The sequence below is a fragment of the Equus asinus genome, chromosome 27, assembly GCF_041296235.1.
Source record: "Equus asinus isolate D_3611 breed Donkey chromosome 27, EquAss-T2T_v2, whole genome shotgun sequence".
In the NCBI taxonomy this organism is placed as follows: Eukaryota; Metazoa; Chordata; class Mammalia; order Perissodactyla; family Equidae; genus Equus; species Equus asinus.
The window spans coordinates 15,353,428-15,417,129 of record NC_091816.1 but is presented as its reverse complement, the minus strand read 5'-3'; the positions used below and the strand labels follow the sequence as shown (position 1 = coordinate 15,417,129).

Genomic DNA, 63,702 nt, shown 5'->3' with positions numbered 1-63,702 from the left:
GCCTCAGCGTGGTCTGACGAGCAGTGCCATGTCCGCGCCCAGGACTCGAACCAACGAAACACTGGGCCACCTGCAGCGGAGCGTGCGAACTTAACCACTCGGCCACGGGGCCAGCCCCCTCTCCTCTAGTTGATTTTGACCTGGAATTAAACGCCTCTCCATCTCCATATCCAGGTAATTAACCACCTTGACAAAGTCATTTTCTGGCCTTTTCTCCAAAACCCAGTTTACCTGGATGATGATCTCAGCTCTCTCTTCATAGCTGTCTTCTTTTCTTTCATCCTTTTACATCTACCCACTTTATTTTCATTCTGTGAGACTTCTGGTTTGTTTCCTTCCTAATTCATTTTCCTCCACTCCAATGGTGGCGTACACACTTCCAATGATGATTTTAATTGTCCTATTGCATTTTTAGTGTCCTTTCAGTCCTTCCCTATGTCACCGATAACCCTCTCTCCCTTCTTCCCTATTGTACCATTCTCTCATCTTAGACTGTTCATTCCTTATGCTTCCAACTTCCATTTCCTGGAAGCTTTGCTGTCTTCCATTCTACTCAAAGTGTTTTTCTTCTGGTTTCTGTAATAAATCACATTCAGTGATGTGTTTTTAATTTGTCTTCATGTGATATTTCCTTTCATTTTTTCTAAGAAAATTTTTATGAGTCCAATTTCTTTTTTGTCTGTACTTGTATTGTAATAAGTGGAAACTCATTCACTGTTTGCCAGCACAGACTGTGCATGAGTCACTGTTGCTTGCCTCCCTGAATGTAGGTGGTGACTGAATTCCCTCCTCAGATCCTTAGTTGAAGTAAGTTGACTTTATTCCAAATTTCTAACACATATTCATCTACAGCAGAACAATAAATTATTATTTTTTCACTCCCCATTGCCGATTCTATGTAATTGTAAGCAAAGGAGTAAATAAAACACAATTTCCAGCAGTCTGCTCTCCACTTCTACTCTTATAGCTCTTTACGTATGAGAACCACAGCAACCTTAAAGTGACTGAGGTGGATAAGCGATCATCAAACCTGTTTCTTCTTCCTGGTCACAGGGCCAGACTACATATCTCAGTTCTCTCCCAGTTAGGATTCTAGTGAGAGGAACATGAGTGGAGGTGATGTACACCACTTCTACATCTGACCAAGCAAAAGTTGCCATGAGCAGACTATCTCTTTTCCCACACCCATTTGCTGGATGTTGATGCTCAGGGCAACTTCAGAAGCCACACGTTTGATTTCTGTTTCTTTTGTACAGCTTCACTGAGGTATACAAAAAACTATGCATATTTCATGTATACAATTTGATGACCTTGGACATATGTATATACTTGTGATAGCATCACCACAATCAAGGCAATAAACATATCCATCACCTCCAAAAGTTTCCTTGTATTTCTTTGCTCTTTTCTTTGTCATAAGAACAGTTAACTCGGGATCTCCCTTCTTGATACATTTCGAAGTGCTCAATACCAGATTGTTAACTAGGGGCACCGTGTTGTACAGCAGATCTCTAGAACTTATTCATCTTGTATGACTATAACTTTATTCCCATTGAACAACTATTCTCCATTTCTTTTACTTCCCTCTCTAAGAAGTCGCATGTTTGAGAGGGTGGAGCCTCTGGGAACTTGGATCCCTGATCGACTGTGGGGAGCAGACCCTGCCCCACCTCCTCATCGCCATCTTCTGACTCAATTTGCACCATTGTGTGAGGGAGGAAAACACACTTACTGTGTCAACTGAAATGTCCGGGTTTATTTGTTTCAGCAGTGAACATACTTAGCCCACTAGACACTTTCTTCTTCTACATCCTTCCTTCTCAGTTACTTTCCAAGAGTTGCTGGATCTGGATAGACATAGACAGACATGAGGGAGAAGGTGGGAAGTTTGTAGGCAGGATGATAGTGTGTAGGCTGCATCCCAAATCACTAACCTGAGAGTAAGGACACAAAGTCCCATCTTCTAGTTTGTACAGCCCCTGGGTGTTCTGAGTTATGCACCATTATGAAGTATGTTTTTGACTTTAGACAGTTTCTGCTTCTTGAAGTGAAGACTGAGGGTGCAATGAGGCAAAGAATGTCTTGGTACATTTTATCAATGCAACTTTATCTTCACTGTTGGTAATGGGAATTCTGACCTCATTCTGTGTCTGTTTCCTGCCAGTCCTTGGTTTTTTGGTGATTCAAGTGTTTTAATTTTTTTGATGGCAGAACAGACACCTCTCGGAGTATGTGGCCTATTCCATAGTACGAGGCCCCTTTTTTAGGAACCTCCTCTTTGATCTCCAGGAGTCACGCTCATCAGCCAGGGAAGAAGTGGATGTTTCAAATAAGAAGGAGAAGGGTAAGGACAATATCAACCTTTCGTGGTAATATAACAGTCAATAATTTAGGAACGTCTTTTCAGACACTGAAATATAGTTTAGAGTATTTTTATCATCTGATATTTAAACAACAGCAATAATAATATCTAACGTATGAGTAATGTTGAACAGGTTACAATAGCTTTACCATAAATTATCTCATTGGTCAAAAAACAACCACTGTATATTCAGGAAAAATACAAAGGAAAGCAAATTAAAGTGTAGTGGCCTAGAAAAAAGTCAAAGGAAAAATTTAGATTTATATAACAAAACAAACAAGTGCCAATAGATATATTTTGCATTTATTTCACCTTAAATATTCTCCTTAAAAATATAATGTTCATCATGTTTTTAAGTCAAATTATCTTTTTAGATGCAGTCGGGGAAAGTGCTTATATAGCTTCTCATTTATTCTCTCTGCTTCTGCTCTTCCCCCATCATCCCATCCTCTATGTTGCAGTCAGAGTGGTCTTTTAAAATATAAATAAGATCATGTCAATCCTCTGTTTAAAACCTTTCAGTGTCTTTCCTTTTACTTGGAGTAAAATTCAAATCCCGCTGACCTGAATGGTCTGGATTCTGACTCCTCTCCAACTTCTTTTTATTACACATTTTTGCCCACCCCCAAGACTTCCTCAGCCACACCAGGCCTTCCTTCAGTTCCTCAAACACACTGAATTCTTTTCCCACCTCATATCCTTCACCCATGCTGATTCCTCGACCCTGAAGCTCTTCCCTGCATTCTTCAAGCAGCTAAACCCATCTCACGTTAACGTTACCTCCTGATGTTGGGCCTTCTCTGAGCCCCTCTATGTAAATTAGGTCCTCACTGCCAGATTTTCCATTTTCAATGTATCTTTCATGGTACCATGCCACATCTGCAGCATCATTTGGTCAGTAGACTAGACTGTCCCAGTAGACTGGAAATGCCATGTGGGCAGTGACAGTATGTGTCTCACTCACTGCACAGTGCAGGCTCACAGTAGACGCTCAGTAATATATATATTCTAAATTGTGGTTAAATACACCTAACAAAAAATTGACCACTTTAACCATTTTTCAGAGTAGCATTCAGCGGCATAACTACTTCCATATTGTTATATTATCATCATCATCATCCATCCACAGAACTCTTTTCATCTTGCAAATGCACTCAATAATATTTCTAGAAGGAAGAGATAAGAGGTCCCTGGTTCCTTTTGCAAACGGAAGAATCCAGGGTAAGACAATATCCATCCCAATTTAACCATTAGAGAAGTTCAGATTTTAATACACATGATTTTCTTAAATAAGAAACACCTGTCTTCTGACAGATGCAGAAGAGCTCTAGAAAAACGTGTAGACACGGGCTGGGACAATGAAGTGTTACTGATAGATCTGAGTGAAAAAGCTACCAAAAAAAGTAAATAAGAAAGTAAGTAAATTAGTGGGTAAATAACCTAGAAATGGGATATACATTTAAACTATCTTTAGCCTCTAGATACAGTAAGATCTTTTACAAATGAATGCTTATTTAGATGTTGAATTTCCTTCTAACATGGGCTCTCAGAGGAGTGCATGGCCATTTGATCACATACACAAGTAATCGAAGTGTTTTACTCAAAACAAGAGACTCCCTAAGAGGTGACTTGTATCTGGGAGGAGTCACTTGAGTTTGATTCCTACGAGATACTTCCAAAGCTGCAAGATTGTTAATTGACTTGAAACTCTTACTGCCAGACAAAATCCTACTTTGTGTGTGTGTGTTCACAATGTTCAGAGTATTCTGCTAGGAGTTTTGAGCCTTGGAGAAGAAGAAGACATAAATCCATCCTAAGAGAAACCTTTCAATGTGATGAAAAGGAGTCAAAGCAGATTAGAGGCTGTTTAGCAGATACATACAGATAATTATATGTTTATAGAATATATAAATACCAATTAAAATAAGGGCTGAAGTGGTGGGGGAGACTAAAGTGATCTGATCTAACTATGGGCAGGTTAATGGAAGACAGTGTCTCCAAAACACAATGATTTAATGTCGATATAAACACTTTTCTGAACTAACACAATTAGCACAAATGTAACTCGAATCTATATAATTTACAAGTGAAACTTTCGGACCCAACATTCGTGTTTGCTTTTTTTTTTTTTTCGATAATTTTCTTTTCCCACTTGTGGTCTTTTCTTTTCCACTTAAAAATCCCTTTAGTGGGGACCGCCCAGTGGCACAGTGGTTAAGTGTGCACGTTCCGCTTTGGCGGCCCAGGGTTTGCCACCCGGATCCCGGGTGCGGACGTGGCACTGCTTGGCAAGCCATGCTGTGGTAGGCATCCCACATATAAAGTAGAGGAAGATGGTCATGGATGTTAGCTCAGGGCCAGCCTTCCTCAGAAAAAAGAGGATTGGCAGATGTTAGCTCAGGGCTAATCTTCCTCAGGGGGAAAAAAAATCCCTTTAGCATTTCTTGTAAGACTGCTTTATTGGTAATAAACTTTAGCTTTTGCTTGTCTGGAAAACTATCTCTCCTTCCATTGTGAATGATAACTTTGCTGAGTAGAGTATTCTTGGCTGTAGGTTTTTTCCTTTCAGCACTTTAAATATACTGTAGCACTCCCTTCTAGCCTGTAAGGTTTACGCTGGGAAGTCAGCTGATAGCCTTATGGGGTTTCCTTTGTATGTAACTTGTTGCCTCTCTCTTGCAGCTTTTAGGATTCTCTCTTTATCTTTAGCTCTTGACATTTTAATTATAATGTGTCCTGGTGTGGGCCTCTTTGGGTTCATCTTGTCTGGTGCTCTCTGTGCTTCCTGAACCTGCATGTCTGTTTCCTTCCTTAGGTTAGGAAAGTTTTCAGCTGTTAATTCTTCAGATAGATTCTCTGCCCCCTGTCTTTCTTCTCCTTCTGGGACATCTATAATGTGGATGTTAGTGCACTTGATGTTGTCCCAGAGATCCCTTAGACTGTCCTCGTTCTTTTTGGTTGTCTTTTCTTTTATCTGTTCAGCTTGGGTGATTTCCTCTGGTCCTTCATCCAGCTCACTGATCATTTCTTCTGTATCATCTATCCCGCCATTGAGTGCCTCTAGTGAGTTTCTTATTTCCCTTATTGTATTCATCATCTCTTTTTATTTTTTATTTTTTAAAGATTGGCACCTGAGCTAACAACTGTTGCCGATCTTCTTTTTTTTTTTTCTCCCCAAATTCCCCCAGTACATAGTTGTATATTTTAGTTGTGGGTCCTTCTAATTGTGGCATGTGGGACACCGCCTCAACATGGCCTAATGAGTGGTGCCATGTCCGCACCCAGGATCCAAACCCTGGGCGGCCGAAGCAGAGCATGCAAACTTAACCACTCGGCCACGGGGCTGGCCCCAATAGTCATCATTTCCAATTGGTTCTTTTTTATATTTTCCAATTCTTTGTTGAAGTTCTTGCTGAGTTTGATCTATTCTTTTCCCAAGACCAGTGAGCATCCTTATGAATTTTGTTTGAACTCTTTGTCAGATAGATGGTTTATCTCTGTTTCCTTTAGGGTTTTTTTTCTGTGATTTTGTCCTGTTCCCTTATTTGGAATGTATTCCTTTGTCTCCTCATTTTGCCTCTTTCTCTGTGCTTATACCTAGGTGTTAGGTGGGTCAGCTATGTCTCTCAAGCTTGGAGAGGTGGCCTTATGTAAGAGATGCCTAATGAGGCCCAGCAGTGTGCTTCCCTTTCATCACCAGTTCCAAATGTTCCAGGGTGTCCCCTGCGTGGGCTACATGTGCCCTCCTGTTGTGGCAGGGTTACTCTTGCTACAGGTGTCCAGGGAGGCTAGGCTGTCCCCCTGGCTGGCTGGTTGTAATGCTCAGCTCTGTGCAGCTGCTATGGTCCCTTCAGTCACTTTATCAGGCATGGGGAGCCCCAGCACAGTTGGCTGTAAGGTCAGACCCGACATTAAGGTCTGTAAATTCCATTATAAATCATTATGTCTAAAATAGCTGATAACAATGAATTCTTACAAGAGACCTTTGTGAAGGCGACCAGGTATTCAGCAAGGTCAGTTTTTTAAGCTTTGAAGGATTTTATAATATATTTCCTTAAATCAAATTAGCTAATAAATGGAAATTATAGAAAGGCTACAGTCAACCCAAAAGAAGCAGTAAAAGTAAATGAACTGACTACACCTCTCCAGGTGGGGTGTTCTCAAGGTGAGCAGTTTCTTATTACTGGAGCCAGCAGAAGGCCACGCTGTCCTGCAGTGCTCAGGACTGCTCTGTTCCTATCCGGTACCATAACATCATTTGACTACTGCTCTGGGTATTGACGTTGTGTAAACATGCTTACGTAAGGAAAGGAGAAATAAACACACAACCAATGCAGTGCAGGCTGCTGAGCAATGCCCTTCAGAGTACTCATGTCTTGGATTCTGCTTTACATACAGCACAAAATGCTACTTCAATAAGTTTGTACAATAAGTTGCAAGCTATTTGGAAGGTGGCACCAAAATACATAAGGTGGATATGCATCTATTTCATCTTCTTTCACTGAATTATCACTTCTTGTGACTTGGATCCATCTGTATTCCCACTAGGTACATACTTAATGGGACATCTGGTAGATTTTTTTCTCTAAAGCAAAATTGTCTATGTTTGTATGAAAGCCATGACCTATCTCTTTATTAGCATTGCACTTGGAGTTGATTGTCCTAAGCAGCCTCTTCTTTAGTCCCTTCTCTCCCGAAATGCCCAGACACATTCTGGTTGCTATTAAGAAGCTTGGCTCTGCTTTAGAATTTAGGCTTCACTTTTTATTAACTGTGCAACTTTGAATAAGTTACTTAATGCGATTTCCTCACTAGTAAAATGTGGATCATAGTACCTATCTCAAAAAATCGTTACGCAGATTAAAAGAGGTAATGTACCACTGAGTGGCACATGGTAGCTAATAAATGGAAGCTGCTTTGAGAGTAGAGCACCCAGTTGCATTTGATGATGGGCAGAGAATGCTTTACAGTCCAGTTCGGGGAGCCCTCTGAAGGTACCATCACAAACACGAGCAGAGGCAGCCACCCAACCACAATGCTGCCAAAGACCTCTTCCCTGTTACTTGCTGATCCTCACCCCCCAGGTCATCCTTTACAAAACAGTCTTTGCACAGCTTGCGTGCGCCTTCATTGCCTTGCCATCTGACACGAGTGGGTGGAAATAACCCCTGGGTAGAAATCTTGAAGGGTCCCTGTGCCCCTGTTTGGCATGTGCAGTTGGGTCAGAACACTGACTGGATGATGCTAAGAGCTCCCCTCTCTGCCCGTCTTTCCCATTCACACCTTTCTTCTGGGGCCCTGAGTCCACTGGCCTGCATGACCCTTGGGAGCTTAGCTCTTATTTTTGGTCAAGTAAACAATAGGTGTTAATCACACTCCTGACCCACACATAAATAAATTTATGGGAGACCTTGTTTCTTGGATTTGTCTAGTTTTCTTCCTGAGAAATGATGACTCCCTCTCTCACCCAGTATTGACTAATTTCTGGGCTTGCATTGGCCATGATGCAGACACTGTGCTGCTGGCCAACCATTTATATTTCTACCACTGGTTCATCACAAAGACAGGCTTTGCTAGAAAGAAAATACCCAAGTAGATGGCTTTTTCTGACTGTCTTGTTGTTGGTGAAAAGATGCTTGATTTCTAATGCATTCTAAAAGCACACAGAAGTTTATTTTACTTAAACACATAGAAGTTTATTTTAGGGGCCAGCCCCATGGCCAAGTGGTTAAGCCTGTGTGCTCCACTTCAGGGGCCCAGGGTTTCACCGGTTCGGATCCTGGGAGCGGACCTAGCACCACTCATCAAGTGATGCTGAGGCAGCATCCCACATAGCAGAACTAGAAAGACTCCTGGTGCCACAACGATGTACTGGGGAGCTTTGCGGAGAAGAAGAAAAAGAAAAGAAAAAAAAGAAGATTGGCAACAGGTGTTAGCTCAGGTGCCAATCTTTAAAAAAAAAGTTTATTTTAACAAAGATCCTATTTTGGTGGATAAAACATGTTATAATCACCTCCTATTCATCTCATTGGTGATGGAGGGATTCCTGCCGTAGGGTTACAGAGATGGCTGAACACAAGACCTGTGACACTGGACAGATGAGATCCACAGCAGGTTATTAGTCACACGCTACTCACAGCCCAGGGGACACTGCATGTCTCCCAGGGCCACACAGGAAGAGAGTGAACAACCAGGGCCTGTGGGAGGCAGACTTTGTTGTATCAAGAGAGGGAGGTGACATCTGGTTCTCTGGGAGGACATGACGGGCTTGTTTGAGTAATTCTGCTTGCTGGCAGGGAACTGAAACTGACTACTCCACGATAGTTAGGAACTGCCCTTGGTTTCCTTGATAAGGAGGGTCATGTGGCTAGGGACCTTATCCATGAGGAGAGGAAGCTGCTGTTAGGACATTCAAGGTCTTCCCAATTCCTTTTTTTAAATTATTTTATTGAGGCCACATTGGTTTATAACATTGTGTAATTTCAGATGTACAATATTATATATCACTTTCTATAGAGACTGCATCATGTTCACCCCCAATAGTCTGTTTTTTTAATGCATCACCATACGTATGTGCCCCTTTACCCCTTTCTCCTCCTCTCTCACCCGCTTCCCCTCTAGTAACCCCTAATCTGTTCTCCTTATCTATGTGTTTGTTCATCTTCCACATATGAGTGAAATTGTACAGTGTTTTTCTTTCTTCATCTGGCTTATTTCGCTTAACATAATGCCCTTAAGGTCCATCCATGTTGTTGCCAATGGCATGATTTTGTCTTTTTTATGGCTGAGTAGTATTCCTTGGAATATATATATCACACCTTCTTTATCCATTCATCAGTTGAGGGGCACTAGGGTTGCTTCCACTTCTTGGCTACTGTGAATAATGCTGCAGTGAACATAGGGGTGCGTTAAGTCTCTTTGAATCATTGGTTTCACATTCTTTGGATAAATATCCAGTAGTGGGACAGCTGGATCGTATGATATTTCTATTTTCAATTTTTTGAGGAATCTCTATACTGTTTTCCATAGTGGCTGCACCAGTTTGCATTCCTACCAGCAGTGCATGAGGGTTCCCTTTTCTCCACGTCCTCTTGACACTTGTTGCCTTCTGTCTTGTAATTATAGCCATTCTAATCGGTGTAAGGTGATATCTCATTGTAGTTTTGATTTGCATTGCCCCAGTAATTAGTGAAGTTAAATACCTTTTCATGTGCCCGTTGGCCATCTATCTATCTTCTTTGGAAAAATGTCTGTTCATATCCTCTGCCCATTTTGTGATCGGGCTGTTTGTTTTTTGTTGTTGAGTTGTATAAGTTCTTTATATGTTTTGGAAATTAACCCCTTGTCAGATAAATATGATCTGCAAATACTTTCTGCCAGTTGGTGGGTTGTCTTTTTTCTTTATTCATGGTTTCCTCTAAGGCCCTTCCAATTTCACCAGATGTCACAGCCATACATAATATGGGGCCTTAATTCTAGGTCTGACACCAGACATGTCAACATTGTAAACCTCTCATTCTCTTGATATAGAAAACCAGAGTAAATGAATTTTCCAACAGTGACTATAATTTGCTAAAAGACTATTTTTTCCTACATATGACACAAGGCTGGGACAAGGTAATATTGTGAGAAAGAAGAAATTATTTGGTATCTTGAGGGAATAAGGTATTTTATTTCGTTTCCTAAAATATACATGCTATTCTACTTTGCCTTCAATCTAGTTTCCAATCATTGATTAAGAGGAGTGGAAGATAAGTTTATGGTTTCCCAATTTTGATACCTTCTCAAAACAACAGAAAGATTCCTTTTTGTATTATGCAGCCATTGCTTCACAACCTCTCCACCCCTCAACCCATTGAAAAATGATTTTGTTTTCTGGCATATTTATATTTATATTTTTGGCAGCATTATAAAGCCTTGGAAGGTCAGTGCATGCCCTATACATTGCAAAAGTAATTATCAGAATAAGGATGGCCATTGTCTCTCTTCTCCATGCCATCCCCTCTCTTCGAGGAATGATTACATATCACTCCGCTGTACGGCAGCATACTAGGCAGCAGTCGAAAAAATAAAGCAGACTGTGCATAGCATCATAAAAGACAGGTCTTCAAGAAATGAAAAGGTTTAACTGGTAGAACACACAAAGGAGCGCCTAGCATATAGTAAGCTCTCATTCCACCATTTTTAAGAAGTGAATCTCTACAGTAGGTATGATTAAAATGAGCCAGCACAGAGTTCGAAAAGATGAGCACATCTACATGAAAAACCTACAGGGCCTACTTGCTGACTGTCAAGGTTGATTCTTAAAGTGGACCATGGACTAGTATTCTTCCGAGCACAGATCTTGGATCATCTCCATCAGAATCACTCAACATGGCCTCACCCAAAGAAAGGTTGGTTCAGTCTAAGGCCAAGAATCAGCATTTCAGAGAGCACTTAAGAGATGATTCTTAAGTCCACTGCAGTTTGAGAATCACTAGGCTAAATAATGAAATATGTGCAGTTTGAAGAAAAGGAAGATGTTATAGATTGAATGTTTGTGTCCCCCTAAAATTCATACATTGAAATCCCAACCCCCCAAAGGAATGGTATTAGGAGGGAGGATCGTTGAGAGGTGATTAGGTCATAAGGGTGGAGCCCTCAGGAATGGGATTAGTGCCCTTTGTAAAAGAGGCCCAGAGAGTTCCCTTGTCCCTTTCGCCATTTGAGATTACAGTGAGAAGATGACCATCAATGAGGAAGTGGGCTCTCAGACACTGAATCTGCCGGCGCCATGATCTTGGGTTTCGCAGCCTCCAGAACTGTGAGAAATAAAACTGTATTGTTTATAAGCCACTCAGTTTATAGTATTTTTGTTAGGGAAGCCCAAACAGAGTAAGAAAGAAAGGGACTCCTCTTCTGCCCAGCATAGGCCCACCAGGTTACCGTCTCCCTCTAGGTGGGAATGCAGGTGTGTTCTCATTTCTCCCTTAACCTACCACACCCTTCTCACCAACATATGTTTATGAATTTCATGACGAAAGGAGATGTGCCTTTGGACTGTGCCTTACGGGTTTTTTTCATTCTTAGAATGCATTTTATTCATTTATTTTTAGTTATTTACTTACATCTAAGGCAAGCTGAACTGGAAACACCTAGGGTCTCTCTACGCTCTCCTTTTTTATGGGCTTCAAAATTATTGTCTCCCTGGTCTCAGATACGGACCCAGTCATCTGCAGGGCCTGCCACACTCTGTTGACTGCCTGCTGGCCTCCAGGCTGCTCTCCTCCAATGTCTTGGATTTGATGCCTGCCTCTCCACTACGTGCAGTAAGGCAGGCTCTGAATGAAGCTCATGAAGAGCCATTTCTGCTTGAAGACCTTGAACTAGTCGTAGGTCAGCTCCTCCCATTTTTTAAGACCACCTAGACTCCTTTATGGTGGGGCTAAGGCCCCCTGGACCACTGAGGGCGGCAGGCTAAGGAGCAGAGGAAGCATGATCTTGGGTGACCCCCAGTCCTACAGTGTTGGGAATGACTTCTAGAGGGAATTCTGTTCTTTCCTTTCTCTCCCTTTGGGCTTCAGTTTTGGGTTGGGAGACTCTCTGCCTTCCGCCCTGTCCAATGTGTAGCCGTCCCTCTGCAAGGCTGAGACAAGGGGTCCTGCCATGGGACCTTTAACTGTTTCTGCAACAGGCTTGCAGGTCGTCTCTGTTCCTGCAATCACCACACACGTGCTGCGCTCTGGGGAGCGACCAGCAGCTCCTGCTGACGTGCTGGAAGTGAGCACTGAAGAAAGCTCTTGCTCCAACTAGGTAAGACCTCTGAGGATGCATCAGAGGCACTTGCCATGGACATGCCGGTTCCACTTCCTGCTGGATCCATGAAGGCGCTCCTGCCGGTGCTGTATTTGTGTGCCAGGTCTGCAGACTTGGTTACCTCCATGTGCACAGCACGTGCGATGGTGCCTGTCATTACCACGGCTGCCTCTTTATCGGGCCCTGTTGGTGTTGTGATAGGAGGAAGAGTGTGCTTCCACGAACACAGTATGCGCACAAGGCATGTTGGATTCCTTCCCCCTCAGCATAAGGAGAGGAGGTGGCCCCAAACACCTCAGAGACCATGGGAAGGCTCCTGATGCTGGCCTGACTGTGATCCCCGTCTCTACGGAGCTCCGTGGCCACCCGGCTCTGCTTCAAACACAAGTACGTCCATTGTGTCCTCAGCTGGAATGGCTTAGGCACAGCTGTAAGCCTCCAGTGGTGGTCTTGGGGGCAAACAAGGTTTTTCCAGTGAGCAAAAAAGATCTCTTGCATCTGAAGGGAACACAGCTTAAGGTAAGCAGAGCGGCCAGTGGCAAGCTTCAGGTGGGGCTGTTGTTCCTCATGACTGCGGATGGCTATCTTTACAAACTTCAAGGGAGGCTGCCTGGTGAGCTCCAAGGTCTTCGCAGGCCCATGGCCTCTTCGCTGGTGTCTCAGCCACCTCCCTGATGCTCCTCACAGCATGCAGCGGGTTGGGCCAGCAGCGTAGTACCAGGTTTTGCGAGGCTGGAGCTGGCGGATACCAGGCTCAAGGTCACTACTTGCGCACGATGTGTGCCTTGATCAGCTCTCCTCTGTTGCTGATCTGGATAAAGGCGCTCAAAGATCTGTGCGTACACTGTCCCTTGTACAGCTGTGGCTGCAGTTCCCCATGGAGGATTAAACACGCTCACTGCAAGCTGCTTTCCGCGGTGTGTGGATGCGCTGCTCAAGGTTCTCCTTCAGCCAGACAGCTCTCCGTGGCCCCTCCGCACCTCCCTCCACACCTCGCAGGCCGCCGGCGCTGCCCAGGCCTGGCTGGCAGGTGGCTGAGCTGCGGTCCGCGCAGCCCCCTTTCTGGTCTAGACGACCCCGCGGGGACAGCCAGGAAGGGATGGTGGCGCTGAGGACCCACCACTCAGCTCCTGGCTGCCAGCTGGGGACGGGCCTGGCGTGTGGATCGGGACTGCGCCCATCCGAGGGCAGCGAGACGTGACGACGCGCTCGGGGAACGGCCTCCCCATCGCGACACGCCCGTCACCGCCGCCTCCGCCTCCATCCCTCAGCCTGAGCCGCGAGCCGCCACCGCCCGCCTTCCTCCGGGGCCGCCACCTAAACCATCCCGCGGGGCCGCCTTTAACCAGCTCCTACCCATGGTGACCTAGCGCTGTCACCCTGCCCTTTGTGCTCGTCCTGCAACACCGTTCCTTTAAGGTGGGGACACCGTCCACCCCCCACAGCCCCCAAACACCGCGACTCCGCCGAGGCCCCGCCGGAAGCGCGGTGCGCATGCGTGAAAACCGCCCGTGCTCAGATGGGGTTTTTTAATGACAAAATTAAAGATGTCACATGTGGGCCCAAACTGCTTTGTTTTCCACTGGAATATTATCAAAAGGCAGGGATGTATTTGTTCAGAAATTACAGCTTGTCTGTGCTGGAAGGGACTTTAGAAATGATCTATTCCTACCCCCTTATCGTCATAGGTAGATTTGGAGAAACTTTGCCCATGGATATCGAAGGTCAAGGTGGCTTACCCTCTGCGTAAGACGGTTTTGAGTATTGTGGCATGCAACAGCGTGTCCTTCAATTCACACCACCTTAGGGAGTTGCCAATTCTTTCTATGCCTATAAGTGGCTTTATTTTTTTCAGATGAACTCAAAACAGGTTTGATTTATCATATAAACAATTCCAAAACGTTCTCCGAAGCAAGATGTTTGTGTAAACAGATAGAGATAAAAGAAAGCTTAGTAAACTCAGCTGGCTGCATTCGAGCTGCCTAGTTATATTTGGAACCAGATAACTACATCAAATTTAGGGGAAACAAGAATGGAACTGTTACTCAAAATGCCACTTCTGCTCAGAGAAGTTTGATCTAAATCTGGAGAAGCACTTTCTATGGGACAGGCCTTAATTCTTTTAGGCCTGAATTGATGTAATAGGGGACAATGAGGTAGTGTTACCTGGATTAATAAATTCTCTAAGGCTAAAGGTACTTGTAGCAAAGTTACCTCAGTAATAAATGTGCTTGTGGGAAGCCTTAGTTCCCTCCATGCTGGATTAGAAAGAAGTGTTGTCACCTAAGAAATAAATCAGAGTCAGAGATCTTAGGTCCTGAATCGTCACAAAGACCAGGGTCGGAATCAGATTAAATTAGTGGCCAGAATGCTGGGGGTTCGTATGAGCTAGCCAGCTAGGAGTGGGAAGGGTCATTATGAAGCGACACATGTACTGGCACATTTACCTGTGCTTCACATTTTAGTTGGAACTCTGGTCAAGACATTTCTGATTGCAAGGCATTATAGTCAAAGTTATGTGTTTGTGATTTGGTTTCCTAAGGGAGTTGATGGGATGAATTCAGTAGTGACATAAGAAAATGGGAACCATCCTACTGGGTTAGATCCCTCGACCATCCAGCCTAGTGTTCTCTGATTGACAGAAATATCAAAGGATGGATCGTGGGAAAGTATCCTTGTCTTTCTTGACTAACCTAGAAGTTCAGTGGAGTCTCACTTCCCTTAGTAGTACATTTTAACATAGCTGTCGTTCTTAAACTTGTTCAAAACTCTTTAATATACATACGTATTGTTAATTTTTGTGATAATTAGTGTTCCATGCTGGATAAAAGAATCCTTCATGTTATTTGTTTAATTTATTTCACTCAAGTTTGAGAGAGTGTCCCTTCATTGGCTTCTTCAGAATTGGCGAAGAGATCCGTCTCTTTGGCCCAAGGCCCTAAACCAGCCTGGCCTATCACATGTTCTGGACACTGAATAAAGATGATCTGTGATGTATATCAACCTGATGTTTTCCAATTCTTCCTCCTCCTTTTGTTTCTCTTAACTTTCTCAGCCACTAACCCGGTGGTTTATTCTACCATATGTCCTTATCTTGACTCTCTGATGTATGTATTTGCATCTCCTGGTTATGCTTCCACCATCTGAAGTCGTCATCTCTCCTTTTTTGGCACTGAACTGGTGTACCATTTTCGGACACAGATCATCTGACCTAACCTAGTCACAAGTGTCTTCAAACCTGACATGCTCGATCTCCTCCACTGGCTCAGATGCCCTCCTCCCCCAACTAGCCTACTGCAGTCTTTCAGATGAAATTATACAAATATTCACTTTATCGACATCACTCATTTTATGAATTGCAATCTTGAGTCCTTACAATTTATCTAATAACTCAGATTCTAAAAAAGTCACACAGGAGCTGAAAATGAACCAGGCAAAATTGCATCATACGCCTGTTTCCTCTAAATCAGGTGACAGCCCAACCAAGTTGTATAATCCTGGGAATGTGCAAATAAAATAAAACCACGTGGTAAGGGGACAGTGGTAGGGTCTTCTCCATATTTGCTGGGCATGGGAAGTTGACCAGATTGCCAACATACACGTGAACTTTCCAAAGGGGTAAATTCACTCAATATCGTTCACTAGGGCTAGAGATTCCTTTGCAAGTAAGCTGATATTACAACTTCTACTTATCTTTCTTAAATGTAATTATTATTTTGTTAGATCCTGTCATGCAAAGCCATGGCAGAGCTTCATTCCACATCCTTCATTCCATAGGTTTCCTCTCCCCCTGGCTGGGGTGTAACAGACCATAGCTGTCACAAGCAGGAGTTGAGCATTAGAGCTAGTACGTTTCTGTGTGCAGCACCAATGCCTCTTTCTCCTTCCTTCATTCAACAGTTTTTTATTGAGGACCTATTATGTGTTCTAGGCACTGAAAATCCAACAGTGAATAAAGCAGTTTATTATATAAAGTTTCCCTAGAATTTACATTCTTTTGGGGTGACAAACAATACATAAGATAAATAAAATATACAGTATATTAGGAATAAATGCTAAAGATAAAAACAAGAAAGAGAGACAGGGAGACCAGGCAAGTCATCAGAGAGAGGATGCCATTTGCACAAAAGTCTAAAGGAAGAGAGGAAGGCAGCCTTGAGGACATCTATCAGAAAAGCTTCCCAGCCTAGGATACCAGGAAAGAACAAGGCCCTGATGAGGCCAGAGTGTCAGGAGAGGAGTGACAGTGGGGAGACCAGCAGGATACCAGATCAGAAAGGCTGGAGGGTGGGGTAGACGGAGTACTGACTTCTGGCTCACGGTCAGGACTCTGGATTCTCTTGAGTTAAAACGAGAAGTAAATACTGTATTTCGAGGAGTGTACTGTTTATGTTTTAAGGTGATTACTTGGTTGCTGTGCTGATAACAGAACGATAGGGTGTAACGACAAAAGCAGAGGTCAGTTAGAAGGCTGTTGCAGTAATCCAGGTGAGAGATGCTGCTGGTGGCTTGGATGAGGGTGGTGGCAGGGGAGGAGTGAGATGGGGTCAGATTCTGGATATGTTCTGAGGACTTGGTGGTCCACCAGATGCGAAGTATGTGGGAAAGAGAGGAGTTGAGGATGACGCCAACATGTTTTGGATCCATATAGGCATCCCACCAAATCTTCTCAAATCTTCAAAGACTGTCTCATATTCCCAGGAGTTTAGCAAGCATTTCTAAATAATAATAGTAATAATGATGTTAGATTCTATCCACTTTATTAGTGCTTTATAATTTTCAAATTATTAAAGCATTATTTGCTGTTAGACTGTTTTGTTTTCTTGTAGATTTGTTTTCTTGATTTATATATACATATATATATTTTTTGCTGAACATAACTTTTTTTTTTCCTAAAGATTGGCACCTGAGCCAAGAACTGTTGCCAATCTTCTTCTTCTTCTTTTTTCTTCCCAAAGCCCCCCAGCACATAGTTGCATATTCCAGTTGTGAGTGCCTCTGGCTGTGCTATGTGGGATACCACCTCAGCGTGGCCTGATAAGCAGTGCTGTGTCCATGCCCAGGATCCAAACAGGTGAAACCCTGGGCCGCCAAAGTGGAGCATGCGAAATTAACCACTCAGCCACGGAGCCGGCCCCCATAAATTTCTTCTTGTTTTTTGTTTTTTTTTGCTGAGGAAGATTGGCCCTGAGCTAACATCTGTTGCCAATCCTCCTCCTTTTTTGCTTGAGGAAGATTAGCCCTCAACTAATGTCTATGCCAATCTTCCTCTATTTTATATGTGGGTCGCTGTCACAGAATGGCTGACCAGGTCCTCACCAGGGATCTGAACCCATGAACCCAGGCTGCGGAAGTGGAGCATGCCAAACTTAACCACTAGGCCATGGAGCTGGCCCCTGAATATAACTTTTGTTATATCTGTTTCCACTTGCAAGATTATTTCTCTTACCTAAAGAATACCAAAACTGGTTGTGTTATTGTAGGTGGAGGGATGCTGGGGGCTTGGGCCGGGGTGAAGATGGGGTTGGGGGATGGAGGAACAGTGAGAAGGGGTCACATTCTGGATATCTGCTCAAGGCAGAACCCAAAGGATTTTCTGGAAGACCGGATGGGAACTGTGAGAGAAACAGAGGAGAAATGAAGAAAATAGATTGTCCTACTATGTTAATGGTAAATGTATTTTTGTCACTAACAAGAATGAAGACTATTAGGTGACATCATTAATTTGTGTGTGACTCATTCAACAGTGATGATTTAGTGTTTTCTCAGTGCCCTGGGTGCAAGAACAAGACATCAGAAATCCCGGCTCTCAAGGAGCTTACATTCCAGAGGGAGGCGACAAATAATGTGGATGTACATTACGTGTCGCATGATGCTAAGTGCTAAGGCAGGGGAAGGTGGCCAAGGAAAGAGGATGGAGAGTACCAGGGGAATTCATGTGCAGTTAATTCTTAGAACTTGTTAAATAATGTATAAGGTTTATTCCAATGTCTTTCTTTTTAACAGCTTGGTACTGGGAATGTCAATTTGACTACCAATAAAAGAGAATATGGGTGACATATTTCTTCAGGGTATTAGAAAAGAAGAATGAAGAATGGTGCCCTTGGTAAGGGTAGTGTCCTTTGAGCATTCTGACAGTGCTCCCCACTGAGCTACCAGGGAACACTTAGCAACAAGTGTCCTTGGTTAGACAGTACTCACTGCGCACGACTGGCTTTGGACACCTACTGAGCATCATCTCTATCTAACCTACTCAGGTTGTCCTCATTAGGGCGTTTCACAAGAACACCAGTAGAGCAATCACATACTGTATTTTTAGCATCTTATATAAACTTCCCCACAAATGCCCAAGTTATATAACCAGCCCCCCCACAGGCTCTCTTCCAGCCTCTCGCAGATTTACAGTAGAGGCGAGGAGGTGTGCGGTGGGGGATCCCTGTCCAGTGACTGAAAACGTTCATGCCCTGGAGATTGGGTCCCCTGCTCTGGAGAGGGCTGGGTGTGCCCCAACGAAGCGTGCTTCCAGTACCCTCCTCTTCTGTCCTCAGCCTTCATCTTCAGCTGTTTCATTTCCATCAGGTGTCATGTTGCTGTGTTCCTGAGGCTGGGAGACTCTCTGCCTCCTCTCATTGTGTTCAAACAAACCCCTAGGGCTCCACTCCAGAGGCAGAAGGCACCTGAGAGAGAGTTCCAGTTCCCTCATTTTACAGATGCCAAATGAGGCTCAGGGAGGCCAGGTGACTTCCTCGCAGGTACAGCGGCATAAATAGGGTCAACACTGGGTCTCTGGATTCCCTCTCCAGGATGACTTCTATTAAACTGGCAGCTTTTCAGTTCTCAGTATTCCCATGTATGCACAATGAGGGCTATGAGAGGTCGTCTCTAAATTCCCTTCCTTCTGTGCATTGTGCCTAGATATGCTATTGGGTATGTGCTAATTAAATCACACTTTAGAGTTTACTGTTTCAATGTATTGACTAGAATGTTACCAACTGCTATGAATCGGGAAGAGGACATAACTGTGCTTGGCTCTTTAAAGCTTAAACTCAGTCTTTCTTTTTTAATGGTAACAATGTGAAGAAACAAATGGTAAATTCACCCACGGCACAAAAAGGAGGTTCAAATACACATCTTCAGCTGACTCCCGTACAAGAAAAGCACTGCGTTACGTGATTCTTAAATAGGAGTTTACCTAACTATATCAGGAAAGGCTCCTTCTGGTGTGGTGGGGAATGATAGTGATAAGCATTTTCCAAATTAGGAAACAGATATGCTTTTCTTCTTACTCTCTTACATAACCGATCTATTTTAGAAGACAACACGAAAAAACCGAAATGAAATACAAATCTCATGATTTTACTACTTGGTTAGCAAAGACACAAGCAAGTAATGCTAGAAGGAAAAGAGGAGAGATTCACCCCATGGTAGCCCTCCTGGCCGGGGGTTGGTTCGCAGGATTCTCTCTTCTCCATGGCAGCCTGCTGGGTGAGTCAGAGACCAAAGTCCGAATTTTAGAAAATGAATGAAGAGAGAGACTAATTTATCTCTCCTCTGAATTTGAAAAGCAGTCTCATCCAAGCGCAGATCTTCTTTTGGGGGCACAGAATGACAGCAGAGCGACCTGTCATAGAGTCGGTGGTGGTTCTGCCCCAGACTTCCTGATTCAGAGGGAAATTGTGCATACTCAAAGGATACAGTGGCAGGACAGCCTCTTACATAAATAAGTTACATAAATGAGAACCAGTTATGTAAATGTATAAACCAGCAAACATGAATTATAACCATTCACAAATGCCAAAGAGAACACGGCAAGATTCCTCCTACAGTCCCATTTTTTTTTTCCTCTCCTATTATCATAATTGTACCATTTTATTTCACACCAGAATCAGATGTGGTTATTTGTCACATCTATTAGGGAAAGAAACTCCAAAGGCCAAATGATCCCTCATATTATTTTTCTGAACCATACATGTTACTTTTAGGGGAAATTCCATAATAAAACCTGCTTTGAACCATATTTGATAAGGAATATAAACATGTTTATCAATTTATTCTTCTTGTGTAATCATGTACACACGTATTCAGTATTTACTGTTGCACATTTTGCAAGCTGCTGTGCAGGACAGGACAGGAATGCATCGCAAAAGTAAATGTCCATGTGTAGATGGATTTTTGTTTTACCACTTAGGTTTCAGGTCTCAAATGAGTATGTGGGCATCTGACTTAAGTCATTCTGCTTATTGAGGGAAGGTGGTGACTGAGGAGGGTAGGATTAGATTCAAGGTTACGCTCGTGAATTAATTCCAGGATTCCCCACTCCGAGTGATTAGGAGTTGCTGCTTGGGTCTTAGCTGTAATTTGCTTCAGGCGCAATGTGCAAGATAAATGAACTTGCTTGCCTCCACATCCTGTTGGAACAGGAGCCCCTGCTTTTGCTCAGATCGCTTTTTCCTTGTTCCCTTTGGGGTGATATAGCTACACCTTCTCTGAAGTTACATGATTTGCTCATTGTGTAGTAAAAACATATGCAACTCAAAGCAGTTTTGAGCCTAACTGCCTGTTCTGTATAAAGAGGGATGGTAATCACCTGTTAGCCAACTTCTGACCTGGGATGCCCAGGTTAACATTCCATTTAGCAATTTTACTTTGAAAATCTCATGTGAAAATATTTCTATCTAATGCCTACTAATAGTGGAATAAGAGTTAGGTGACCTTATAACCTCTGTATAATATTAGCTGTGTGACTTTGGGCAAATAACTTTCCCTCTCTGGGCCATTGTTTCCAACCATTTGAAAAAGGACTCGAAGTTCTATCTTTCAGCATTAACAATTTAGTACCCTATAATGAAATCTATAAATATTTTCAGCTGAGAGCTTTAAATTCGCTGCCACCAAGTTTAAAGGAAATATAACCAATTTATACAAAAACCAGATCATTTTCTTTTTGGTCTTCGGACAAAACTGCAGACGCTGGGGGTGCAGTGGGTGACTGCCATGTGAAAAGCATTCACCCTGGGATTTTTTCTTTAAAAATGCCAAATATAGGCCTTAGGCAGCTGTGGGGCAGGGAGTGAGATGTGAAGAGTGCCGCTGACACCTTGGGAACCTGTGGGCTTCCTCCCTCGAGGTGGAGGGTGACTTTTAAACTGGAAAGGCAGCAGAAACTTGGCACCAGGGGGGTCCCCTCTGGAAGGAGTGGCCTCAGGAACCCAGGTAGGGCTCTTTTTTTGTTTCTAAAGCTGGCGACTCTAGCCTTGAGGAATCATCAGACTGACTTTGCGCATTCCTAGGCCCTCTGCCTCTACATACCCGTCTGTAACTTGGGCATGCATTAATGAACATGCACACGTGCACTTGACAACCGACAGGCTACACCGGGCGGCTCCCAGGGGCCAGGAAGAGGGGGCGGATCCCCACTCTGGCGGCGGGTGTGTGAGGAGACGGTTAGCGATTTGGGCCCCAGTCCTGAGAGGCCGGCCGCCCGCCTGGCAAGAGAGCGCCAAGCCGCGGGAGAAGGGGCGAGGCCACGGCAGGTGGGGGGCAGCCGGCGGCGACGCGAGGGCGACGGAGTCACCCATGGGCTTTGTTAGTTACCAGCCGGGCCCTTCTTCCGGAGAAGCCAATTAGATCCCCGCTGGGGCATCATCTGACCTCGCATCCCCGCCAGGAGGGGCTTCGGCAGGGGCGGGGTCGGCCGGGCGGCTCCTCGGGGACCCGGCCGCGGGCGGTGCGGGGGAGTCCCGGGCGCCGCAGCCGCCGCCGAGCCCGGCCCCGCCCCGCGCCCGCCAGGCCCCGCCCCCGGGGCTTCCCGGGCGCGCGCCGCCCCGCCGTGTCCGCGCGCCACGCCCCCCTGCTCGCGGGCCGCGTGCGGAGCCGCGCGCCCCGGAGCCTCCGGGACCGTGGCGGCGGGCGGCGGCGGCGGCGCAGCCCTCCGCGGGCCATGTCTTCTCCGGCGGTGGCGAGGAGCTCGGCGGCAGGGAGCCGGGAGACGGCCCCCGGGCCGCGGAGCCGGGGCCGCTTCTGGGAAGTGGGCGGCGGCGGCGGCGGCGACGGGCTGGAGCGCGCGGCCGCGGAGCCGGAGCGCTGGGAGCTGCTGCTCCGCCGCGGCGAGCTGCTGGCGCTGGGCGGCCACCTGAAGGGAGCGCTGGAGGCGTACGCGGCGGCGCTGCGCCGCGGGGCCCCGGCCAGGCCCGAGTGCCTCGGCACGCTGGTGGACTGCCTGGTGCTCAACTACCGGCTCCGCCACGGGCTGCGCTGCAGCGCGACCCCGGCGGCGGGCGCGGAGCCGGGCGCCGGCGGGCTGCTCAGCTGCCTGGGCTGCCGGGGCTTCCTGAGCGAGCCGGTGACCGTGCCCTGTGGCCACAGCTACTGCCGCCGCTGCCTGCGGAGAGAGCTCCGCGCCCGCTGCCGCCTCTGCCGGGACCGGCTGCCGCCCGCCCCCGCCGCTGCCACGGATGCTCCGGGCGCCGGCCCGCGGCCGCCGCCTCTGGCCGCCGCCATCGCCGCCTCGGACTTCAGGACCAGCGTCGTCCTCAACCACCTGGCCGAGAAGTGGTTCCCGGGCCAGCGGGAGCGAGCGCGGGCGGCCGGCCGGCTCGGGGAGCTGCTGTGCCAGGGGCGCTACCGGGAGGCCCTGGCCGCCGCCTGCGAGGCGCTGCGAGCAGGTGACCGCGCGGGGATGCGGCGCGGCCCGGCCGACCCCACCCTCCTTCCCCGACGGGCTGCTCGTCTGCGCCCCGGGGAGGCAGCTGTGCCTCCCGGAGGCCGCCTGACCCCGCGTGTCGGGGCTCCGGGTCCTCGAGGGGGTGGGAGGGGGCGGCGCCCCGGGGTGCTTCGGTCACAATGGGGATCGCCCTCGGAGCCGCCTGTGACGCGGCGCCGGGAGGGGCGCCCGGGCGCGGGGTTCCCTCGGCCGCGGCCTGGCGGGCGGGCGGGCGCGTCCCAAGCCGAGCGCGGGATGGCGGGGAGCTGGGCGAGCCCGGCGGCCGCTCGCTTCCTGCCGCGCGCTTTCCGGTGATTGACCGATCGGGCCGGGCCGGGGGAGCGCGGCGCCAGGACAGCCCGGACGGGAGAGGATCCCCGGCGGCGGCGAGGCGTGCAACGTTTACCTTCGTCTCGCACAAAAGTCACCGGGGCAATTGGAAGCCGCGGGAGGGCAGAATTGCATAAGCTGGGGGGGAGCGTTGTGTAACGGGTGACGTCCGGTGGGCGTGGCGGGAGCTCGGCGCCCGCACCCAGCACCGGGAGGCCCCCGGGCCGCCGGGCTGCGGGCGGGCTCGGAGCTGCCCGGGCCGTTCGATCCTACCTGAAAAGGCTGGCGGAGTTGGTTCCTCTTGATGGTTTCAGCCTGCCTGTTTCAAATCATGGTTGTTTCATAAACAGCGCTGTGCTTAGTTTCGAACACACCTCGTTCACGGTAGAGATAAAGAGGTAGTGTCTGATGGAGTTCTTTGCCAGGCTTCTGTTGGCCTCTCCACTCTTGATCAAGCTGTGCAGAAAGGCCCTGTCGATCTTTTGTCTATTTCTTTCCCTCTGAGCAGCAGCTTCGGCCTCCTAACCTAGGTTAGCACTTTTCTTAAGGTGGTTTTAGGCTGTGGCAGGGGACGTGGCCAGACTTATCTAAGTAAAATGAAGAGTTGTTCTTTAAATCGGTGCTTTTCTCCCCAGAGGGGCGTCACCCCCCCAGGGGACATATCGGGAGATATTTTTGGTTGCCACCCCTCGTGGGAGTGGTGGTTCTGGTCCCTCTAGTGGGTAGAGACCAGGGATGCTGCTAAACATCTTACAATGCACAGGACGGCCTCCCACACAATTATAAAATGTCAGTGGTGTCACTTAAGCCTTGTGTTCAGTAAGCGTATTTCAAGATTAGTGTCTATGTTGGCATGAAATAATACTCGGGGGATAATCCCCAAGAAAACAAACATCTAAAATATAAACTGATGATAGGTATGAGGTAAATTTATAAACTATGTAACTGAAAGTATCTTGTTGTGGATCTTTTCCTGTAGATGCTTAGTCATTTTGAACTAATGACAATAGATTGTTGTTTAATACCTTTAAACCATAAAGCACAAACCCTGCATATTTTCATATTCTTTCGGTATCGTTATGGGGTGTAGGCGGTTATAAAATAAATTAGAGAGGTTGACCCAGTACAAAAAAGAACTATTTGAAATATAAAATTCTGATATAGGCGACTCTGTCCCTCTGGGTGAATAGCGTAGGAGTAGGGAGTACAGACCATCTGGGCCGTGGTCCTCAATTTATTAATGAAGCAGAAGCTAGGACAGTGCAATGACTTGTCCACTGTCTCACTGTTTGCTGGTTGTAGAGGCAACAGGGTATCCTCCAGTGCTCCTAAATGCTGGACCAGGGTTCATCCTGCCTTTGTAGCTCACCCAACGAAAATGTTTAAAGTAAATTTCCAGGGAAGTTATTTTGTCGCTAGTGTCAAATAAAGGCTGAAATTTAAGGACAGCCTATTCAGTCTTAACTGTTGCTAATTTAGTGGTTTGATCTCTTCAATTAGGCCCTCCATAAGAATTCAGGTCCTAATCCATGGGAGAACAGTGAGCACATTTAGTAATTAAGGTCTAGCTTAATGTTCTATGACCAATAATCTTTTAATTAAGGAAGATTCTGGGCCGTGGATTGAGGATTTTATTTTTAACAGAAAAAGACTCTGAAAGGTCTACTTTTTCCCTTTTTCAGTTTGCATGGGCAGCATATGGCAATTTCCGCATTCAGCTGCTTAATCCTACTTTTGCGGGACTAGAACCCAAGTTTCCTGACTTCCACATCGTTGGCCCATTTTCCCCCCATTTGTAGATCTTTCGAAAATCATTAATTCCCATACTCGAAAATGTGTCTGAATGGTACTAACGGGGATAGCTTTTTTCATCCTCTGAATTTTTAGTGTGAAGCAGGAGAAAAGGATCTTAAAGCTAACAAATTATAGTTGGTAAAGTACACGTATTATGTATTCAACAGTTCAGCGGCATAAATAAAAAAGTTAACTGGTCAAGTCATAAATCTATTTGAACAGTTAAGCTTTTAACTTTTTGAGAGTTGGCTAGGCATTTGAAATGTATTTATGTAACTGTCCGGTTGTAGTTACTAATGATTCATTCTTGTTGCCAGTGAAAAAAGACTTTCACTGTAATTTCTTCATATAATGCTTATAATGAAACAAGTAAATACTATTAATTAGAAAAAAATAATCTAGTCTACAGTTAGCCCACACACATCCAAATTTGTCCCTGTCAACAAGAAAGGAAAGCTTGAAAACCTTTGCCAAAATCAGAAGTTTCCCATTGAGATTACATAAGTTTCTGTTGAATTGAAATATATTTAGGTAACATTTAATCCATTGATCTTTTGATATTAACTCTCAGATGTTTCATAACTTTCTGTCTTTTTAGAGTTCAAGGATGTTATGTAACAGTCTTTTCTGCGTTGAATCATTGCACTTGAGTCTATTGAAATGACCCCACTTTGCTGTCTTCCTTTTATTTTCAGTGAATTTTTACACTTGCCTCCACCCCATATACACCCCTCTCCCCCAAAAGAAAACAGCAGGAGAGTGTGGTTTATAGTTTGAACTGGTTTTTAAAAAAATAAAGGTCAGAAGAGGGAGAACATTTTTTTTGAAATACTTGGAAGGAAATTTTTGTCTTTAATACTAATTACATAGTCCTTGACTATTACCAAGTGTTTTAAAATTCTTTATATCATTTGATCTTCACAAAGAATCCTGTGGAGTGCTCTTATCCTCAGAAGGAAATTGAGGCCCCTGGAGATGGAGGTGCAGTGTGGCCTAGTGGTTAAAGCTGTGCATGCTGGGAGCTGACTACCTAGGTTGAATCCCACTGCAGCCCTCCACTTGCATTCTGACCTTGGGCCTGTTGTCTAACCTCCCTGTTTTGGTTTCCTTATCTGAAAAGTGCGAATAGTATCCACTTCATAGAGAGATACCAGTAATAACAACCGCCTAGGGCTCTTACGAGAATTGAGTCAAAACATGTAAAGTGCTTTTGAATGGTGCCTGACAGAGTAAATATTAATTAAAATATTTAAAAAATGTAAGAGTTGTGCTACAGCTAAAAGATGATTTAGCTAGAATTGAAATCAAACCATGTGATATCAAGTCCTATTTTTTTCTCTCTACCACATTAATAATATTACCAGAGTGAGGGTTAAATCCTGATTCTATCCTATGTATGTTAATTCATGTTAACATTTTAGCGTATATCAATAAAATATAGATACTCCAACACTTTAGTTGAAAAGAGATTAGTCAAATTATAGGTGAATAATGAATACGTTTAAAGAAAATGTAAAGGGCTTTTAATATCTTATGCAACTCAACTGGGTCAATGTGAAGAGATTTGAATTTAATTAATCAATAAACTTATTTGTGCCCTAACTTATTCTGCAAAGGACCTGAAACAATAAACATTGACATTTATGTGGTGTTTCATAGTTCACAAAGTATTTTCACTTCCATTATCTTAACCGATCCTTACAGAAGATTGTGTGAGGTAGGAAGGCAAGTGTTCATATTCCTAATTCACCAATTGAAGAAAAGAGCTCCAAGAATTTTAAGTGACTTTTTTAAGGGAAGAAGTGACCACGTTAGAATTGAAAGCAGAAACCGGGTGTGCAGGATATTGCTTCTAAATATAAAGTTGATTAAAAAATGAGCATATAAAACATAAATCTTAAATATTCTTCCTATTCATTCAACAAGTATTTATTGAGTGCCTACTGTATACCAAGCATCATTTTAGGTGCTGGATATACAGAAGTGAACAAAATTAAGTCCCTGTCATTATAGAGTTTGGTTTTTTTTGTTTCTTTTAAAATGGAAGCAAATATTTATTAAAAATCACTAGAAAAGGTGCTTATTGCTTAATTGACTTCTAATTAATTGAGCCTATATGCACTATATCTCTGATTCATCTTGTCTTTAATTCAGAAGTCACTTTAAGGGTTTTTCAGTGCCTCAGGTTCACTATAAAAATGTTATGATGGCATATTCTTATTGATATAGAAGATTAACAAAAGGGTTTATATACACTTAATAGTGTCCTGTCTTGTATAAATAATTTCTGCGTTTTCACCTGTTTTTTCTTCATCAAACAAATAATTCAAAATTTACCAAAACTCACTTATCTTAGATTTCTAGTTATTTGTATATTAGCCTTCTGTTTATTCAGAACTGTTTTTCTATTTCCTGGAACAATTCTAAGAGGCTTGGATATATTCAAGTACAATTTTAAATGAATTTGTATAGCATTCTGCCTCTTTGTTGGAAAGGTATTTTTCAAAATTGTCATGTTTTGTATAGAGGGTGAATGCCTTAAGAGAACTAAAATGCAAGACAGAAGCTTGGTTCAATTTTTTCCTTTTTCTTTTGTAGGATAGGATCAGTTTTTTGCTTCCCCACCTTCTTTAGCTCACTGTTGTCCCATTCTCCAGTCTGCACTATACTCCCTAAAGATATTTCTCATTTGGGCTAAGGTTTATTTGCATAAAAGAAGAGATAGAAAATACTCTTCCAATACCTGTATCAAAAGCTAATCTCATTTCTTTATCAACTTGTTTTGAAATGTTTTGTAATATTAACAGTAACTGTTATTTATTGAACACTTGTGCGCCAGGCAGTGTGTTAACTATTAACATGCATTATCTTATTTAGTCCTCGCAACAGTCTTAAGATGTAGGTATCATCAGCAGTGTGTAAGGGACAGACTGAGGTACTCCCCAAAGTGAATCTGAACCCAGATCTTCTGAATCCAGTGGTTGTGATCTTAATTACTGTGCCAGATTACTATTCCTGGGCTTTATTAATCAATCATTAATCACTTGTCACTTGGCAGCTTTGAATTTAAATGTTATAACCCAGTCCTACCATACTGGACTTGATAAAGTAATAGATGCAAAGAAATTTGGTGTTTTGGTTGGCCATTGACATTCTTGAAATAGCTCAACGTGTAAATCTAGGATAAAGATACTCAGAATGAGAAAAAGGATGTGAACAGGAAGTTTTACACTTACATGTAAACAACCCAAATAGCCTATAAATATATAATTTTAAAGGTCACACTCACAGAAGAGAGGCCTGTTAAAATAATGGTGCTATTTTTCACTTGTATTTTTCTAGTGAACAACATAAACAGCTGTGAGACTATAAAATAAGTAAAGTTTTATAAAAGGGCTAGCAGAATGTATTGAAAACTTTGTATGTCTCTATAACTTTCTACACAGTCATTCAACTTGATAGTTGACTGAGGAAATAAGCAGATATGTAAGGGCATGTAGATAGATGCTCATGTAGTATTTTTTATATTAGCAAAAATTGGGAGTAATAATTGTAGAGGAGGGAATTTTAAAATAGATTGTGTATATAGTAGAATACTTTGAAGCCATTAAAAATCATGTGGACTAGTAGTTAATTACATGGACCAAAAAAAGCAAGTTAAAACAATATATATGGTATATTTCCTAAAACTGTACATTAAAAATGTCATCACTTTCATACTCCAAAGAAAAGTGTCTTTTTTTTTTTTTCTTTTGAGGAAGATTAGCCCTGAGCTAACTGCTGCCAGTCCTCCTCTTTTTGCTCAGGAAGACTGGCCCTGAGCTAACATCCGTGCCCATCTTCCTCCACTTTATATGTGGGACGCCTGCTACAGCATGACGTGCCAAGTGGTGCCATGTCCGCACCCAGGATCCGAACTGGCGAGCGCTGGGCAGCCAAGAAGCAGAACGTGTGCACTTAACCTCTGGGCCACCGGGCTGGCCCCAGAAAAGTGTCTTGAGGGTGAATTAAATTAACAATGGGTAGACTCCTACTCTTGATCCCCTGTCCCTCAGCATTGGGACAAAGATGAGGAATCACGAGTCTGGAGGACTTTCCCCCGTCAGCCCATGAACTGTCTTGGACAAAGACTGGTTCCCTCAGATGTGTAGCAGAATTTTATTTCAGTCTTTTTATTTGTCTAACGAGTCACCATATTCCTGGATCTGAGAGAAGAGAAAATGAGAGCATGAGCTGAGGAGCTTAAGGGGACAGATTTTAATGAATTTCCCCTGGCTCAGCAAACATGTAGCAAAGCCAGGATTTGAGGATACAAAGACGGGAAATAATGGAGGGAGCTCAGAAATAGATTTGAAAATTAATACTATGCACATGGAGTGAAGGAATGGAGTCATAGTAGCAAACACTAAGTAGTGCTTACAATGTAGCAAGCTCTGTTCCCAGTACTTTGCATATATTAACTCGGCTCTTGAGTAACCTTGTGAAGCAGAATACTGTTATTAGCATGCAGGTGAACAGCCAGAGCTCCGGAGCCAGACTGCTGGAGGTAGAATCTAGAATCCACCACTTACTAGCTGTTTGATCTTGAGCAAGTCACTTCAACTCTGTGCTCAGTTTCCCTATCTGTAAAAACGCAATGTTAGACCCATGTAAGATTGTTCTGAAGGTTGTAAATCATTTAGAACAGTACATAGTAAGTAGTGGTTCTTAAATAAAAATAAATTTTAAAAACACCCTCAATTTGACAGCTGAGGAGGCTGAGGTACAGAGGTGTTTGGTAATATTCTCCAGGTCACAGCAAGTAAGTGGAGGAGCCCGGAATTGACCCCAGGCAGTCTGACCTTAAGGCTCATGCTCTTGATCCTTCTGAGAGGCTGAGTGGAAGTGGACTCAAGGGCAAGCATCTTGAGAAGAGATTGGTGAGCTGTTCTGCTAGACGAGACAGTTATCCAGACCAGGGGGAGGAGAATGGTCTGACAAGGAGTGATAGGACGAGGAGAGAGCTCTGTGAGCAAACGAGGGAGGCGGGAAATAGAGTGGATCCTCGGGGCAGGGCGAGCAGTTCGGTATCATTGGGACTTGAAGTGGGAGGTTGATAGTGACAGGAAGTAAGGCTGGAGAGGTGGGCAGGAGCCAGGCATGAAGGAACTTGTATGTCGTACCAACCCGCTTCATCTTGTGGCTGATGAGGATATAGGTAGGGTAAAACTGGGAGGCAGTAAGAGCTGTCAGCAAGCTATTGCAGTAGTCTTAAACAGATTTTGGGAGCCTAAGCCAAGGCTATTAGTAGTAGGGTTGGAAAAGACCAGGGACAGATTTGAGAAATATTATGGGAGATAAAATTGACAAAGTTAAGAATTTGATTTGAGAAGTCAGTGGTGTTACTAAGAGAGAATACAGTGAAAAGACACTTTTTTTTTTTTTCTGGTGGGAAACACTGAATTTGAGGAAAGGTACAACAGACAGTTGGAAATTTGATGAATCTGAAAGTAGGGTGAAAAAATCAGGCCTGAAGATCAAGATTTGGGAGTTAGATCGTGCTCAGTACGATTAGCCCAACTGCATCTTTCTTTATATTCACTTCTCCGAAAAATTGAGTCTCTAATGTGCCAGGTGCTGGCTGGGCACTGTGGCTCCTGCAGGAGTGGACTGACAGGCCCACCCTGCTGGCCTGTGCAGAGAGGTGACTGTTTGCTCTGGTGTTCTCAGGCCACGTCGAGAGCATAGAGTAAATATTTGTTGCCTCTTTCAAACTTGAGTTAATGACACAGTTGGGGCTGATTGCTTTTTTTCACAGTTGGCCTTTTGCAGAAGTTTGCATGGAGGGCAGACCTTCTGTATGCTTTGACTTCTTGGAGGGCCTCAGTTAGTGCATTTGCCCCTTTTTGGAATTATGGGTGGCCCTAATCTCTGTATTGGGAGTTTGAACTCACCTGATGAGGTGTTTTGTTTTTTGTTTTTTTTTCTTGGATAGAATCATTCAAAAGAATTATTCCATTAACGTTTGAAGTTCTCAGTAAAAGCATTACCTAGGAGGAATTGGGGAGCAAGAGTTTTAAAATCCGACCCTCTTTGTCATCTCTTCTTAGGGTGTACTTCTCTTCTTATCACAGTATATACTAACTTTTTAGGACCCTCCATCTCCCCTTAAGGTAGTATCAGTAGTCGAAGTGTTTTGTGTGGAGTAGGGAGGGGACACAGTCTTTCATCGCTTTGGTCACAGTGCAGAAGTGTGATGTGTTGAGTGGGCTTTCTCAAAGACAGAGATCTTCTCAGTCCCTTCCTTCAGGGCTGACCTAAGGAGGCTGCATAAAGGTGACTGCTGAGCAGCGAAGGCCTTGAGAAAAGGGTCTTATATTCCATCATTCTGAGTGTGCACTGCGTCAAGGATGGTGCAACAGGAACTTGCTGTAAAAGAAAAAATTGGAATTACAAAAGAGCCCAGTAATGGGTCCAGGAGTGGGGTGGGCTGCCTGTTGTGACAGTGAGCTCTCTCTGTCTGGAGGTGCTGGAGTAGAGGCGGGGTCTCAAGGATGCTCTTGGGAGCAGCCCAGCTGAGGGGGGAAAACTGCACATCCCGGGCCCCAGTCCTTTGGCCCTTCAGAGTTTTTTGTTGCTGGTCAGTGGACCACTCATTCTTGGACTGTTTTGGCCTGCACTGCTCTCCATTTTCTGAACTCCACTTGTGCTTGTCAAATCAGATTACATGAAGCCGCTGCAGAAGAAAATAAAGTTTCCTCATTAGATTGTAAGCTCCTGGAAGACAGGGGTAAATTAAAATCTGTTGAACACCTACAGCTCCCAGCTTTGTGCTGGGCCTCTTCATTCTTGATTGGTTAATCAGACTGAGCTTTCAATTGCTACGCATTTTTGTTCAGAGATAATGATTTCCAATTATATTGCTTTAAGAAACAAAAGACAAAATATTCTAGACGTGTCGTTTTTTATTTGGGAAGTAAGAAATATTTTCATGAAATATTAATTTCATTCTTTAAAAATTTTCATTAGTATAAGTTTGAGGGAATGATATAATTTCTATTCTCAAGCACGAGCAACTGAAAAATTTCTGTCTAATTTAATCATTAAATCAAGAGTTCACCAGCAACCGAAAAAGTTGTGTCTCATTTAATTGTTAAATCGAAAGTTATCTGTAGAAAAGCAATCATTTAAAAACTAGTGTAAACCGGGGAGCTCTTGAGAAGTTTTATTATAGTTTTTTTTTCTTTTTAAATGAGGCTTTATGGGTCTTTATGCCTATCTCGCACTGAAGGCTTTATTTCATAAGCATACATTATTGAAGGCTTCAGAGATGAATAGCTTTTAAAGAAGAGTCAAGCTCATTTCGTCTGTAGATGTACTGGGAATGAGTGTCTTGCTTACTCTTCAGTTTTAGAATCTGTGTACCTGTAATAATCGCTTATAGTCTCATAGGTGAACTGTCTGACATTCTGAATGCCATTGGACACTAATTTGGTTTTACAAGTAGAGACATAGAGGATAGTGAAATTGTCAACAAAACTTAATATTTGAAATTAAATCTGTTTTGGAACGGTCTGATACCATTCTGGCTAATGGGAGGAATTAAAGTTTTAACCTCTTAAAAACCCTAACTCTTATCAACCCCTCTCCTCCAGAATCAGGACCATTGTATACCCTCCCAAGATTGAGCCGTGGTCACTCTTTGTTACTATGGAAATTCTATGTGCAGTAGTTACACATAGGGTCATTTATAAATGAAGAGTTAGAAATTAGGGTACAAAAAATTAAGATTTACCATAAAAAGGCAAATCTTTAGACATCTAAGATGTCTTTTAAATCTGTATAGAATGCCCTGTTTTAAGAAAACATTCGTTTTTTAGAGGTGATTATTCCTGTTTTAAAAATATTTCCACTATTCTTAAAAACCGTAGTTTCCTCCATTAACTTAATCTGCATATAATGATTTGATAGAACTTTAGACAAAATTCGACATGTAAGCGGGTTGCACCCATACTGTGCTCATTCACTGCCTTTATTTGCTGGTTATTGACTGGAATCACTAAGTCAGTTCTTAATCTAGTAGGATGTATTTTGTGGATTACGCAATAATCTTTTAAAAATAATCAAATCTTTATAAAATATTTGTTTCAGAGCCCAGCGACTTGACTCTAAAAATTTACAGAGCTGAATCATATGCTGGTCTCCAAGAATTTAAAGCAGCCATAGAAGATTTAAATGCAATTCTCTGTCAACTGCCAAATTGGCCTGAGGTAAAGTTACTGTTTTACATTTGCATGAATTTTAAAATTTCAGCTGTAGGGAACATGCATTCAATTATGGTTATAAGTTTTAACAGAATGGATTGGTTGACTCTAAATAAAATATATAGAGTTCCAGAAATCTAAGGTCAATATTTTGAGTAAATAAATATTATCTGACAGTTTTTTAAATTATAAGAAACTTACTTCCTTATTAAAGAACAACGTGAATTCAAGGCATGGAAAAAATTAGAGATTTCAGTAGACAAAATTTCCTCAAAGAGATACAACTGGCCATATTGTCAAAGTGGATCCAAACTGGACATGGATGGAGGAGGTTTATTACTGGAAAGAGAAGAAGTCTTTGAGCCTGGACAGTCGATTGAGGCATTATAATGGGAACTAGATGATTAGACAGTGATTTCATACAGTAGATGGGGCAAAGGAGGTTGCCCTGCCTATGTGGTTTTAAAAAAGGCTTGAGGTGTAAATATAAAATATATCATCAGTTTACTAAATCTCCTTTCTATCAAATTGCCAAGTTCTTTAAGCTAGAAATTACTCTTTTATGTGACTTTTTCCTCCATTCAAAACTGCCTTTGAGGGTAGTATAGTGAGAAAGCTGTGAAAATTATAAATTAGGGAAAATGCTACTAACTGCCATGATGGCATGACCTATTAGTAGAAGACAAATATTTATTAAGAATAAGATGGAAGGGGCTGGCCCTGTGGCATAGTTGTTAAGTTTGGCGCACTCCTCTTGGGTGGCCTGTGTTCACAGATTCAGATCTCTGGCGTGGACCTACACTGCTCATCAGCCATGCTTTGGTGGTGACCCACATATAAAGTTTGGGGGGGGGCAGGGATAGATTGGCACAGATGTTAGCTCAGAGCTAACCTTCCTCAAGCAAAAAAAGGAGGAGAATTGGCAACATGTTAGCTCGGGGCTAATCTTCCTCAGACAAAAAGAACAAAAGGGAAAATGATCTGTATGGGCAACTGTAAAACTTGGAAAAAAAAAGATTCCTCTGGACTTAGCGCTGAAGTGAGGTAATTAGAAATGTGGTTTTGAAGCCACTTTCTGGGCCTCCGTCCCTCCTACCTGAGTGCTTCTCCAGCTAGTATGTAAATATACCTTTAAACGCCTTGGGCTCCTCAGAGTCATTCAGAGATTCAGAATGAGCATTTCCGAGCTGACTGTTTTTTTTCTTTACTTGATGCTGATTTTTTAAAAGCAAGTCTCTCAGTAAAAGTTGCGTTTCTGCTTTGACTGCAGGTCTACTTCAGGAAAGGAAAAGTACTCCACGACGCTGGTTTTTTCGGTGATGCCTTACAACTCTTTCTTCAGTGCTTAGCCCTGGATGAAGATTTTGCACCTGCAAAGCTAGAAGTAGAAAAGGTAATTAGTTTACCAACTATAATAGTTCCAGGCAGGGCTGACACACAGGTCTTCCTAAAAATGCTGATTAGAAAGTTGGGATAACAACATAAGGAGTCCATAAGTCCAATTTAGTAGCAATTTGGCAGGTGGTTTTCAGGTTCCTATACTTTTGTGTATTGAGTTGTTAGTGAAATCAGAACATTTCATTCACAGATATTTAAATGCGTTATTTGTGCTTAGTTAAATTTAGACATTCCCTAATAATTTGTTCCATCTGAGCCAGACTAATCATCCTTAATTAAACATTGTTGTCATGATGTTCCTGCTCAGGAATTTTTATTGGCCTGCCTTTTGCCTTTCATGTCATGTCTCAACTTTGCTTACTTTCCATGGTTACCAATAGTATTGCCCCAGTCAATGTTTTCCTTTCTTTTTTTTTTTTTTTGCCCTCTTTTTCTCAGTAATCCATATCACTTTTTAAAGTTTATTCTGTGGTGTGTTAAGAGGTGTTATTTAAAAGAGAAAAGGGGGGGGGTCTCTGATCAAATGACTTGAAAGATTGAGTTAAACCAAGTTAAACAGGTTTCTTCAGAACTTCTCAGAGTTTTTGCTATGCCAGCATGACAACAGCATTCGGCTTTTGTCAAACTTACTCATCGAACATCTGGAAAGACTAGAGTCTTTGAAACATTTTTTGGGAAAATCTACCCTCATACAATTTTGGTGCCCAGTCCTGATGCTCTCCTCAGTGTCCTCAAAACATGCCAGTGTTTATCCCCTTTGTGGTGTTTCTTAAGGGTGGCTTTTTGTCAGCACCGCCTCAGTGCATGGTAAACGTAAAGATTCTTGGGCCCCACCACAGACCTTTGGAATTAGAATCTTGAGAGCTGGGGCATCGTGTAACTAGCACCCTGGGAGATGCTGAAGGACCCTGAAGTGTGAGAACTCTGAAATTGTTCTCAGATCCCAAACGCCTTAATGAATCCAGCTAACACTGGAATATCCTCTATGAGGTTTGTTTGCATATACATCCGAGGCCTCTGATTTAACAAAAAACTGTTTACTGTTGTGTGTTTTCTGATGGTTCTATATTTGTTCATGTTGCCTCGGTGAGATTGCAGTCTTCTTAAGGACTTACAATATGGCGTTTTCCATGCCGTTGGAGGCCCTTATATTTCTGTAAATATTTGTTGGTTAAAAAAGTCAGATGAACGCAAAAGAGCTGATGCTTTGAAATATTCGGTTTTCCTCTATATGCTTTGTATATTGTGGTATAATTTACATGTATAATAAAATGCATAGATTTTACAGTTCAATGAGTTTTGAGAAATTATGCACTCCTGTAACAGAACCCCAATCAAAATAGAATTTCCAGCACCCTGGAAATTTCCCTCATCCCCTTTCTGGTAAGTCCCCTCTCTACCTGCTCCCAGAGGCAGCTACTGTTCAGATTTCTACCACCATAGAGCAGTTTGGCCCATTCAAGAACTTCTGTTAAAGTTGAATGGATAATGGATAATGGAATCATACAGCATGTACTCTTTTGTGTCTGGCTTTTTTTATTCAACATAATAGTTTTGAGATACACCCAGTAAGTTTTTTCTTTTTTATTGTTCACTAAGTGTTCCATTGTGTGAAGGTAGCACAGTTTGTGGTATTCACAGTTAGTAGTGATTTTCATTTGGGTTGTTTCCAGTTGCTGCTGTGCACATTCTTGCACAAGTCATTTTGTGGACCTGGGTTTTTATAGCTCCTGGCTAAATACCTAGGAGTGGAGTTGCTGGGTACAAGGGTAGGTGTGTAGTTAATACATTTTTTTTTTTAATCAGGGGAAATGTAGAAACATCTACAGATTTTTAAATATTTTTGTATTAAATGGGGCATTGCTTGAGCACCTACCAGATATGCACACTTTTATTTACACTGTGTATATTTCCCTCTTATTTACATTGCAGTGATTCATGAATATCTCTGATTGTTGTGCATTTGAGAGAGAGTACAGCTGAAAGACCAAACCTCCAAATTTAGACTTTTAAGAAATGCACTGCTATACATATAAACATAGCTTATTTGACAACCCCCAAAATTTGATTTCCTTCTAGCCAGGTTCTTCCCCTGCTTTAACCTACCCTGTTTCTTTGCAAGTTTTAGATGTGTTCCTGATAAAAGCACCCAGAAATTCTGATAGTGCAGCTGCCTGCCTCCCGGGTTAACTCCTGGCTGTTATGGGACTGCTGCGATTTGGTGCTCCCAACCAAGAGCTGGGCTGTAGTTCAGTGAGAAGCTAAATTCAGTGTAAATACATGGAATTGTAGGGTTTTATAGTTAGAGGTTCAAGTTCTTTAGTTCAGATAAACACTCTGAGTCCAGCCTTAAAATACACATTGGGGTGAACCATGAACCCATTCACCGGAGAAGACTCATTAATGTCTGGACGTAAATTATTGTCTACTGCTGTTAAGATCTCTTCCTTGTATTAAATCTTTATAGGCCACCTTATCCTTGGGTACCTTCTAAGGGCTACCAGTCTAACCTGTCCCATGGCTTCCTTTTGAATCATCTCTTGGAGGTGATTTGACCACGTGGAGGCACGCTTTGGTTTTGTAAGACTTCTTAGTCGATTTGGCGAGTCTGTTTATTACATTACTTAACCTCTTCCTTCCCTGTTCATTAAAAATAACGTCTGCTACAAATATTCTAAAAATTCTTAAATATTAGGTGAATTTGTGTTATTTTAACCAAGTATTTTATATTTGCCGTTACTTTTATAATATTTCTCTTACAGATTTTATGTGATTTATTATCACCAGAAAACTTAAAAGAAGGCCTGAAGGACTCTTCCTGGGGTCCGTTACCATGTATTAAAAACAAACCTTTTGGTTTTCCTTCGGTAATGGAAGAGCCTCTCTCTGCCAGTGAGCTTAGCCCCGAGCAGGTAAGTGCTGGGAAAAGATTGTCGTGGGCTTGGTCTATCTGTTTCTTTACAAGTTAAGATCTTCACTTTCTTAGTTTCTAGTACTAGAATCTCTTTAGGTAGTACTTTCAACCTGTTAAGCATTGTCTTAATAGGACTTCATCTGTAGCCTTTTATTTTATACTAGAAACTTTTTTTTTTTTTAAAGATTGGCACCTGGGCTAGCAACTTTTGCCAATCTGTTTTTTTTTTTTTTTCTGCTTTATCTCCCCTGCACACAGTTGTATATATCTGAGTTGCATGTCCTTCTAGTTGTGGGATGTGGGACGCCGCCTCAACGTGGCCTGACGAGCAGTGCCACATCCACGCCCAGGACCCCAACCCAGGGCCGCCCCAGCGGAGCGCGTGAACTTAACCACTTGGCCACAGAGCCAGCCCCTACACTAGAAACTTTTATGTGATGTATTTGTTCATTAATCACAATTTTAGGTTACCTGAATGCCAGAAAACTCCGTTTCTTGGAAAACATAGAGCATTGTATTTATTTTAATTTCCTGAGGGTAGGAATGACTATATTTACATAACTTCTTAAACCTCATTATAATGTAAATCAGTTTGACATTTGAGGCTATGTAAGTACTGGCAAAAATAATTTACTGCCCAGGGTTTTGGAATTAGAAGTTGGTACTGTTGAATGAACAGTAAAATGAACATTATAAGGCACTGGAGTTTCACTTCGGTTTAATTCTTGGTGAGAGCAGTAGAAAGTAAAGAAATACAGTCCCCCTGGTTTATTGTATTTTTCTAGAGTGAAGAAATACCACAGGTCACCTCAGAGCCTGTCAAAGGAAGCTTAAACCATGCTCGCTCGGCACAGGCAGTAAATTCCACAGAAATGCCTGCCAGAGAAGATTGTTTAAAAAGAGTGTCCTTAGAACCTTTCCTCTCTGTTCAAGAAAAAGGTGCTCTGCTGAAAAGAAAGTTGTCTCTTTTAGACCAGGATGTGATTGTAAATGAAGATGGAAGAAATAAGCTCAAAAAACAAGGAGGTAAAAATTTTGCTATACTCCTATAAAACATCTTTATTTAGAATGGCCTTTCAACTTTTTCCTAAAGAAGATAACCTTGTCTCTGTTTTAGTAGAAACTCCCAATGAAGTCTGTACATTTTCCTTAACTTATGGTGACATCCCAGAGGAATTAATCGATGTCTCAGATTTTGAGTGTTCTCTCTGCATGAGGTAAGTATATAAAATTTTATAAAAGATGAATATTTTTTTTTTTTTAAAGATTTTATTTTTTCCTTTTTCTCCCCAAAGCCCCCCCGGTACATAGTTGTATATTCTCCGCTGTGGGTCCTTCTAGTTGTGGTATGTGGGACGCAGCCTCAGCGTGGTCTGATGAGCAGTATCATGTCCGCGCCCAGGATTCGAACCAACGAAACACTGGGCCGCCTGCAGCGGAGCGCGCGAACTTAACCACTCGGCCACGGGGCCAGCCCCTAAAAGATGAATATTTTATATTAATGTAAATAAAATACAGAGTAGATAACTGTAATATACTCTGTAATGGGAGGCAATGTAAGTCACAGAACACTGAACTGAAAATCAAAAGATGAATTTTAGTCTTAATCTACCTTTCACACTTTGGGCAAATAAGTTCATCTCTGAAGCTCGGTTTTCCTTATTTAGAAAGTGGGGTCAGTATTCGCCTCTCTCGTAGTGTTGTGAGAACCAAATGGCTTGAGTATAAAAAGTATCTGGGAAGTTGTAAACTATTGTAAAAGTTAGATGTTTACTATTGAAGTTTAGATACATAGTTTTAGATTAGGGTAAGAATTCTGATTGTATTTGTATGTGCGTGATTCTATCTTGTTTATATACCTTAACTATAAAATCCTGTTAAAGTAGCATTGGGTAGGGATTTCCATTGTGCTTATAATTCTAAAAGATTTGATCGTTGTGAAAGAACGTTTCCGTTGACGTCAATTGTGGTAGAGTCGTGCGTGAAGAGTCAGGAGACCCAGTGCTGGTGACACAGGCTGGCACTAACTAACTGTCCTTTCTGAGCCTGGGCTTCTTTATGAGGAGAGGGCATCAGACCAGCCAGTTTCTGAAGCACTTGTGCATCTAACGATGCTTCTAGCAACTTCAGAAGTATCATGTTTTCGTAAGTAAAATTAGCTTCTCCATAGGGTTTGAGTATTATATCTGGTGTGAAGCATAATATTTCTTTAGGATTCAAATGTAATATTTATTGACTTATTCTTTTTAATGAATTTTATATAGTAAGGCTTTTATAAGCTTATTAAGAAAATTAATTTTTAAATGATAAAATAAGAATCTGTCTAAAAACTAATTAATAGCTATTAATGATATATTTTACCTTATTTATCTTGCACTAAGCCTGTGAATCTGGTGTGTATTTTACATTTACCATACACCTCAGTTTGGACCAGCTACATGTCAAGCACTTAGTAGCGACATGTGGCGAGTGGCTGTTCTGTTAGTCAGTACGGCTCTGGGCCCCCCACAGGGTACCTCTGTTGAAGCTGAACTTTTAAAAGGTTCAGAAGGGTACAGTTGCGTTGACTGCCCCTTCCCTCCTCTCCTGCCCACCAAACCCTCCTCTTTCTCCTCCAAATAGAGATTAGTGTCATGTTCCGTCATTAGTTTGTTCAGCTTTTCCAATGGATAGTTTAATGTGAAAACTAATGTGTATTTTGGTTGATTTCAGGTTGTTTTTTGAGCCAGTGACAACCCCTTGTGGACATTCATTCTGTAAGAATTGTCTTGAGCGTTGTTTAGATCACACACCATATTGTCCCCTTTGCAAAGAAAGCTTAAAAGAGGTAATAAACATTTGTATATTTATCTGTTTATTGGTCTTAAGTTTGGTAACATAGTTTCATTTCTATTCAGCCATAGAAAAAGTAATGATCATATTCAGAATGAATTACATTATATATCCTGAGTGACCGAAAAGGGTAATGTTTCATTACCCGTATGTTAGTGTTGGAGAAAAGTGAGTTAGGAGAGGGTAGGGGAAAACAGAGAGGTCCTTGCGACCAAGACCCCGGTGCTTACTTTTTTGACAAAGTGGGTGTGATCAGGTACCTTGTCAGGAGTAGGTTCAATTTTAATGATGACCATATTGGGGAAACCCAACTGCTCTGCCTCCCACCCCCAGTAATAGGCTAGATTTCAGGCCTAGCCTAGCCCCCTCAATATCTGGAACAACTCTGTCCAGTAGAACTTTCTGCTTTGATAGAAATGCTCAATTTCTTTGCTGTCCAACATGGTAGCCACTAGCTACTTGTGGTGATTAAGCACTTGAAATGTGGCTAATGTGACTGAGGAACTATTTCTTACACTTTGTTTAATTTTAATTGATTTACATTTAACTAGGCACATATGACTAGTGGCTACCACATTGGACAGCGCAGCTCTAGAAAGTGGTAGACTGGGAAGAAGAGAGGGAGGCATGGCTTTCCACACCCCTTCTTACGTAGTCAGTGATCAGCACTAATAACCTGTATCAGGAAAGCACCGAGATCTGAGGTGGCGTCTTCTGGGACCATGGGAGGACAGCATCCTCTCCGTTGTGCTTGAGTGATTGGAGATCCCCTAAGGTGAGGCCACAGCCTTCTCATTCGAGCTCCCAGTACAATGGTAGCATTGATCAGGAGAGTGATTCTATCCCTGATGGCTGACAGGATTGTTTAAAGAAAAAGAAGGATCTTCCAAATATGAATAAAAAAACTGATAAAACTATTTTGCTATTGAATATACATAGTTATTTCCTATATAGAAAATACAGCTCTGTACTGATGTCATAATAGCTTGTGCGTATTGTTACATTTGATATCTGTCTTACATAACGAGCTGATATGTAAAACACAAAACCAATACAGAATATTCGCAAAGTCAGGAAACAAACGATAAACTTATTCTTAAAGAGTTTGTCATTTACATTTTCAACTAATATGCTCAATGTGTTCAGGTGAAATACTCTTAACATGCTATTTTTCCTGTGTTTCTAGAGTTTTTAGATACTCTCCAGTGTATTTATTATGCTTTTTTCAGATTAACAGTTAGATACGTTGCTTTAAATTTAGAGATACCTCACCTTAAAAAATGTCTGGAGTTTGCAGGAAAACAAAATAAGCATATTATTTAAAAGTATAACTAAGATACTATTTAAAAATAACTTTATCCTGTGTCCTGACTTTGAAGACATCCTGTGTAATTTAATTTATAAACTCCAAATGGATATTTAAAAAAATAAAATTGATATACTCTATAGTTTTATGCTTTTCCTACTTGTAGTTTTATTTTGCCCATCTTTTCATTTGAATATATTTTAAAGACATGCTTTTTATAGCAGTATAATAGTCCAGTGATTTAACATTTCCCTATTGTTGGGTATGTAACTTGTTTTGTCCTTTCTTTTTTTAATACCGTGCTCTGTGTCTCTGACTGTTTCCTTAAGGTAATTTCCTGGGAGGAGAATTACTGGATCAAAGGCCCTATGTTTATAGGACTCTTAAAACCAATTGCCAAATTGCCTAGGCCTGCAGAAATGTTGTACAAATTTAGATTCCTATCAGTAATGTAAGAGAGGCTATATTTCCCCCAATTTGCTACATGAATCTTACAATTTAAAACATCTTTATTAATTTAATAGAAAATAATGATAAAGTTACTTTTATAATGTCTGTAATTTGATTAATTTTATAATGAACTCGTCAGTTGTTTGCTTCTCTATCGTCTGCTCCAGAGTACCCCTCTCCAGACCAGTGATTCTCAGTGTGTTCTTCTAACCAGCCGCATCTGTATCACCTGGGAACTTGTTAAAAATATGAATTCCCAGACTCCACTCCAGAGCCACTAAATCAGAAACTCGGGGGTGGGGCTCAGCAATCTGCATTTTAACAAGCCCTGATTCACGCTAAAGTTTGAAAACCATTGCTATAATCCATTTCCTGACCTCTCATTTTTCCTACTCTATTTTTCATTGGATAATGACAAAACCCTTGTTTTTGCTGGATCTACAGATTAAAGGATGGCTTCTCTTTATTTTGTCTTGTGATTGTCTCCCAAGAGTTTTTCCTCACTGCTTTTAGTAAATTAATTTGCATTGGGCATTTTCTTTGTCCAAAATTCTGTGCATGTACTCTGACCTGGTCCCCGGGCCTATGCAGTTTTTCCTTGAGTTACGGAAACATGATGAATTCCTGTCCATGTAGTACAATGCAGGAGATGGTAACATGGTAACTGCCTTTTATGTGGTAAAGGCAGTAAAATATGGGGTTCTTGGGAGACAGAAAAATAATTAAGGCAGACTTTATGAAAAAGGTAAAATTGGAGCAAGACCTTGAAGGATAGATTGGCTTTTCATAGGCAGGAATGAAAGAGATGACTTTTAGCAGATGGAAAAGAGAATGACACAAAAATGCATAAGGGTGGCACTTTTGCAGAGTGTTATGGGAGCGGTCCAGATGTACCATAGCGTATAGAGCCAGAGTTGGCAGGTGCATCCTGTAGGAAAAACAGCCTCTTGATAAGGGTCTGAGTGATCGTGGGTTGACCATGGAAGGAGAATCTGAAAGAAAAATTATCTGGAAACTCTGCCACTGAAATTGGGAACAAAAAAAAGGGCCGTGGTTTTGCTTTTCTTAAATAAGGCAAATTCATTAATTTCTTTATTCTTTACCTTATTTTTGTTTCTCAGTTAAAATGCTAGTTTTGCGTACCTATGAGCTGTCAGATGGAAATTGATGTGGGAGATGGCAGGGGCAGTGCTGGCTGCTACTAATAAAGGATTTGTGCTCATAGCAAGACATGGGTCTTATACACAGTGCTTGGGTCAAGTTGCAGCCATGTATCTTTAATGCTCTTGAGCAAACCCACAGACCAGTGTACCTGTTTGGCATCATCCCTTGTAACGTTGCCCCTCACTAATTAAATTTATTCAGAATTGACCGCATAAATATGTAATAAAGGCTCTAATATATCAAACTGTTTTGCCTGTTGTATACTATAGGAAAAAAAAGTACTGGAATGTAAAATAATATTGTCTTTTAGTATCTAGCAGATAGGAGGTACTGTGTCACACAGCTGTTGGAAGAATTGATGGTGAAGTATCTGCCTGATGAGCTGTCTGAGAGGAAAAAAATATATGATGAAGAAACTGCTGAACTCTCACAGTAAGTTTCTTCTCATAAAAGTTAACGTAATCAAATTACGAGCTACTACCCTTGAAAACAGTCAGGAGGAACCTTCTCACAGCAAGCTGGATCCTGTCTTTAAGTTCAGCCCAGTCTAGTCAAAAGCATATTTTAAACGAGTATTGGTCAGCTTCCCCTGTCCTCAACAGACAGAATCATTTTTTTTTTTTTTAAGATTTTATTTTTTCCTTTTTCTCCCCAAAGCCCCCCAGTACATAGTTGTATATTCTTCGTTGTGGGTCCTTCTAGTTGTGGCATGTGGGACGCTGCCTCAGCGTGGTCCGACAAGCAGTGCCATGTCCGCGCCCAGGATTCGAACCAACGAAACACTGGGCCGCCTGCAGCGGAGCGCGCAGACTTAACCACTCGGCCACGGGGCCAGCCCCCAGACAGAATCATTTTAAAGTTCATTTGGTAACTTCCAGATGTTCTATGAGGAATGCCTGGCTCAGTTCTTTGCATAGAAGTAGTACTTAGGTGGGGGAGGGATTTCCTGCAGTGACATTAGGCAGTGGAATTGGGAATGGAGAGGTGCAGCTGGGAACAGTGGTTGCTGGGCACAGCAGCCCTCAGGTATCAGGCTGGGCAGGAGGAAGGGTGAGGATAGGTGGCCTGGATTGGCAGGGGGTGTAGCCAGTTAGAGGTTTGGAAGGGGTTGGGACCTTGAGGCCTGAGACTGAAATTGAAAGAGGTGACTTAGGAGCCAAATTCTCAATTAGTGAAGATACTGACTGCTAGCCGAATTGAGTTAGTATCAGGCGGGTGAAAAACCTGGAGGTGACCTTGGGCTTCAGTGATAGAGACCGTTGTTAAGAGGACACAGTGTCTAGTTGGGGTTGAATAGGTTGGACCTGGTTTTGTGGCTCTATATAGTATCTTTCTTGTACTTTAATTCTCCCCTTCTTTTCCCTTCATGTCTTTCCCTCTTTCACCAGTCATTTGAGCCTCTTTAAACTTCTTTCATAGGTTTTTAATTTCTTAACTCTTTTTCTTTTACTTCAAGTGGACACAATAAAGAGTAAAATTGTAATTTTTATATACTGTTTCATTATTTTTCAAAGTATAAATCAAACATTTTGTATTTCTGACTTTCTAAGGATAAATTAATTGTGCTTGCAGAGTGTTCTTTTTCCATATGTGTCCATCACATGTCTTCACTGGGCAGTGGCCTTCAGTAGAAGAGAGATTTCTAGTCTTTTCTTCATAGAAATTGTTACTGATTCATCTTCCCAAGGAATTGATATTTTGTTGTGTGGTTTTATGATAGAAAATATTCTGATGTGAGGATTATGAAGCTTTTGATCAACACTGTAGAAACCTGGATATAAGAAAGCCACAGGTAGTCCTTTGAAATCTTAAACCTAGTGACACAACCAGACCCCCCTCAGAAGAGTGGAATCCATACATGACAGATGGAATAGTAACGTGAGGGGCGCTGAGTGCGATGGAGAGAACCTTGCGGGAATCCTGCTGCTTACTAATGGGGCTTTTTTTTAAGGGGTAGCTCATCCCCGGTACTTAAAAGTTTTGCTAATTAATAGGTTTACTGGTTTTTTTTTCAGTTCTTACGTTCGTAAGGAGAGAGTACTCAGTGATGGTAGAATACACAGTTTTAAAAGTAGAGGAAATTGGGTATTAAATATGTTTTTATATACTAAGTAGGATTTTATTAAATATTACTTTCACATAAGTAATTTCAGGTCTTTTCGAAGAAAAGGAGAAAACAACATAATCTGTAATCCAAAGGGAATCACCCACTGGCATTTTGGTGTATGTCCTTCCAGGTTTTAATATCTATAAATACATTTTAAACAAAGGATCATTTTACTTAGATTATTCTCTAACTTTTTTTTCTCATCAGTATAAACATTTAAACATAGGATCCCATTTTGTGGTTATGTCATAGTTTAGTTTACTCATCCTCTCTCTTTGCTTCTAAGTTTCTGCTACTATGCACAGTGCTACACTGAACACTCTTAGAGTACTTGTAGGAAAAAAAAGTGAGCCTGTTGGTTCAAAGGATCTGAACATTTTTAAAGTTTTTGATTCGTCAGCGAGATTCTTTTTCAGCCAAGTTGCACTGTTACAGACTGCCCCCTGCACCACTGGTTTTTTCCATACTCTTGCCCAGCTGGGCATCACCTTCATCCCTCTTGTTTCCTACCAATCTAGCAGTGAAAAAGGTTGTATCATTTTAATTTTCTAGAAAAAATGTTATCGAATTATCTGCTTTTGGTAGTGTGTTTGAAAATATTTTAATGCCTAGGAATTTTTAATGATTTGCCTTTTGTCTTTGTGGGAGCTCATTTTTCCTTACTGTTTTCTAAGAGTAACCTAGAGTGTTTTATGGATAAAAGATAGTAACCCTGTCATGGTACAAATATTTTAAACAGATTTTTAATATAAAATAGTAGTTATAATCAATTGCTTTTTGATTCATCAAAATACTTAACTCTATATGATAACCTGGTATCTCAAAATCAAATTTACTTGTATAAATAAGAAGAGCACAAACAGATTTTTAGGATTAATATTATATCAGCATGAACTTAATCAAGGGGATGCTGATTCTTATTCACCTTGTTTAGAGCCAATTTCTTTTGCTTTGTATTAATTTGCAAGCTTCGCTCATTTTTGTCGTGTGTTCTGCTACATAATAATGAAACTCTTTCCTTCTTCAGCTTGACCAAGAATGTTCCAATATTCGTCTGCACTATGGCCTACCCCACTGTGCCTTGTCCTCTTCATGTATTTGAGCCAAGATACAGGCTGATGATTCGGAGAAGTATACAAACTGGAACGAAACAGTTTGGGATGTGTGTGAGTGATACCCAAAATAGGTATGCTTTTCATGTACTTAAATATTTTTATTTTTATCTTGGAACTTCCTTTGAACATTTTTGAGAACTTGCGTGCTTGTTGCTTGAACTTTCATATTAATCAGAGTTTTTCTTTTAGTTTTGCAGATTATGGCTGTATGTTACAAATTAGAAATGTACATTTCTTACCTGATGGAAGGTCCGTAGTTGATACAGTCGGAGGAAAGCGGTTTAGGGTTTTAAAAAGAGGAATGAAAGATGGATATTGCACTGCGGACATTGAATATTTGGAAGATGTTAAGGTATTAAAAAATACTCTTTTTCAGCACACTTTGGTAGACTCTGTCCTGCATTGTACAGGCTGATATCTTCTAGGCACATAAAGCAGTTCTTTTTATCAGAGACCTCCTCAATCCTTATGCAAACTAGCTCCAGGTTACCGTTTTCTTATCTTGCTCTTAATCATTATGAGTTCCATGAGAACTTGAGAGACCAGAACCCAGATCCTCTTCATTTCTACAGGCTCAACAATGAGCGCAATGCCCAGACTCTATGTGTACATTTGCATGGTGGGAGCTTAACGATAGTGGTTGATTGAATTGGACTTCCAACCCTTCTAAGATATGAGAGCTGCTAATCCCTGCCCTTTTTTATTGAATTTATTAGTAGTCAAAGCTGAGGTAATCAGTAGATTGAAATTTGATGTAAACACATAAAATCCTTTAAGAATTGTTCTGTATATGAAGATATGCCTAAGATAATCTTAATGCTAAAACAGGCACAGTTGGGTGCTGTGTTCAACTCTAGGGCATCACAGATAAAGCACTGTCTGTATACTTGTTGGTGACATCTTATCTGGGGAGGGTGAATGTGACCCTTCTGACACTTCTGGTATCTAATTTACCGTCTGCGATTAGTTTAGGGATCTGAAAAATGATTGAGAATGCTACAAATATCAAATTAAAGGCAGTTTCCTTTGGAAAGGCATTATAAAAATGTAGATCTTTTACTATCACTTGTTCATTGATCTGTTTGGGCCCTTGTCTCAAACAGCATTTATTGAGCGTCGGCATTTTATGAACATTAGCCCATTGAATTTTCAGAACTTGATGGTAGTTGCAGACGAGGAAAGTACGATTCAGAAGTGTTAATTAGTTTGCTTAAAATCTTATAGGAAGTGTAATAAAAATGACTTAACGCCAGCCCTCTGGCTCCCGATGCTGTGATTTCTCATGATACCATATTGCCTCTCTGCTGATAAACTTGATTAGGCTGATATTGCCTCTCCTGTCTTATTATAAAGATGCTGTGGGATAGTGTGCTTTGTGCGCTAGGCCAAAAGTATAGTGGGAGTTCAAATTCTGAGTTGATTGGTATAGTCTGTGCCTCAGGCATCCTTGGTTAATAGAATCATTTGCTAAAGGCAACCTTCTTCATAAAACTAAGAACTCTATTAGTTTTACGTAAACTTATATCTTCATATATTGGATTTGATGCCAAAACCCCTTGAGTATGTGGCTGAACACATGACTATATATAAATATAAACATATGACAGTAGAATAGCATATTGAAAGCGTTATGGATTTGATCTTTAGAAAACTGAGTTCTCTAGGTCTTTGTGGTCTTAGTAGTGTCTAATAATTTTTCCTCATCTCAGTGCCTCATCTATGTAATGATTTCTTGTCCCTTCTGGAAAAGCTTCTCACATTTGTTGTTTTGATATCAAAGTCTTTTTTTCCCTTAGTGTAGCAATTCTGTTTTCTGTGATTTCTATTGAAATTTTAAATTCTATTATTGCAATAAAGTTTCTTAACTTTATAAGCTTGCTTTTAAAACTTCTGCCTGCTTCTTAGCCAGCTCCTTTTTCCATCTCAGACTCTTATGTTTATCATTACTTGTTTATTAGAGCCCATGGTTTGTCTCCTTGAATTTTGTAAGGGTACAAAGCAGAGGCTTTTTTCTTTTTTGATAGTTTTAACAAGTCGCAAGTTTATTTCTTGCTCAGATCAAGACCAATGTGTGTTAGCAGGGGGCTGAATCTTGTATGGTCTTTCCAAAACTAGAATTCTTCAATCATATGGCTCCTCTACCTTTTTTTTTAAATTTATTTTTAATGTGGTAAAATATATATAACATAAAATTTACCATTTTAACCATTTTTAAGTGTACAGTTCAGTGGCATTAAGTACATTCACATTATTGTGCAAAAAGCAGATGCTTTTTAAACTTTAGTTTTATTTTTCATTTCAAATCTTTCACAAATACAAAGTGTGTTCTTTTCTCTCTTGTGTGCTATAGTCTTGCCTTTTCTATTTCGGAATGTTTGAGACTCCCTTTGTTGTTTTCATGTTGAGTCATCCTCGAAGCATGAAAGTCTGAGTCAGGTCTCATATTTGTTCTGGTTAATGTATATGAAACAGAACGCTCCCTGGGCACGTAGTGAGTGGGATATAAGTGCATTTCAGAAATCAGACTGAGATGGATGAGTTAACGTGGCATCTTCCCACCTGCACTCTGTGAGCTTCTTCCTCTGGGTCTTAGGCTGGAAGACCGATGCATTTAGTTTCACATCTGCAGTTTGATGATCCACTAGTCTGAAAGGTGTATGGAGGGGTGATGGAGGTGTCCACAGCCTTGGGCCTATGCAGCAGGAGGAGTTCATCATTGCATCATTTATTCTCTGTCTTTTGATGTATTGGCTTTATATGCTAAGTTACTTGTTGCGGTTTTTTTTGTTTTTGTTTTTGACCCAGCTCCCTGGTTAAAGATGTAATTAATGCTTGTCCTCCATCCCATTACTGCTTTCTGCCATGTCATCTGTACCTTAAACCACCCCCAGTCTCCTTTTATTGTAGCAACTGTATTCTTCAGCTTTTTTTGTTCCACTGCTTTCAAAAGCCATTGATCCTTAAAGACAAAAGGAATTCCAAATTCGTATAGACCTTTATCCAACGACTCTCTCTCTTACCACTCCCAATTAGGGGCTGTTAGTAGGGTTCTGCAGTATTGCATTGCTAACTCAGCAAGGCCAGGTGGAGGTCAGGCCTCGCTGTCTTAGTCTGGCCCATTGGCACTATGTGAGGCAGAAATGTGTGCTGTATATTGCATAAGCATAATAGCCTCTGATCCAGCTCTGAAATATGTACTCCCTATTTTTTGACGTCTTTTCCCATCTCTGTAGGGTTGGTGATGTGGAGGGAGATTAGACACAGAAGTCTTACTGACTGTTGTATTTCTAGGTTGAGAAGGAAGACGAGATAGAGAATCTCAGACAGCTTCATGATTTGGTCTACTCTCAAGCCTGCAGCTGGTTTCAGAATTTAAGAGACAGATTTCGAAGCCAGATTCTTCAGCACTTTGGATCGATGCCCGGGAGGGAGGAAAACCTTCAGGTACGATGGCTTTGATGTTGCTTCCAAAAGTCTCACTTGTTTGTAAACCCAAATTAATAGATTTTTAAGTTTCTTCTTTCGTTTTCCTTTTGTACAGCATTTCCTTTGTCCTTCTGTCTTTAGCCTCATGACCATATTCTCCAGAGCAGCGGTGTCCACTACATTTTATATAGGAAGGGCGTGGAAATCGGTGTCAGCTGAGATGCCTGTAGGAGTGAGTGCCAGAGAAGGAGAAAGCCCTTAAGTGAGGGTTTTCCAGAAGGAGGGGTGAGGAATTAAAAATGGGATGTGGTGCCATCCAGGAGACAGCTATGCCTTCCAGCCCGTCAGCCTTTGCTATTATTCTTTGACAGTGGAAAGATAAATCATTTTCTATACTTGTAAAAATCTTTTCTCGTTTCTCCTTTTATCTCCAACTTTTACCCTGCCACTTAAATCCATTTTTGTCTCGTGATGTTTACTACATCACTCCTTGTTGAAACTGTTGTTCTTTTGCTCTTACGGTCTTGCTCAGGAACTTAGGGTTTACCTTTACGCTTACGTGTAACGTACACGTACGTTACAGCTGTTCACGTACAGCCGGCACCTTCTGTGCAAGGAGCTCTGTGCAGTGGGCACTGCAAGAGGCCTCAAAGAAGGGTCCCAGAGGCCGGCCTGGTGGTGTGGTGGTGAAGTTCTCACACTCTGCTTTGGTGGGCCAGGGTTTGTGGGTTCGGATCCCTGGCATGGACCTTGCACTGCTCGTCAAGCCACATTGTGGTGGCGTCCCACGTAAAATAGAGGAAGATTGGCACAGATGTTAGCTCAGGCCAATCTTCCTCACCCCTCCCCCCAAAAAATGAAGAAGAACAAGAGTGTCCATCCTGGAAAATCTGGTTCTAGACTCAGCAAAGCACTTACTTTTAGGCATAAGCATTTTGAATTGAATAAAATGTTTGTGGTCAGAAGGTAATAGATCTCATAAAGGAATGGCTGTAAATAGATCCATGAAGACGGAGAGAGAATAGATCCGACTGGGATGCACACCGCCTCTCATTCCGGTTTTCAAAGGTTGGCCTGAGTCTACCTGAATCCCAACTGAATTCCTCAGCTGAACTTGAAATTTCAACATCAGACCATCTCCAAATTGAGTACTCATTCTGTGTCTCACATATTACCAGTTGCCACATGTTGGTTTTATCTTGGGTAACTAAATCCCATTGAACTTGATAGAAATAGCTTTTGATAAGTGCAAAATTGAGCAAGTAAATTTTAAATCTTAACAAACCAACGTATAGAAAAATTCAACACTACTTTCCCATCGACTTTGCCACACTCACCTTTAATTACACAGGCCTGGTCCACTGCTTTCTTAGTCATATTGTGCAAGTCAGGATTGGGTCAGAACACAAAAGCAGCCACTCCATATATTCCAGGAGCGAAGGGTTTACTGTAGGATGTAGAGTTGACCCAGCCATTGGGGGAGCCGGAGGACTGACGATCAGGGTCATCCTCAGTGGGGGTCAGGGAATCGCCCCACAGCCACAAACCTCCACCAGGCACAGGGAAGCACGGTGCTGCTCAAGAACTTGTGGGACGCTGCTCTCATTCTTAGGAGTCCCAGGGAAATCCCCACCAGTATCTCCGTCTGCAGCAGGGCAGCGAGTGGTTTTCAAGAATTCTCTGGAAAGTCTCTGCAAATCTCACATCTGCCCACACTCAGCAACAGTCTCCAGAGAAGAGTGGCTTCCTCTCTTCCAACTTCCACATCTCACAGGAGTGCCTCTGATTGGCCAAGTCTAACCTGGAACCATATGGGGGAGGGGATTCTGGGAAATGTAGTTTCTGACATCTGAAATGCTGAGGGAGGTGGTGATGCTGAATTGAGAACAGACAGTACGCAAATAGAGAACTCTAGTTGGATTCTAGAAGGAGCTTATGGAGATCAACACTGATGTCATCATAGCTCCTTTTGTCCTTCTGAAACTTCTTGTTTCGGGTTCAATAAAAAGCAATCAATGTGTACTAAAGGTGGCTTAAAAATTCTTTTATATAAATTCCTGGTTCTTTCAATGGCGAATAGTCAGCGCTTACAACATCAGATGGACTTCTTTGCTGGAGATACTTACATTTCTCAAATGAAAGTAGAAGCTGAGACCTTTATTTTTTTTATCTTTCCTAGGATCCCACAGTTCTTTGAAGAAATTTTAAAATATCAATTAGCTTAATGTTTTAAATATATATTTTAAGAAAACAGTTCTCAACTAGGGACAATTTTGCCCCCATGGGACATTTGGCAATGTCTGGAGACATTTTTGACTGTCGCAGCTGGGGAGGTGCTCCTGGCAGCTGGTAGATACAGGTCAGAGATGCTGCTGAATGTGCTACACAGAACAGTCCCCACAACAAAGAATTATCTGGCCCCAAATCCTTAGGTTGAGAAACCCTGCTTTAAGGAAAGAGTGTTGGCTGTGGAGTCAAGTCTGGATTCGAATCTTGGCCCTGCCACTTACGAGCTGAGAGATCTTAAACAATTCGCATTACATTTCTGAGCTTGAGTTTCCCCATTTTATATGGGCATAATAATAGCCTTCGTTCCATGATCGTTAAAAGAATTTGAGATAGGACCTGACACAGTGAAGTGCGCGATCGAGACTGGCTTGTTGGCGGTTTGTTATTGTTGTTATGACATCAATCTTTGTCTTATTAATACTATAAAATGTTGATTATTTTTAGGCGACCCCTAACGGACCTGCGTGGTGCTGGTGGCTCCTTGCTGTCCTGCCCGTAGATCCCCGCTATCAGCTGTCGGTTTTGTCGATGAAGTCTTTGAAAGAACGATTGACAAAGATACAGCATATACTGACCTATTTTTCTAGAGACCAATCTAAATAACTAACTGCTTGGATCCTCCCTTGAAGTTGCCCTAACCTGGCTGTGTGGACAGCCAGGTTGTCCGCTGCCTTTGCACACCCAGTGCTGGTTTGAGAAATGTAATGAAACTGTTCTGTTGTGTTTTTTTTCCTCCAACCTCCTGATTCATGTGGTTCTGCAAATGAATACCTTCAACTAGGACTGAGACCACTAAGAACTTGCACAGAAAAACACGCACTGACTGTGTGTTAAACCTCTGCATTGTGATGGAGTTGCACTATGTACCATATACTATAATGAAATGAGAACTCTGTGTATGTGTGTGGGGCGTGTGTGTGCGCGTGCGTGTGGGTCGTGCGTGTGCATTTTCTCTGGCTTTAAAATTTTAAAAGAAAAAAAAAGCCATAGAGAGCAGAACTTACCGAGGGTCATTTATTGCCCACGTTTACAACAGTAGCGATACAAGTTTTTGCAAATTGAATTTGCCTCAGATTTATCTGTCCTAATGCTTATATTTGCACAAGTATGTAAACTATGATGTTGAGTATCACTCTCTGTTGGAATACTGCTCTTGCTGAACTGTCTTGACCATTGACTATGACACAGTTTCTTATTTATGTAAATATTTGCATCCTGGTGGCCGACAGGCACTGGATGCAGAACCTAGAGCCAGTTTTCAGGAACAATTGCAAACCTGACATGGTACTGTGCATCTATTCATAAAACAATTAAAACTGTGAAAAAATGGTTTACATTTAATTGTACATAAAGGTAAATGGAGCGCTCAATTCAGTACCAGTTAGTTTGTATATCTTAGGGGGCTTTTCACATTAACTGCCCATCTATGTAATTTATAGTTTGACAGGATGTGTTTGTTTAAACAGATTACGTAGTATAAACTCATTAAGGATCTGGGGGAAGAGAAGAAGCCTAACGTAGAACTAAGCTTTTAAAGTATGTTTTCTTTTTTAATTCTGGTCTCGGTGCCGATGTTAGTTATGCCTTATTCATATCACAGTTAGATCGCCATGGTGTGACATGGTTAATATTCATGCTGCCCTAGATACTTTTGTAATTATTTGTTGCAAACTTGTGACTGTCCCTAGTAACTTTCTTTTATGTACGTAATTTGTAAAAGTTTCTTAAAAATTTTGCTTTTGCTTATTTAATTTTCAATAAAAGCTAAATTCATAAGAATTTTTTTCTTACATTTTAGGTCAGTGTCAAAATAAGATCGGTGGGGGAATCAAACCACATGCAGTAAGAACGGATGAGTTTTGCTTATCTGTTTTGTGCCATGAGACAAGCTATAGCTTTCAAAATACATTTTTGGTCATTTTTTTGACCAAACAATGCAGTGTCTTAAGGAGGCTTTAGGCCCTAGAACTGTGCTCTAAGAACTATTTTCATCCTTTTAAAAACCCCAAGTCCCGGGGCTGGCCCCGTGGCCGAGTGGTTAAGTCCGCGCCCTCCGCTGCAGGCGGCCCAGTGTTTCGTTGGTTCGAATCCTGGGCGCGGACATGGCACTGCTCATCAAACCACGCTGAGGCAGCATCCCACGTGCCACAACTAGAAGGACCCACAACGAAGAATATACAACTATGTACCGGGGGGCTTTGGGGAGAAAAAGGAAAAATGTATATATATATTAAAAAAACCCCAAGTCCCTTTAGGATAAAGATAAAACTCTTACATACACGGTACCCCCAATTGGGACTCCTCTTGGTTAAGCAGCCTTGACCATTTCAGTCCCCAGTTTCCCAGCGAAGATTTTCCAAATATAAATAAATCACTTTTAATGTTGAATGTTTTTAAATGCATTCGGAAAAGACTGCCTGGAGGACCAGCGTTTGCCCCTGTAATTATGCTGTCTGAGAATCAGTTCTGCAGAAAACATTCCCCCTAGGTACCTTGTCACTAGTTTCTGAAGTGTTAGATTAAACTTTCTTGTAATAAAAAACTATTAAATGCCTGTTAAATAGTGTCTGGGTAGTATAAATGAAGAATTTACCTATATAGTTGTCAAAATATGTATCAGATGGCCGTAGAAGTTACTGGTGCTGAATCCACATCTGTGATATGTATGCACATGTGTGCATGCACACACACACATGGTCATTAAGTGGTCTCTATATATCTACACACAGAAACAGGAATTCTGGATAATTCAGGGGTTTTATGGTTTGACCCTAATTTTGTTATAAATGATCTCTTATAGTTTTTCTGTCTGTAGATTTTTTAAAAATCTCTGTAAATTCTTTTCCTACTGCACTTTTCTATGGTTTATAAAAAGAAAAAAAAGCAAATCTGACAGATTTTTTCCCCTCATCACTTTAAGTGACTAAGTTCTGTCATGAATTCAACATTTCAAGCCAAAGTAGCTAGTTGTTGCTCTTACACACCTGTCTCTACACGTCCAATTCTTTCTGTTCTTCAAGGTCCCACTTGGATGACTCCACTCAGCTGGGATTCTGAACTCCATAACACTTGCACTTTGCCTAAGCACTTCTTGGAGATAATAGCTGAATTATAGACATAATCCCTTTCCTGAGGACTATGAGTGGTATCTAGCACTTTAGACAGATTTAATCTCCAAGACCTAGGCTCGTCACTGAACAGAACTGAAATAAATGCCAAGTAAGAAGGAAAATTGGATAAAGATGGTTAGACTGAGCAAATACCTTTGCCTTCCCTTCTTCCCCCAAGCCAAAAAAATGACAGTAAAGAAAGTGAAATCTAATGGCGTGAAACCAAAAGTCCATGAGTTGACCAATGCTTTTTAGGAATTTCTGAGCTATGGAAACGGGGTCCAATATGGAAGACCAGAGGAGAGCATAGACTTACAGAAGTAGAGGACTACATGGGAGCCCCAAACTAGGAGAGCCTTGGAAGACCCAAGAAGATTCCTTGAGGCTGCGTAGCTGGATCATTTGGCCCTCTCCCCAACTTGGGCCGGGCAGCAGGCAGCAACAGCAGCTGTTCTCACACCAAAGCACTGAACGTGGGCACTGGCCCAGAGAAGACCCACAAAACCTTAACCAGCTTCACGTCCCCAATGGGATGAGAGCTCTCCTCCACAGACATCAAGCTACTCACGTGGCAGTGAGTTCTAGAGTTCCACAGTCAACAGAGGCACGCTACCAGGGACTGAGTCAGCAACCCCACAAGAAGGAACAGGGATCCCAAATGACAGAGATGAGTAAACAAGCAAATCATAGAATTTGAGGAAAAACACTCAGACAACAAACTCAATATCCTTAGGTTTGAGGATGTGCATTCCAAAAAAGATACAGGAGTGGAAACAGTGTTCCTCAAAGGGTCCCTGGGACCATGGAAGCATTCAATAAAAGTTTGCTGAGTCGGGGAATGAATCATAAAAATAAACTAAGTAGATGAGCTAAACAGAAGAATGGATGCAGACAAAAAAATGAACGAGTGAGGTGGAGGGTTGAGTTGGGGCGTTTTCCAGAATGCAATGCCGAGATCAATAGAGTATGAGGGAAAAATGGGGACATGGAGGATAAAGTCGTAACGTCCATCTAATAGAAGTTTCTTAAGGAGAGTAGAAGAGAAGAAACAAATAGTGCAAGTAATTTCCCCAGAGCTCAAGACTAGTAAAATAATCTACTTGCTTTCTTAGGGACCAAATTCATCCATTTAAAGGGAAACAATCAGGCAAACTTACACAGATGGACTGAGGACAAGCAAAATTGCAATAACTCAGTTGCCTGGTATTGATCTGCAATGAGATAACTGGCCCAATGATAGGAAATTTCTTCCGAAGCCAATGTTTAAAGGCCAACATTTAAAAATGTTAAACATTTTTTGTAGAGAACACATTTATGACCTGGCTTAATAAACGAGCTCTCTTGCAGACCTGCCTCCAAATAGCTTTTGGCTCTTCACCAAAATTCAATGTATCCTGAAAGATTTTTGTTGTTGTTACAATAGGATATTGAAAAGGATATAGGCTGAATTTCCAAATGTGGTAAGTGCCACATTTAATCCTCAGAAAAATCCTGTCAAGTAGATACTCTTCTTGTACAGATGAGAAAACTGTGACACTCGGTAGTTAAGTCATTTGTCAAAAGATGACACAGCTAATGTGGTGGAACTGACTGATTCGAGACAGTCTGGCTCCACCTTACTGCCGCATCAAGTTAGGAAAGATCAAAGAGGTCCATGTGTGAAGGGGATGGAAATGATTGGCTTGCCTCTGACATAGCAGACTCTACACAAGGGCGGGGGGTGCGTTTTCAGCTGTGAAATTAGAACTTGTCTTCAACCACCTCGCCAAGATTGTGAGATGGCCAAGTTGGGCTCAGCCCTATATTTCTGGGAGCAGTGTAAATTGCTAACCATCTTTTTAGAAAGTAATCTTACAGTATATGTGTCAAGGATTATTAAAATGTTCATACTCCTTGACCCAATCTCTTACTGTAGGATGTTCTTATCCCTCCATGTAGGTTCAACTAGCAGAGATCCAAATTAAAGCAAAATAAAAACGGGGCCAACTTGAGTGGCCCAGCCATTAAGTTCAGCTCCTCCGCTTCGGCGGCCTGGGATCAGTTCCTGGGCGCAGATCTACACTGCTCTGTTAGCAGCCATGCTGTGCTGGCAGCCCACATACTAAAAAAGAGAGGAAGATTGGCACAAATGTTAGCTCCTGGTGAATCTTCTGCAGCAAAAAACAACAACAACAAAAAGTAGCAGAACAATGATATATAACATTTGAATCAGGAAAATCTCATATGCCTATGTGCCCCACATTTATCTTCTGTATTATTTGAAATGCCTTTATTGCTGAGTACTTAATGAATGATTCCCAAACATTAATCCACTTGATTGAATTATAAACCAATGTCACTGGAATTGGTCAAGGTAGTCCAAGGAAGCGAAACAGATCAGACACTTCCAAAAGGCAGAGGAAAGGAGAGTGGGAGGGAGGGAGCGAGGGGTGTCCGTGTGGGGTTCCTGAATTGAATTTTACCATCACCGACAAATTGAATGCGAAGGTGAAGAAATAGGGATGGAACAACCTACAGAACAAGTCGTGGTTGAACAGCATAACATGCTAGAACACGTCTAAGCGAGGACAATAGAAGAAAACAAAATGGCAAGGCGAAAGGTTTTAAGAATTCCTTATGCAAGCCAGGGAGTGAAAGAAAAACATATCTTTGGTTCCAAAGAATATGGAGTTAGAACAGACCTATAAATTACCTCTTCTACTCAAATGCGCAACCCCCACACAGGGTGGTAAGCGGCAAGTGAAAATAGTCGTGCAATAAACCAGGTCTCTCGGGATGCAAGAGTTGCCATTAATTGAGCCCCTCCTGAGTACCAGACACCATGCTAGGTGCATATATATGTATGTCGCTGCTGAGTCTAATGCCAATCTGATTTTTGTTCTTTTGTTCTGTGACCTAGATTTTTATCTGGAGGCCCCTCTTTTTTTAAATGGTATATATACATATATCTTCATAGATATAAAAGATTTCTTTTTTAAAAAATTTTTATTAAGGTATAATTGGCTTATAACATTGTATTAGTTTCAGGTGTACAACATAATGATATTTGTATATAGTTATATGTTGCTTAACAACGGGTGTAAGTTCTGAGAAATGCATCATTAGGCAATTTTGTCATTGTGTGAACATCATAGAGGGTACCTACACAAACCTAGATGGTCTAGCCTACTACACACCTAGGCTATATGGTACTAATCCTGTGGCACCACCATCATATATGTGGTTCATCGTTGACCCAAACATCATTATGTGGCATGTGACTGTATCTATCTTGTGAAATGATCACCATAGTAAGTCTAGTTAGCATGCGTCACCATACTTAATTACAGGGTTTTTTGCTTGTGATGAGAACTAAGTACTCTTTTAGCAACTTGCAAATAGACAATACAATATTATTAACTGTAGTCGACAATACAATATTATTAACTGTAGTCACCATGCTGTACGTTACATCCCCATGACCTGTTTATTTTATAATGGGGAATTTGTACCTTTTGACACCCTTCATCCATTTGGCCCACCCACAATCCCTGCCTCTGGCAACCACCAGTCTGTTTCCCGTATCTATGAACTTGTTTTTTTTTAGATTCCATATATAAGTGAGATGATACAGTATTTGTCTTTCTCTGTCTGACTTATTTCACTTAGTATAATGCCCCTTGAGTTCCATCCATGTAGTTGCAAATGGCAAGATTTCATTTGTTTTTATGGCTGAATAATATTCCATTATATATATATATATATAAATGTATATATATATATGCACATTTTCTTTATTCATTTATCTGTTGGTGGACAATTAGGCTGTTTCCATGTTATGGCTATTGTAAATAATGCTACAGTGAACATAGGGGTGCATATATCTCTTTGAATTAGTGTTTTTGTTTTCTTCAGATGAAAACCAAGAAGTGAAATTGCTGGATCATATAGTATGTTATTTTTAGTTTTGGGGGGAAGCTCCGTATGGTTTTCCATAATGGTTGCATCACTTTACATTCCCACTAACAGTGCACACAGGTTCCCTTTTCTCCACATCCTCACCAACCCTTGTAATTTCTTGTCTTTTTGGAGGCCCCAGTTAAAAAAAAATCTTTCAGGGGCCAGCCCCATGGCGTAGTAGTTAAGTTTGCATGCTTCATTTTGGCGGCCCAGGGTTCACTGGTTCGTATCCTGGACACAGACCTAGCACCGCTCATCAAGCCATGCTGTGGTGGCATCCCACACAGAAGAACTAGAATGACCTACAACTAGCATATACAACTATGGACTGGGGCTTCGGGGAGAAAAAAAGAGGAAGATTGGCAACAGATGTTAGCTCAGGGCCAATCTTCCTCACCAAAAAGCATACCTCAGCAAAAAACCAAAAATCTTTCAAGTCTAATTGTTTGCTTGGCCAAGCCTCAGAGTTGAACATTATAGTTCAGTTTTCCTAGGTACATGGTGGACCCTTTTAATGTGTAGATGCAGGCCTTTTATTTCTGAAAACATTCTCTTGAATATAATTTTTAAAAATAATTCTTTAATTCTCTTCTATTGGCTTTTCTTTCCCTATCTTCTATGACTGTCACTTTCTCTCATCCTTTTTACCTCTTTCTTGATTTTCTTTTCATTCTCCAGGCTGTTTTCATTATCCGCCCCAAAGTCCTTTACTGTATGTTAACTTAAATCTATTCTTCTTTGAGCATCATGTGATGAAGTCTTCATTTCTAAGACAATTTTCTTTTCCTTTATATCATAAATAAGGTTAATTCTGATTTTTAATGTTTTGATTTGAAGTGTTTTTTAATCTCTTCAAATGCTGCTCTAATAATATTAAATTCATGTCAGAATATTGTCACAATTTTCTTCTATTTCATAGGTTTCTTAAAAATCAACTTTTATTCCCTAATACCAAAATTGAACAAAGATAACCCAAGAAAACTAAAGACCAATATTCCTTATGAATACAGATACCCATTTTCTGCAGAATTAGACAAAGAGAGCCTAAAATTAATGGAAATGCTAAAACAATCATAGAAAAGGGACAAAGTTGGAGGACTCACACTTCCTGATTTTGAAACTTACTACAAAGCACAGTAAGTAAAACTGGGTGATCCTGAGATAAGAATAGGCATATAGATAAATAGAATAGAACTGAGGGTCCAGAATTAAACCCAAACACCTATGGTCAATTGATTTTCAACAAGGGTTCAATACTGTTCAATGGGAAAGAATAATCTTTTTCAGCAAATGGTGATGAAACGATTGTATATCCACATACAAAAGAATAAACTTGGGCTCACACTATATACAAAAACTAACTCAAAATGGATCAAAAGTCCAAATGAAAGAGCAAAAATTCTAAAGCTCTTGGAAGAAAACACAGGTGTAAATATTTATGCTCTTGAACTAGGTAACCATTTCTTAGATGTAAAACTAGAAGTACAAGCAATCAAAGGAAAAATAGGTAAGTTGGAATTCATCAAAATTAAAAACTGGTGTGTGTCAAAGAACACTATTGAGAAAGTGAAAGGAAAACCCACAGAATGGGAGAAAATATTTTTAAATCATATAACTGACAAGGGTCTAGTGTCCAGAATATAGAGAGAATTCTTTTTTTTTTTTTGAGGAAGATTAGCCCTGAGCTAACTACTGCCAGTCCTCTTCTTTTTTGCTGAGGAAGACTGGCCCTGAGCTAACATCCATGCCCATCTTCCTCTACTTTATACGTGGGACGCCTACCACAGCATGGCGTGCCAAGCGGTGCCATGTCTGCACCTGGGATTCGAACTGGCAAACCCTGGGCTGCCGAGAAGCGGAACGTGCACACTTAACCGCTGCGCCACCAGGCCGGCCCCTATACAGAGAATTCTTACAACTCAACAGTAAAAAAGGAAAATAACTCAGTTAAAAATGGGCAAAGGATTTGAATAGTCATTTCTCCAAAGAAGATATACAGTTGGCCTCTAAGCATATAAAAAGATGCTCAACACCCTTAGTTATCAGGAAAATACAAATCAAAACCACAGTGAGATACCACTTCACACCCACTAGGATAGCTGTAATTAAAAAATCAGAAAATAGCAACTGTTGATGAGAATGTGGAGAAATTGGAACTCTTATACACTGCTGCTGAGAAAGCAAAATGGTGCAATTACTTTGGAAAAGAGTCTAGAAGTTCCTCATAAGGTTAAATATAGAGATCCTATATGATCCACCAATTCCACTCTTAGCTATATACCTAAAAGAATTCAAAACTTATGTTTACACAAAAACTTGTACACAAATATTCATAGCAGCATTGTTCGTATTGAAGCTAAAGAATAGGAACAACCCAAATGGCCATCGACTGATGAATGGATGAACAAAATGTGGCATATCCACACAACTGAAGGTTATTTAGCCTTTAATTTTACTTTTTATTTCTGCCTTAAATGTTTGGTAGAATTTTCCACAGATGCCCTCTGAACCTGGAGTTTTCTTTGCTGGAAGATTTTAACTACATGTTCTATTTCTTTAATAAATATAGGACTACTCAGATTATTTATTTATACTTGAGTAAACTTTGGCAGTTTGCATCTTTCAAGGAATTTGTTCATTTCATCTAAGTTGTTGATTTGTGGGCATGGAGTTGTTTGTAATATTTCTTTACCCTTCTTCCAATGTCTGTAGGATCTGTAGTCATGCTCCTTTTTTTTCCATTCTTGACATTGGTAGTTTGTGTATTCTCTCTTTTTTTCTTTTTTTGCAATCTGGCTATAAGTTTATCAATTTTATCATTCTTTTCAAAGAATGAGATTGTGTTTGCTTTGATTTTTAGTACTGTTTTTCAATTTCCAATTTCATTGCTTTTTGGTCTTACCTTTGTCATTTTCTTACTCCTGCTTGCTGCAGGTTTAATTTGCTTTTCTTTTTCTAATTTCTTAAGCTGAAAACTTACATCTTTGGTTTGAGACCTTTCCTCCTTTCTAATATAAACATTTGCTGCAATGATGTAAATTTTCACCTAAGCACTGGTTGAGCTGCATCATCAAATAGTTTATTTTATTGTTTCTTTTTCTTTTTTTCTTTAATTTTAATTTTTATAGCAGTAACGTTGTATTATAACATATAACTTTCAGGTGTACATCATAATATATTTTCAATTCTGTGTAGATTATTATATCATGTTCACCACCCAAAGACTAATTATAATCCATCACCACACACATGTGCCTAATTACCCCTTTCACCCTCCTCCCTTCCCCCTTCGCCTCTGGTAACCATCAATCCAGTCTCTGTTGCTATGTGTTTGTCATTGTTTTTATCTTCTACTTATGAGTGAGATCATATGGTATTTTACTCTCTCCTTCTGACTTATTTCACTTAGCATAATACCCTCAAGGTCCATCCATGTTGTCACAAATGGCTGGATTTCATCATTTCTTATGGCTGAGTAGTATTCCATTGTGTATATATACCACATCTTCTTTATCCATTCATCCCTTGATGAGTGCCTAGGTTGCTCCGAAGCCTTGGCTATTGTGACTAATGCTGCGATGAACATAGGGATGCATGGATCTTTATGCATTTTTGTTTTCAAGTTCTTTGGATAAATACTCAGCAGTGGAATAGCTGGATTGTATGTAGTTCTATTCTTAATTTTCTGAGGATACTCCATACTGTTTTCCATAGTGGCTGCACCAGTTTGCACTCACACCAGCAGTGTACAAGGGCTCCCTTCTCCCCACATCCTCTCTAACACTTGTTGTTTCCTGTCTTGTTAATTATAGCCATTCTGATTGGAGTGAGATCATATCTCATTGTAGTTTTGATTTGCATTTCCCTGATAGTTAATGATGTTGATAAAGTTATTTTCTAATTTCACTTGTGCCTTTTTCTTTGGTTAAGTCATGGATTATTTATAAATGTATTGTTTAATTTTTCAAATATTTGGGATTTTCCAGATATCATTCTGTTATTGACTTCTCATTTAAATCTCTTATCAGAGAACATATTTTGTATAATTTCAATTCTTTTAAGTTCATTAAGGTTTGTTTTATGGCACAGAATATGGTCTATCTTGGTGAATGCTCCATGTCCACTTGAACAGAATGTGCATTCTCCTCATGTGGGTGGACTGTTTTATAAAGCTCCATTAGGTCAAGTTGGTTGATAATGCTATTCAAGTCTTCTGTATACACACTGATTTTCTGTCTACCTGCTCTATTGATTATTTAGACAAGAGTGTTGATGTCTCCACCTATAATTGAGAATTTGTCTCCTTTCATGTCTACCAGTCTTTCTACCAGTATTTTCTTCATATATTTTGAAGCTTTGTTGTTCAATACATACACATTTAGGATTGTTATGTCTTCTTGGTTAATTGACCCCTTTATAATTCTGT

General features: G+C 41.4%; 1 protein-coding gene across 2 annotated transcripts; it reads left to right on the top strand.

The window, feature by feature from the left end:
- The first annotated feature begins 21,983 nt into the window (after positions 1–21,983).
- On the top strand, positions 21,984–54,006 carry LONRF1 (LON peptidase N-terminal domain and ring finger 1). 2 transcript variants are annotated; one of them, XM_044760469.2, is made up of 12 exons: positions 21,984–22,821; positions 33,114–33,232; positions 34,497–34,619; positions 37,387–37,536; positions 38,324–38,564; positions 38,659–38,755; positions 40,251–40,365; positions 43,601–43,722; positions 46,425–46,583; positions 46,702–46,864; positions 49,804–49,956; positions 52,672–54,006. In XM_044760469.2, exons 1-12 carry the CDS (start codon positions 22,098–22,100, stop codon positions 52,828–52,830), a joined length of 2,325 nt encoding a protein of 774 aa, XP_044616404.1. In that variant the 5' UTR covers positions 21,984–22,097; the 3' UTR covers positions 52,831–54,006. The 2 variants fall into 2 exon arrangements, with proteins under 2 accessions (XP_044616404.1, XP_044616403.1); XM_044760468.2 differs by having other exon boundaries at positions 38,656–38,755.
- The last annotated feature ends 9,696 nt before the right edge of the window (positions 54,007–63,702 follow it).

Bases quoted from the DNA above. Each gene is read 5' to 3' on its own strand.
- LONRF1 (XM_044760468.2), top strand. From the start codon at position 22,098: ATGTCTTCTCCGGCGGTGGCGAGGAGCTCGGCGGCAGGGAGCCGGGAG. The intron at 40,366-43,600 runs GTAATAAACATT...ATTGTCTTTTAG, and splicing joins GCAAAGAAAGCTTAAAAGAG to TATCTAGCAGATAGGAGGTA. The intron at 46,865-49,803 runs GTATTAAAAAAT...TTGTATTTCTAG, and splicing joins AATATTTGGAAGATGTTAAG to GTTGAGAAGGAAGACGAGAT.